Source organism: Hylobates moloch, unplaced genomic scaffold (assembly GCF_009828535.3).
Source record: "Hylobates moloch isolate HMO894 unplaced genomic scaffold, HMol_V3 SCAFFOLD_15, whole genome shotgun sequence".
NCBI classification, from domain to species: Eukaryota; Metazoa; Chordata; class Mammalia; order Primates; family Hylobatidae; genus Hylobates; species Hylobates moloch.
In genome coordinates, this window is record NW_026652290.1 from 96,693,937 (window position 1) to 96,764,149 (window position 70,213).

The following is a 70,213-nucleotide window of genomic DNA, read 5'->3' on the forward strand; positions in this document are numbered from 1 at the left end:
TGGGCAAGACCTCGTCTCTACAAAAAATACAAAAGTTAGCCGGGCGCGGTGGCTCATGCCTGTAATCCCAGCACTTTGGGAGGCCGAGGCGGGCAGATCACAAGGTCAAGAAGGTCAAGAGATCGAGACCAGCCTGACCAACATGGAGAAACCCCGCCTCTACTAAAAAAAAAAAAAAAAGAAGGTGCCTTTGAAAGGAAACACACAGGCTGGACGCTTATAATCCCAGCACTTTGGGAGGCCAAGGTGGGTGGATCACTTGAGGTCAGGAGTTCGAGACCAGCCTGGCCAACATGGTGAAACCCTATCTCTACTGAAAATACAAAAATTAGCCAAGCGTGGTGGTGCATGCCTGTAATCTCAGCTACTCAGGAGTCTGAGGCAGGAGAATTGCTTGAGCCCAGGAGGCAGAGGTTGCAGTCAGCAGAGATCGCACCATTGCACTCCATCCTGGGTGACAGAACGACACCTGTCTCAAAAAATAAAAAATAAAAATAAAAAGGAAAGAGAGAAAGAGAGAGAAGAGAGAGAGAGAGAAAGAAGGGAAGGAAGGAAGGAAGGAAGGAAGGAAGGAAGGAAGGACGGAAGGAAGGAAGGAAGGAAGGGGAAAGAAAGTTATATAACTTCATTTTACAGAATCTGAGAATCACATAAGGAGAGGAAAATCATCCACAATCCCAGCACTTTATCCTTTCTCCAGACATCTATACACACACTTTTATTTTTAAAAATTGAGGTTCTGGCTGGGCGCGGTGGCTCACGCCTGTAATCCCAGCACTTTGGGAGGCCGAGGCGGGGGGATCACGAGGTCAGGAGATCGAGACCACGGTGAAACCCCGTCTCTACTAAAAATACAAAAAATTAGTCAGGCGTGGTGGCGGGCGCCTGTAGTCCCAGCTACTTGGGAGGCTGAGGCAGGAGAATGGCGTGAACCCAGGAGGCAGAGGTTGCAGTGAGCTGAGATCGCACCACTGCACTCCAGCCTGGGCGACAGAGCGAGACTCTGTCTCAAAAAAAAAAAAAAATTGAGGTTCTACACACAGTTTGATCATCTGCCTTTAAAATCTTTTCTGCTGGCCAGGTGCAGTGGCACGCACCTGTCATCCCAGCACTTTAGGAGGCCAAGGTGGGAGGATCGCTTGGGCCCAGGAGTTTGAGACTAGCCTGGGCAACATGGCAAAACCCTGTCTGTGCAAGAATAAAAGTTAGCCGGGTGTGGTGGCGCGCGACTGCAGTCTCAGCTACTCAGGAGGCTGAGGAGGGAAGATTGCTTGAGCCCAGGAGGTTGAGGCTGCAGTGAGCTGTGATCACGCCATTGCACTCCAGCCTGGGTAACAGACCCTATCTCAAAAAAAACAAAACAAAACAAAAAAAACAACGATGCCCATCGGTGGCAAGGATGATGAAAATAATACAGTGTGCTGACGAAAAGCGGTATTTCCAGCCACCTAAAAGTAAGCCTGAGAGGCCGGGCGCGGGGGTTCACGCCTGTAATCCCAGCACTTTTGGAAGCCGAGATGGGCAGATCACGAGGTCAGGAGATCAAGACCATCCTGGCTAACACGGTGAAACCCCCTCTCTACTAAAAATACAAAAAATTACCCAGGCGTGGTAGCCCGTGCCTGTAGTCCCAGCTACTTGAGAGGCTGAGGCAGGAGAATCGCTTGAACCCAGGAGGCAGAGGTTGCAGTGAGCCAAGATCGCGCTACTGCACTCCAGCCTGGGCGACAGAGTGAGACTCCATCTCAAAGAAAAAAAAAAAGTAAGCCTGAGAGAGAAATGCACCGAGTCACCCCATCAGAATGAGGAGCTGTGGTTCCCTGGTCAAGTCCCGTGGGTTCTGAGGCTGACCCGAGACTGCAGGTGAGGTGGCCCCAGCATCCTCGGTCACTGTCCTGATCTTATGGATCAGGAGCTGAGGTCACACCGGGCTGGCCTGGGCACGTCGCACTTACTCAGAGTTTGTGACGGGCCAGAAGTCTAATTTCCCGTCGTTCTCTATCACGGTGCTGGAACGGTGCTACGACTCCATTCACTGACCCGGCCACACGGAGCCTCTGAGTCTTTTGTGAGTGCAGGCACCTTTGGGCAGGAGGGAGGAAAAGTCCTGGGGCCGCCCCTCGTTTCTTGAGTCTGTGCATGTTTACTAGCAGGACGTTGCTTTAGATGCAGGACTGGGTGGAGGCTCTCGCTCCTGTGTGCATGTGTGCGTGCACGTGTGTGTCTGTGCGTGTATGTGCATGTCTGTGTGCACGTGTCTGTGCATGCAAATGTGTGTGCACGTGTCTGTGTGCACATGTGTCTGCATGCAAATGTGTGTGCACCTGTGTGTGCGTGCATGTGTGTGCGTGTGTGTGCACGTGTGTGAGTGTGCGTGTGCGTGTGTGTGTGCGCGTGGGTGTGCACGTGTGTGTGCGTGTGTGTGTACGCGTGTGTGTAGAGGTGGGAGGGGAGGCAGCCCCCTGGCAGGGGACCCTGGGCAGTGTCTGGGGACATTTGTGGCCAACACATCTGGGGGGTGCTCCTGGCATGGAGTAGGTGGAGGCGAGGGACGCTGCTCAGCACCCTGCAGAGCCCAGATGGTCCCGCCCCGGAGAACAATCCGGCGCTGGTGTCCGTAATGCTGAGTCGGGGGAGAGACCCTGGCTTAGGAGAAGGTGACCTCAGTCACCGCCTTCCTGCAGCTGAGACCCGGGAGCCCCCGGGAAAGCTGGGACTTGGCCTCCCCAGCTGGGCTGCAAGGTAAGGAGGCTTCCCGCCGACCTCAGCTTCCTTGGCCTCCAATGCAGCCCCGGGGCGCAGGGCTGCCGAGAAAGTGTCGTGTGTGCGTGGCCCGGACTCCAGCCCAGGGGCAGCAGCCGTGTGGCTCTTCTTTGTGTCGGTGGAAAAAAACCCATTGGTTTGTGGAAACAGCAAATGTTTGTGAAGGAAGAGGGGCCTGGCCGGCTTCAGAGACCACAGGCGCCCTTCAGGGCAGGAGGGAAACAGCCTCGTCCACGTGAACCCGGCCCAGCCCGGCCTCGAGCAGCTCAGGAAGTTGGGCCTGGGTTGGGCCCGGTGCAGGGGCGTCTGCTGACCTCGCCGGGCGAGTCCACTGCAGGGTGAGCCCCGCTATGCAGGACAGGGTCTCCCCTAGAGCTGACAGTGGTGCAGCTCCTGGCTTCTCCAAGTGGGGCCGGCGGCTCAGCAGCAGGGCAGTGGTGGCCTAACCGGGAGACACAGAACCTGGCATCTGGGCCCGTTGTGCGCAAGTCCCGGCCCCATGACCTCGGCCGGTGCAGACGCTCAGCAAGGCACGGGCTTTGCCTGCCTCGGGCTTCCATGTCCACGAAATAGGAGGCTGCCGCGAAGCTGGAGGCGGCAGATCGCTGCCTGCCTCTCCCTCCAGGCCTTCGTGGGAGTCAGGAAAGACCACAGAAGGTGGTCTCCGTGGGCCCCCCCTCACGATCCGTGCACTCTGCATCGGAGACGGGTGCGGGGCCCGGCTCTATCCAGGGTCCGGCTTGGAGCAGAGGATTCCGTTCCATGGAAAACCGCAGCTCCAAAGGCCCCAACCCCGCTGACCCCCCGGAGTCCAATCACGGGGGCCTGGAGCCGTGCTTTCCTTCCTATTGACCTCCTGGCCCCGGGCAGCTCACGTGAGACCCCCGGCCTTCCTGCCCCCCGTATACCTGTCAGTTCCTCCATTCGGGGTTAATTGGTTTGTCCCCAGTTTCCACATTCCACCTCTCCCTTTGCCCGGCACGTGGCTTACATAAAAGTAGAAATCAGAGATGGAAAAACACCGAAGTATTCCATGGGAAGGCTCCGTGCCTGGATATTTTGTTTTTCTTGCACTGGTGTGTCTGATGGACTGGACTTTGACTGTGGGGTTGAGGCTTCCTTGTTCTGAAATAGAATAACACAAGTTTCTAGGAGATAATTTGCCCTGTTGTCCTGCAAGAGAAGCATCCAGGTCTTTTCCGCACGGATTGGTGGTAAAGAATAAAGTCGATTCTGCCCCCGTTTTCTCCGGAGGGCACGGCCGTTTTGAATTCCCATGCTTCGTTTTTGGGGACAGCAGCGTCCTTCTCTGATAAAAGCCGGAGGTAGCTCTGTGAGTTCCTTGTAAGTAAAAAATATGTAACCATGCTTTTCTCTTTCTCTCTCCTTTTTTAAACAGGGTGTACAGCAAGCCGTGATTCCTGGGGAAACTAAAAAAGGTATGTGGCATTTCTCTTACTTCATGAGCTTGGAATCTCTTGTTTTTTAGAAAAAGGAACAAACAAGCCCCAGTCTTTTATGTGTGCCTGACACATTGGGAGGTTGAGTCATCCCATAAAAGGGCTCTGGGCTCAGAGCCAGGAAACCTGAGTTCAAATCCCAGATCCCCTTTTACCAGCTCTGCCCTGTTTGGGTGGGTTCCTGTCAACTGACTGCAGTGGAGATGACGTTCTGCGTTTTGCAGGAAGGTCGCAAAGATTAAACAAGGATATAGATACAAAAATATAAAAATAGCCAGGTGCAGTGGCTCACGCCTGTAATCCCAGCACTTTGGGAGGCCGAGGCAGGTGGGTCACCTGAGGTCAGGCGTTTGAGACCAGGCTGGCCAACATGGCGAAACCCCATCTCTACCAAAAATACAAAAATTAGCAGGGCATGGTGGCACGTGCCTGTAATCCCAGCTACTCCGGAAGCTGAGGCAGGAGAATCACTTGAACCCAGGAGACGGAGGTTGCAGTGAGCCGAGATCACGCTACTGTACACCAGCCTGGGCAATAGAGTGAGACTCTGTCTCAATATATATATATATTTTATACACACATATACCTACATATATGTATACACAATGGCATGCGCCTGTAGTCCCAGCTACTCAGGAGGCTGAGGCAAGAGGATTGCTTGAACCCAGGAGTTCGAGGTTGCAGTGAGCTATGATCACACCACTGTACTCCAGCCTAGGTGACAGAGCGAGACCCGGTCTCTTAAAAAATATACCCAGTGTGGTGGCATGTGCCTATAATCCTAGCATTTTGGGAGGCTGAGGTGGAAGGATCACTTGAGCCCAGGAGGTAGAGGCTACTGTGAGCTACGGTTGTGATTGCACCACAGGACTCCACGCTGGGCAACAGAGTGAGACCAGGTCTCTAAAGAAAAGAAAAAAATATATATATATTATCTATTATATATAATATTATAGCTCACTGCAATCTCGAACTCCTGGGTTCAAGCAATCCTCTTGCCTCAGCCTCCCGACTAGCTGGGACTACAGGCGCACGCCACTGTGTATACATATATATACATATTATATATTACATATTACATATAAAATATATATATTACATATAAAATGTACATCTATATATGCTCAGCACCATGCTGGCATCTAAGTCAGTATCTAAGAGATGTGAGTGGAACCTGAAACCGTCGCTGATCTGTTTCATTCGTGTTTTTCTAAGAATTTGTCCATTTCATGTAGATGACCTAATTGGGTGTCACTCACTGGTTCATAATACTACGGTGTTCTCTGATAATGCTTTTTATTTCCATAAGATTGGTAGTAATGTCCCCCTTTCGTTTCTGCCTGTAGTTATTTGCATCTTATTTCCTTTTTTTTTCTTTTTTTTATGGTTTTGCTTTTGGTCAGCCCCGCTAGAGGTTTGTCAATCTTGCAGCTCTTTTCAAAGAACCAACTTTTGGTTTCGTCGACTTGCCGGTTTTTCTCATGTCTGTCTCGTTTATCGCTGCTCTGATCTTTACAATTTCCTTCCTCCTGCTGGCTTGGGGCTGCCTTTGTTGTCCTTTGCTGGTTCCTTAAAGCAGCAGTCCTCAACCTTTTTGGCCCCAGGGAGTGGATTCGTGGAAGACAGTTTTTCCACAGACAGTGGGGAGGTGGGTGGTGGGGGAGGCGGGAGGATGGTTTGGGGATGATTCAAACGCATTACTTTTATTGTGCGTTTTATTTCTGTTATTATTACATTGTAATACATAATAAAATAATGCCACAACTTACCATAATGTGGGATCAGTGGAAGCCCGGAACTTGTTTCCTCCAACTAGATGGTCCCTGGGCTGGGCATGGTGGCTCACACCTGCAACCCTAGCACTTTGAGGGGCTGAGGCGGGCGGATCACTTGAGGCCAGGAGTTCGAGACTAGCCTGACCAACATGATGAAACCTCATCTCTACTAAAAATACAAAAATTAGCCAGGTGTGGTAGTGGGCACCTGTAGTCGCAGCTACTTGGGAGGCTGAGGTAGGAGAATCACTTGAACCCGGGAGGCGGAGGTTGTAGTGAGCCGAGATCGTACCATTGCACTCCAGCCTCGGCAACAGAGCGAGACTCTGTCTCAATAACAAACAAACAAATAAAAACTAGATGGTCCCATCTGGAGGTGATGGGAGACAGTAAGATCATCAGGCATTAGATTATTTTTGTTGGCTTGTTTTGAGACAGAGCCTCTCTCTGTTGCCCAGTCTGGAGTGCGGTGGCATGATCTTAGCTTACTGCAAACTCCGCCTCCCGGGTTCCAGCGATTTCCGGCTGGTTTTTTGTATTTTTTAGTAGAGACGGGGTTTCATCGTGTTGGCCAGTCGAGACCATTAGGCATCAGATTCTCGTAAGGAGCGTGCAGCCGAGATCCCTCGCATGCACAGTTCACAATAGGGTTCATGCTTCTATGAGAATCTGATGCCGCCGCTGATGTGACAGGAGGCGGAGCTCAGGCGGGAATGCAAGCGATGGGGAGCAGCTGTGAATATAGAAGAAGCAGACAGGTGCGGTGGCTCACGCCTGTAATCCCAGCACTTTGTGAGGTCAAGGTGGGTGGATCACCTGAGGTCAGGAGTTCAAGACCAGACTGGCCAACATGGCAAAACCCCATCTCTACTGAAAATAAAAAAAATTAGCCAGGCGTGGCGGTGCATGCCTGTAATCCCAGCTACTCGGGAGGCTGAGGCAGGAGAATCACTCGATCCCGGGAGGCAGAGGTTGCAGTGAGCTGAGATCGTGCTGTTGCACTCCAGCCTGGGGCCCAGAGCGAGACTCTGTCTAAAAAAAAAAAAATTCATATACATATACATATATATATATAACTTAAATATATATTTTATTTATAAACATGTATATATGTTTTTATATATTTATAAATATATATTTGTTTATATATATTTATCTATTATAAATAGATAAATATATATTAATAAATACATATATTTATGTATAAATAATAAAAGATTGCATGAAAATATGATTTACCAGCATGGCGGGGCTTTTTGGCGTTCCCTAGATTGTGCCCCCAAGGTGAGTGCCTGATGGCCTCACCCCAGTCCCAGCCCCCACACCCCTGACACTCAGGATGACGACGAAGACAGTGATGATTTAAAACGTAGCCGATGGCCGAGGGGTCGCACGTGCCTGCAGTGTCTGGTCTGGATCCTTTTACGTCCTTCTCCGTGAATATATTCTCCATGGAGAAGTCCCTGCCCTCCCTGCTGTTTTCTGACCGGGAGACCAGACCTCCTTTGCTAGAGGTCAGATGGCCAGGGCGAGGTCCCTGGAGCCCACCCTGAGCCCGGTCCTCTGGGGCACACACGTGCTGGCTGATGGCAGCGCGGCTGGACGGCAGGTGGCACGGAGCTGCCAGGGCAGGGCTCAGGTGTCTCCAGGCCGCAGGCTCAAGCTGCCAGCCACGTGGCCACGTCCCATGGGGATTAGGTCCCTATGCTGCAGCATCTGCTGGGAGGGATGACAAGAGGCTCCAGCAATGACATCAGGCAGTTCTCGTCGGGCCCTGGCTAAGTCCCCTGGCCCTGTTCCCAGCAGCCTGGCCATCCCCACCACTGATGCCTCCCTGGTCCTCAGCTCCCCCTACTCAGCAACTCAGCAGACACCTCTGCCATGCCCCCTGCAGGCCAGGTCCACTGCTCCAAATCCTTTAGTTCTCCTAAGATCCCTGGGGAGCAGGGCTCATTGTCCCCATTTTATAGGTGGGGAAACTGAGGCTTGGCAACCAAAAGATGCAGCAAGGCCCGGGGGCCAGAGCGGGATTGGAGTCATGAGCCTCTGGCCACAGAGCAGCTGGTGGTCCCTCAGGCTGTGCGGGCCCCTCAGAACCCACCAGGGCCATGGTCATTCTCTCTGGGAGACAGTCACGGAAGCTGGGGCTTGGTGAGGAGGTGAGCAGAGGTGGCTGGGAGCGGTGGCTCCTGCCTGTAATCCCAGCACTTTGGGACGCTGAGGTGGGCGGAGATCACTTGAGGTCAGGAGTTCAAGGCCAGCCTGAACAACATGGTGAAACCGCAACTCTACCAAAAAATAAAAAAATTAGCCGGGCTTGGTGTTGGGCGCCTGTAATCCCAGCTACTCGGGAGGCTGAGGCAGGAGAATCGCTTGAACCCGGGAGGCGGAGGTTGCAGTGAGCCGAGATTGCGCCAGTGCGCTCCAGCCTGGGCGACAGAGCAAGACTCTGTCTCAGAAAAAGCCAGCAAGGAGGGTCGCCACAGGGGCTGGATGAGACAGTGCCTCCCAGCTGCTCCTTCTCCTGCATTCTACCCACTTCCCGTGAGCGGGTCTCAACCCAAACACTCTTTCCCCATTCCACAGGGATTCTGAGAATCAGGGCACCCCAGCCCCAAGGCAGCCACGTTTCCCTTTTCCACTGAGAGCGGCAAGAGGCCTCGGCACTTCCTGGGGCAGCCCAGGACTTGGCCGTGTTTCTGCATTAGCAAGAAAAGGCGTAATGGAATTTGGATAGACAAGAAAAGGGGAGGTAAGCGTGAGCAAAACCACACGCTCCATTTCATTGTTAGAAATTCCATGCGTGTCATCAAAACCTCATCCTGGGACGGAGGCCAAGACGAACTCACTGTCACAAGGAACTTTGTGCACAACAAGTGTGCTGGTTCCCCTGTCACCCCCGCCCTCACCCCCGGCTTGCTGGCTTACCCCAGACACAGCAGCCTTGTGGTTCCTCCCTCCTGGTCAGCTGGTGCCTGGTGCCTGGTAGCTGCAGCCGTGGTAGTTGCGGTGGTGCCTCTCCAGAAGATTCTGGAGGAGAGACTGAAATTCCCATGTTTAGCCTCACAATGCCCTGGCCCCGTGCGAACCTCCAGATGAAAACGCAGACCCGGACGGTGCGGTGGCTCACGTCTGTCATCCCAGCACTTTGGGAGGCCGAGGCAGGTGGATCACAAGGTCAGGAGTTCAAGACCAGCCTGGCCAAGATAGTGAAACCCTGTCTCTACTAAGAATACAAAAATTAGCCCGGTGCGGTGGCAGGTGCCTGTAATCCCAGCTACTCGGGAGGCTGAGGCAGGAGAATTGCTTGAACCCAGGGGGCGGAGGTTGCAGTGAGCCGAGATCTCACCATTGCACTCCAGCCTGGTTGACAGAGGGAGACTCCATCTCAAAAAAAAACAAAAAAAAACCACAGCCCTGTTGAAGCCCTCCCTCCAGGTCCTCCCCCACCTCCGCCCCCACGGCTGCCATTTTTGCCGAAACGTACATCCTGGACTGAAACTTGCTTTCTCGCCCTTTGCTGTGTTTGAGCGTCAAGTGTTCAGCCAGACACAGTTGGGTCGGCACAGCAGTCAGGGTTCTCTCCAGGGGTCCTGACGGTTTGCTGCCAAACCTTCATGTCCAGGCCAAGTGTCCCCCCTGGGGTCCCTCGGGTTTGGAGTTGCCTTGGCATTGAGGATTCAAGGTGTGTGGCAGGAACAGGGAACCAGGAGACCCTTCGGTGGCCTCAGCCTGCCCAGCTTTGTCACTTGAACCTGTCAGGACGCGAACAACATGCACATTTCACGAGAAAGCCCGCTCCTGGCTGGAACATCCCTTCGACCAGGGTCTCTGGGTCTCAGCATCACTGACATTAGGGTCAGATTATTCTTGAGATGGGGTTGTCTTTGTTTGTTTGTTTGTTTTGTTTTGTTTTGTTTTGTTTTTTGAGGCAGAGTCTTGCTCTGTCGCCCAGGCTGGAGTGCAGTGGCGTGATCTCAGCTCACCGCCACCTCCGCCTCCTGGGTTCAAGCGATTCTTCTGCCTCAGCCTCCCAAGTAGCTGGAATTTCAGACAAGCGCCACCATGCTTGGCTACTTTTTGTATTTTTAGTGGAGATGGGGTTTCACTATGTTGCCCAGGCTGGTCTTGAACTCCTGACCTCAAATGATCCACCCGCTTTGGCCTCCTAAAGTGCTGGAATTACAGGCGTGAGCCACTGCACTGGCTGTCCTGGGCACTGCAGGGCACTGAGCAGCACCCCGGCCTCTACCCACTCCATGCCAGGAGCACCCCCAAGTCATAACAACCACAAATGTCCCCAGACATCACCCAGTGTCTCCTAGGAGGGGGTCACAGTCCCCTCTAGTTGAGACCCCTCCCTTAGACTTTAGCTCTTTACACCAGCAAGTCTCTAAAACTTAAATTCATCCATTATTTGCTATTGGGTTTTTTTCTTTTTTTCTTTTTTTTTTTTTTTTTTTTGAGACGGAGTCTCACTCTGCACCCAGGCTGGAGTGTAGTGGTGTGATCTTGGCTCACTGCGACCTCCGCCACCTGGGTTCAAGTGATTCTTCTGCCTCAGCCTCCCGAGTAGCTGGAATTTCAGATGAACGCCACCACACCCGGCTAATTTTTGTATTTTTAGTAGAGACGGGGTTTCACCACGTTGGCCAGGCTGGTCTCAAACTCCTGACCTCAAGTGAGCCACACACCTCAGCCACCCAAAGTGCTGGGATTACAGGTGTGAGCCACTGGGCCTGGCTAGGTTTTTTTTGTGTTTTTTTTTTCCACACAGAGTCTCGCTCTGTTGCCCAGGCTAGAGTGCAATGGCACGATCTCAACCCACTGCAACCTCTGCCTCCTGAGTTCATGCCATTCTCCTCCCTCAGCCTCCCGAGTAGCTGGGATTACAGGGATGCCACCCTGGATTACTGGGATTACAGTAGCATGCCACCATGCCCAGCGAATTTCTTTTGTATTTTAGTAGAGACCGGGTTTCACCGCGTTGCCCAGGCTGGTCTCGAACTCCTGAGCTCAGGCAATCTGCCCGCCTTGGCCTCCCAAAGTGTTGGGATTACAGGTGTGAGCCACCATACCTGGTTTTTTTTTGTTGTTTTTTTTTTTCCCATTGTTAACCTGAAAACATCCCTAATGATTCCTAGCCCTCAGGGAGCACCTCCCTGGGCCTGTAGTTTTCCGGGACTTTCTAACAACACCAGGGCTGGAGTGGGGTGGCTCTGGAGATGTCACACACAATGCTGGTGACCTCCAGCCATTCTGATGATGTGACCTGGAGCCCACGGGCCACAGCAGAGAACCCCACGCTCGAGGTCCATCCTTGGCCATGTGTGTGCCCGGACAGGCTGGCCCCTGCTGCAGAGCCCAGAGGGGTGGGTGCACCAGGCCACGCGTGCCCATGCACAGGAGCAGCACCTGCTATGGATGGAGGTGGGGCAGGCACTCCACGTCCGAGGGCTGCCTGGGCCTGGGAGCCTGTGTCCTGGGAGATCGGCCCTGGGAACAGAGTGGGTTCCGGGAAGTAACACCCTCTGTGAACTCCCTGCACCACGGCCTCCGGCCCCTTCCATCCAAGTGGCGTCTTTGGTACCCAGCGTCTGGGATGTGCCTGGGGTTGGCAGAACAAAGTCCTCAAAGACATCCATGTCCTAATCCCTGGGAGCTGTGGCTGTGTCACCACACACGGAAAAAGGGACTCTGCAGGTGGGATTGAGTGAAGGACCCCCTGAGTCAGGAAAGCACCACCGTCGATAAGCCGGGGGACGCAGTGACCTCACAGGATCTCCACGAAGAGGAGGCAGGAGAGTGAGAGTCAGAGAGAGACTGGAAGAGGCTGTGCGGTGTCTGTGAAGGGGGAGGAAGGGTCCCGAGCCGAGGGATACAGGCACCTCTAGGCAAAAGACGGAAAAGGGATTCTCCCCTGGAGCCTCCAGGAGGGACCAGCCCTGCCCGTGCCTTGATTTTAACCCAGTGAGGCCCATGTTGGACTCTGAGCCCAGAGCTGTGAGATGAGAAACGTGTGTCGTGTGCAGCAGCCACAATGTCACAGGACACAGGGAACGTCCAGGGAGCTGCCAGTGTGCCAAGAAGGGGTTTTAGTGCAGCCTGGCTGTGCATAGATGATTGCAATCAGGGTCTTCTCAGAGGAGATGACATGGTGGGGCTTTGCAGGATGTATAGGAGTTTGCTGGGGGAGCCTGAGTGGAGAAACACCCACCTGTGCCGAGGTGGGAAGGCCCGGTACTGCCCTCTGGTCTCTTCCTAACCCTCCTCCCCTTCAGCTCCCGAGCACCACCGTCACGAGGCCGGCGCTGCCCCTTGCCCTGGCCCGGGGCCAGGGTGACAGCATTTCCTCAGCCGGGAAGCCCAGAACTGGAGTGACAGGAGCCACGGGGTTCAGTGTCCTGGCCCGGCCCCGGTTCCCGGGCTTGCAAACTCTCACATGACCGTGGTCATCCCCCGCCCCCGCCCCCGCCGACCCCACTGCCGGGTGGACAGAGGGCAGCTTTTCTTTTCTCCTGCTCCCGTCACCGCGGCGACCAAACCCGCACTGGCGGCGCGTCACCCTCTGTCACCACGGCCTCTTTGTCTGAACAAGCCGGCTCATTCTTGGGCTCCGAGCTCCGGCCGAAGGCAGCGGCGGGACCTGCCCCGCTGGTCTATTTTTCACTTTCTCGTGGGCACCTCATTCATTCCCTCTCTTTAGCCCCTTCTAAATATAGCTGCCCCGGGGACCGATTTAGCCTGGGAGCAAATGGCCTGCGCTGACAGGGACAGTCACAAGGCGCTGTTTTCCAGCCAGGGTGTGGCCCTCCCTTCCGTGTGGCAGAGGCCCCCCGCACTGCAGCCCTGGGCCCCACGGCCCTGCCTTGAGGTCACAGAGCCACCAACGGTCAGAGCTGGCACGGAAGGCCCCGCACACAGCCGCCCTCCCATGCCCTGCTGGGCGACCTGGCCCCGGAGAGGCTGCAGGTGCTGCGGGCGGGGAGGGGCGGGGGGCACCCTGGGTGCAGGGTCTCTGCATGCAGACCCTGGTTGATGAGGGGGCTCTGGGGTTCTGTGGAGCAGGCAGCAGGTGTGGCCAGTCTCAGACCTGTCTCTTGTATTGAAGTTCCCATGTCAGTCAGGCTCGCTGGGCTCTGCGTGGGTCCCCTCTTTGGCGTCCTGGTGAGAACATGGCAGGACATGGGGGGGTCTGCATCCCAGCTGCCAGGGGACACATCAACGCCTGACCCTCGCCCTGTGCCTTCTCACCCTGATGCCCTGTGTCCGCTCTCAAAGCTGTGTGCACCTTTCTTTTTCGTTTGTTTGTTTTGTTTTTGAGGCAGAGTCTCACTCCGTTCCCCAGGCTGGAGTGCAGTGGTGTGATTTTGGCTCACTGCAAACTCCACCTCCCAAGTTCAAGCAATTCTCCTGCCTCAGATTCCCAAGTAGCTGGCATTACAGGTGCCCACCACCACTCCCGGCTAATTTTTTGTATTTTTAGTAGAGAGGAGGTTTCACCATGTTGGCCAGGCTGGTCTCAAACTCCTGATCTCAGGTGATCCACCCGCCTCAGCCTCCCAAAGTGCTGGGATTACAGGCATGAGCCACTGCACCTGGCCTTTTTTTTTTTTTTTTTTTTTTTTTAAGACGGTTTCACTCTTTTGCTTAGGCTGGAGTATAGTGGCACAATCTTGGCTCACTGCAACCTCGCCTCCCAGGTTCAGGTGATTCTCCTGCCTCAGCCTCCTGAGTAGCTGGGATTACAGGCATGCGCTACCATGCCCAGCTAATTTCGATTTTTTTTTTAAGTAGAGACGGGGGTTCAGTATGTTGACCAGGCTGGTCTCGAACTCCTGATGTCAAGTGATCCGCCCGCCTTGGCCTCCCAAAGTGCTGGGAATAGAGGCATGAGCCCCCGTGCCTGGCCTATGTGTGCTCCTTTCTGCAGAATCTAAACCAGGCTCCCCTAGGCACTGTAGACATGGCAGTCAGATTGTTCTCTGAGGTGGGGCTGTCCTGGGCACTGCAGGGTGCTGAGCAGCATCCTCGGCCTCCGCCCACTCCACGCCAGGAGCTCCCCCAACCCCTACAACCACAGATGTCTCAGGCATTGCCCAGGGTTTCCTGGCAGGACTGAGTCACCACCCCCCTCGCCCCCATTAAGAGCCACTGTTGGCCCAGCATGGTGGCTCATGCCTAAAATCCCAGCACTTTGAGAGGCCAAGGCGGGCAGATCACCTGAGGTCAGGAGTTCGAGACCAGCCTGGCCAACATGGTGAAACCCCCATCTCTACTAAAAATGCAAAAATTAGCTGGGTGGGGTGGGGGCGGGGGGGGCACCTGCAACCCCAGCTACTCGGGAGGCTGAAGCAGGAGAATCTCCTGAACCCTGGAGGCGGAGGTTGCAGTGAGCCGAGATCGCACCACTGCACACCGTCCTCAGGGGCTTCTGTGAGATGCACTGAGGTCCTCATGGCTCCCGGGGGTGCTCATGGCTGAGGCCCTCGTGCCCACAGCGGGCGTGCAGATGTGCACATTGACGCAGGTGCCCGGGGACACAGCTCTCTGCAAACCCAGCTGCCCCAGCCACTGTACGAAGGCGACTTGTTCCTCACAGCGCCTCGGAGCCTTCTCTTCTCTCCCAAACTACTGTTCCGTTTTGTTTGGGTTTGGATCTTTTCCTCTCTAAACATAACACCCTGTCTCTCTTGTCTCTGAACACTGTGTTCTCAGAAGCAGTCATCCCTCCACGGGCAAGGGCTGACGTTTCCACTCCAAGCATTGTCTCCCCTCCTGCCAAATCTGGTTGCTGGTTTTGTTGCTTGGGGTTTATTTTTCTTTCCTTTTCCGAAGCAGGCACAGGTTTGGAGGGGTGAGGGGTGGGGGATTGCCAGACCCCCAGGAGGAAAGAGTCCAGGAGCTCTGCGAGCTATAAAGCTACTGGTTCTGGAAGTTTTAAAGCCAGATGAAGGCTGCTTCTGTTCTCACGTTGCTGCTGCAGGCCGGCCGCCCCTCCCGCCTTCAAGGCCACCTTCCCCCGGGGCTGACTCACCCCGGCACCCCGCGCCACACAAGGCTGGGTCTGCTTTGATGAGCAGACTGGAAAAGCGCAGCCGCCTCATTGTGGAACTGCCTGGAAGCCACCAGAGCCCGCTCTGAGCTGGAATTCGCTGAGCCTGACTTCCTGTGCCGTCAGGAGAGCAAACGCACGCCGGGCTTAGGAGCTGGTTTACAGGAAGCAGCAGCCGTGGGGGGACGGTTTGCTCGGCTCATGGAGAAGAAGCCACCCTCTGCACGGTTTTAATGCTGCACCCTCATCTCAGGGCTGTGAAAAGACAAATTGCAGGCCGGGAGCAGGGGTTCATGCCCGAGATCCCAGCACTCCGGGAGGCCGAGGCAGAGGGATTGCTTGAGACCAGCCTGAGCAATGGAGCGAGGCCCCAGCTCTAAAAGAAAAAATATTAAAAATTAGCCGGGCATGGTGGTGCACACCTGTAGTCCCAGCTACTCAAGAGGCTGAGGTGGGAGGATCCCTGGAGGCCAGGAGGTCAAGGCTGCAGTGAGCGGTGATTGCACCACTGCACTCCAGCCTGGGTGACAGAGCAAGACCCTGTTTCAAAAAAAAAAAAAAAAAAAAAGGGAGGCCAGGCACGGCGTCTCATACCTGGAATCCCAGGACTTTGGGAGGCCAAGGCGGGCGGATCACTTGGGGTCAGGAGTTCGAGACCAGCCTGGCCAACATGGTGAAACTCTGTCTCTACAAAAAATAAAAATAAAAAATTAGCCGGGCACAGTGGTGGATGCCTGTAATCCCAGCTACTCAGGAGGCTGAGGCAGGAGAATCACTTGAACCCGGGAGGCGGAGGTTGCAGTGAGCCAAGATGGCGCCATTGCACTCCAGCCTGGGCGACAGAGCGAAACTCTGCCCAAAAACAAAACAAAACAACACAACAACAACAGTAACAACCAAAAAAAAAGGAAAACAGCAGAGATGATGTGTGCAGCATGCTCAGTCCAGCGTTTAACACCTAGCAGCAGCAGATGGCGAATAAGAGCTGAAGCTCTCCCGGGCTGTGGGACCCACGCCTGCTCACCGGCGGGCGCTCCAGCCTGGAGACCCCAACCAGTCCCATCCTGGCCTTGCATATCAGCTCCTTACACCGCATAACAAACTACTGCGCACATGGTGGCTTAAAGCAACACCCCTGCCTGAGCTTACAGTTCTGGAGGTCATGGTGCAATGGGGTCCTCTGCCCAGGGTCTCCCAGGCTGAAACTGAAAATGTGAGTCGCCTGCCGGGCGCGGTGGCTCACGCTTGTAATCCCAGCACTTTGGGAGGCCGAGGCGGGCGGATCACGAGGTCAGGAGATCGAGACCACGGTGAAACCCCGTCTCTACTAAAAATACAAAAAATTAGCCGGGCGTGGTGGCGGGCGCCTGTAGTCCCAGCTACTCGGAGAGGCTGAGGCAGGAGAATGGCGTGAACCCGGGATGCGGAGCTTGCAGTGAGCCGAGCTCGGCCCGCCGCACTCTAGCCTAGAGTACAGGACACAAACTCTCTTTCTCTCAAAAAAAAAAAAAAAAAAAAAAGAAAATGTGAGTCGCCTGCTGTCTGACACGAAGCTTCCAGCTGTCATCCCCAGCTCATTCAGGTTCTTCCTGAATTCACTTCCTTGCAGTCATAGGACGCGGTCCCCCTTTCCTTGCTGGTTGTCAGTAATAAACATGCAGTGCACAAATGAAAAAACCCACCCCAGGCCAGGTGCGGTGACTCACACCTGTAATCCCAGCACTTTGGGAGGTCGTGGTGGGTGGATTGCTTGAGGCCAGGAGTTCAAGACCAGCCTGGGCAACATGGTGAAACCCCGTCTCGACTAAAAAATACAAAAGTTAGCCGGATGTGGTTGTGAGCGCCTGTAATTGCAGCTACTCGGGAGGCTGAGGCGGGAGAATCACTTGAACCCGGGAGGCGGAGGTTGCGGTGAGCCGAGATCATGCCATTGCACTCCAGCCTGGGTGACAGAGCAAGACTCCATCTCAAAAAAAAAAAAAAAGAACACACAGAGCTGCCTCCCAGGAGCCTAGCCAAGGCCCGGCTGTGCACCTGCCACAGGGAGCAGTTTGGAAGGGCCGCCCTGCAGCCAGCCCCAGACAGGAGGCCCGGCAGCGCTAGGTACAGAAGCACCATTTCTTCCCAGCTCAGCCCTTGGCCCTGATCAGCCTCTCTTATTTTATTTTTATTTTCTTGAGACGGAGTCTTACTTTGTCCCCCAGTCTGGAGTGCAATGGTGCAACCCTAGCTCGCTGCAGCCTCAGACTCCTGGCCTCAAGCCATCCTCCCACCTCAGCCTCCCAGAGTAGCTGAGACTACAGGCTTGTGCCACCACACCCAGCTTACCTTTTAATTTTTTTTCTTTGATGGAGTTTCGCTCTGTCACCCAGGCTAGAGTGCAGTGGCGTGATCTCGGCTCACTGCAACCTCCGCCTCCCAGGTTCAAGTGATTCTCCTGCCTCAGCCTCTTGAGTAGCTGGGATTGCAGGCGCCCACCACCATGCCAGGCTAATTTTTTTTGTGTGTGTATTTTTAGTAGAGATGGGGTTTCACCATGTTGGCCAGGCTGGTCTTGAACTCCTGACCAGGGAGGGTCTTGCTGTATTGCCCAGGCTGGAGTGCAGTGGTGCCACCCCAGCTCACTGCACCCTCATTATGTTCTCCTGAAATTCTGCCTCGCTTACCCCAAGAACATTTATTTTTATTTTTTTATTTTAGAGACAGGGTCTCACTGTGTTGCCCAGGCTGGCTTTGAACTCCTGGCCTCAAACAATTCTCCTGACTCGGCTTCCCAAAGTGCTGGGATTACAGGCACGAGCCGCCGCACCCAACCTGATCAGCCTCTTTTAACAGGGTCTGGGGGATTCAGGACCTTCCCTGCCAATGGAGGAACCCTCGGTAGCTCCCGCTCCCTCGCTTCTCTGGCCGCCAGGCCCAGGAGCCGCTCCGTAAAGTCCCTGTCTGTGCCAGACCGGGTGCATTCTTGACATTCCTGTCCTTTTACGCAGGCCGCCGCGGCCAGCTCTCAGAAGCCTCCACCGGCTGCACGCTCTTTCCCTGCTGGTGAGAAGATGGCCCTGGTGGCGGCGGCTCCTGGTCGGTTTATGGAGCCGGGAGTGGCACTTTCCCAACTATGGGAACTATGCTTGGAATTCAGACCCAGCCTCTCTGGGTCTCGCTGTCACGGCTTCCTGTGCAGCTGGAAAACACCTCCAAGAGTGGCCGTGGCATCACAGACCTAAAAAAGGAGCTGGGTTTGCTCCGGCAGTTCTCCCCAGGAGGAGGAAAGCCCGTCTGTCCCGCTGCCCAGCGGGCCTCGCTGTCTGCTCCGCAGAGACAGGCCAGGCAGGTTTGGGCTTCTCGGGATGCTCCGGCCTCAGCGCCCCCAGGGTACCCACGAAATCTCCAGCCACCCCAGGCCTGCTGTCTGCTTCTTGGCTTTACAGCCCAGGACACCTGGATTCAGCCCACCCACCCCCGAGCAGGGTCCCACGCACCCACCCTCTGCACAGGCTGGGCACACCGTGGTGCTAAAGGGTCCCGGCAAGAATCAGTCTTAGAGCACAGGCTGGGTGTGGAGGCTCCGCCTGTAATCCCAGCACTTTGGGAGGCTGAGGCAGGAGGATCACCGGAGGCCAGGAGCTCGAGACCAGCCTGGACAACATAGTGAGACCCCCATCTCTACAAAAAAAATTAAAACATTAGCTGGGCATGGTGGCGTGTGACTGTGGTCCCAGCTACTTGGGAGGCTGGGGCAGGAGAATCGCGTGGGCCCAGGAGTTCAAGGCTTCAGTGAGCTGGGATCACACCACTGTACTCTAGCCTGGGCAACAGAGTGAGGCCCCGTCTCAGAGAAGAAAAAAAGAAAGAAAGAAAGAGAGCGAGATATTGAGAAAGAAGAAAGAAAGAAAGAGAGAGAGAAAGAAAGAAAGGAAGAAAGAAAGAGAGAAAGGAAGGAAGGAAGGAAAAGAGAGGGAGGGAGAGAGGAGGGAAGGAAGGAAGGGAAAGAGAGAGAGGGAGGGAGGGAGGAAGGAAGGAAGGGAAAGAGAGAGAGGGAGGGAGGGAGGAGGGAAGGAAGGAGAGGGAGAGAGAAGAAAGGAAGAGAAAGAGGGACGGAGGGAGGGAGGAAGGAAGGAAGGAGAGGGAGAGAGAAAGAAGAAGGGAGGGAGGAAGGGAGGAAGGGAGGGAGGGAGGAAGGAAGGAAGGAGAGAGAAAGAAGAGGTGTGAGTTCCTAGGATGGTGTATATTTAGAATGCAGAACTTTAGGCCACTGGATGAGCAAACCCTCTAGGTTGTTCTCCCTAAACCCTTTGGCCAATGTGACAGGGCAGCCGGGGGAGGGACGACAACAAGCCTCCGGCACACGGCTCCATTCAGGGCTCCACGGGGACCGTGTGAGGTGGGTCTCCGTTCCCCCTGGATGTCGTATGCGTCTAAAATTGAGCTTATGGCCGGGCGTGGTGGCTCTCGCCTGTAATCCCAGCACTTTGGGAAGCCAAGGCCGGCAGATCACCTGAGTTCAGGAGGTCAGACCAGCCTGGCCAATATGGTGAAACCCCATCTCTACTAAAAATACAAAAGTTAGCTAGGTGTGGTGGCAGGCGCCTGTAATCCCAGCTACTTGGGAGGCTGAGGCACGAGAAACGCTTGAACCCGGGAGGCACAGGTAGCAGTGAGCTGAGATCGCGCCACTGCACTCCAGCCTGGGAGACAGAGTGAGACTCCATCTCGAAAAAATATATATGTATAGCCAAGCGTGGTAGCTCACGCCTATAATCCCAGCACTTTGGGAGGCCGAGGTGGGCGGATCACGAGGTCAGGAGATCGAGACCATCCTGGCTAACACCGTGAAACCCCGTCTCTACTAAAAATACAAAAAAAAATTAGCTGGGTGTGGTGGTGGGCGCCTGTAGTACCAGCTATTCGGGAGGTTGAGGCAGGAGAATGGCTTGAACCCGGGACGCAGAGTTTGCAGTGAGCCAAGATCGCGCCACTGCACTCCAGTCTGGGAGACAGAGTGAGACTCCACCTCAAAAAAAAAAAAGAAAAAAATATATATATCTAGGAAGTCTGAAGCCATCAGCACTTCCAGTGCAGTGAGGAATTCAGGAATCTCAGTGGAGCTGTTAGGGTAATGAACCTTGTAGGCAAAATACATGCATGCCTTTCTATTGTGTTTTTTTAAAGACAGGGTCTTGCTCTGTTGCCCAGGCTGGAGTGCAACGGTGCAATCATAGCTCACTTCAGCTTCCAACTCCCGGGCTCAAGCAGTCTTCCTGCCTCAGCCTCCCGAGTAGCTGGGACCACAGGTGTGCACCACCATGCCAGGCTAATTTTTTTTTTTTTTTTGTAGAGACGGGGATCTCACTATGTTGCCCAGGCTGGTCTCAAACTCCTGGCCTCAAACGATCCTCCTTCCTTGGCCTCCCAAAGTGGTAGGATCATAGGCATGAGTCACCACCACTGCTGACGGCCTGACGCATGCTTTGGATAGCATCGTGGAGGGGTCTCTCTAAAATTGACCCAGTCGGTTTCATTCTCAGCAGATTGACCTGGGCCACTCAGCACGGCCTTCCTTGTTCCTGATGCTCGTGTATGTTCTCTTTTTACAATAAAGTCATCATCATCAGAAGATACCAGTTTACCATCCACGGCATCAGGGCCTCCATAGCCGCTGCAGCTTTTCTCCTCTCCATTCATTGTTGTTTTGTTTTGTTTTGTTTTGTTTTGTTTTGTTTTGTTTGAGACAGAGTCTTGCTCTGTTGTCCAGGCTGGAGGGCAGTGGCGCAATCATAGCTCACTGCAGCCTCCGCCTTCCAGGTTCAAGCAATTCTCCCACCTCAGCCTCCCGAGTAGCTGGGACTACAGGCATGCACCACCACATCCGGCTGATGTTTGTATTTTTTGGTAGAGATGGGGTTTCACCATGTTGGCCAGGCTGGTCTGGAACTCCTGACCGCAAGTGATCTGCCTGCCTCGGCCTCCCAAAGTGCATTTGTTATGTTCTTTTGAAATTCTGTGTCGCTTCCCTCAAGACCTTTCATAATTTCTTGTCAGCGCCGCAGTCACTGTAACCAGGTCCTCGCCTAACACCACAACCCCCACTCCAGGGCCAGTTTCCCGCCTCCAGCTTCCTGTCCTAGCAGAACTGTACACTTGAGCATGCTTAGTGTATTATATGTTGATTACATTTATATATTATGATGCTATTCTATATTCTATATCATATTTATTTTATTATAGCCAGGTGCCATGGCTCACGCTTGCAGCCCTCGTGATTTGGGAGGCTAAGGCAGGAGGATCACTTGAGGCCAGGAGTTTGAGACCAGCCTGGGCAACATAGCTGTAGAGACTTCATCTCTACAAAAAATAAAAAACTAGCCAGGCCTAGTGGCATGCACCTGTAGTCCCAGCTACTCGGGAAGCCCAGGCAGGAGGATCTCTTGAGCCCGGGAGTTGGAGGCTGCAGTGAGCTATGATTGCACCACCGCACTCCAGTCTGGGCAACAGAGTGAGAACCTGCCTCTAAAAATATGTATGTGGCCGGGCGCAGTGGCTCACTCTTGTAATCCCAGCACTTTGGGAGGCCAAGGTGGGTGGATCACGAGGTCAGGAGATCGAGACCATCCTGGCTAACACGGTGAAACCCCATCTCTACTAAACAAAGTACAAAAAATTAGCCGGGCATGGTGGCGGGCACCTGCAGTCCCAGCTACTCGGGAGGCTGAGGCAGGAGAATGGCATGAACCTGGGAGGCGGAGCTTGCAGTGAGCCGAGATCGCGCCACTGCACTCCAGCCTGGGCGGCAGAGCGAGACGCCATCTCAAAAAAATAGAAATAAAAATATGTATGTATATATATTTTATTATCTGTATGATAAAATATACACATACACAAATGGAATCTGACCAGGAAGCACAGACTCTACCCCAAGGCCAAGAGAGCCCCTCCTGAGAACCCCGGGTGGCTCAGCCTCCGCACAGAACCCCTAGGGTGTCATGGAGCACAGGGGAAACTGCTCTCTAGTTCTGAATTTTACAGCCGAGAAAGCTGAGGCTCAGGGAAGGCCAGGGGACGTGCTCAGAACCAGGTCTCCGGCCCGAGAAAGTCCTCCCTGTCAGGACCTCGCTGCAGGCCTCCTGTGCTCTGTCACATGCACGACCCACACACGCTTCAGTGCTGCGGTGCTCGTCTGCAAGCCAGAAACACAGATCTTATATTTCTTGCTCCAAGACAAACAAAACATCGATTGTTTTAATCTTTCACTTTAGTTCTGATTAGGAAAAAAACATGTGGCTTCAGTTTCAAAAACAGCAAGCTGAGGCCCTTTTGTTTTCTTTTTTTTTTTTTTTTTTTGAGATGGAGTTTCGCTCCTGTCGCCCAGGCTGGAGTGCAATGGCACGATCTCGGCTCACTGCAGCCACCGCCTCCCAGGTGCAAGCAATTCTCCTGCCTCAGCCTCCTGAGTAGCTGGGACTACAGGCGCCCACCACCACGCCTGGCTACTGTTTTTGTATTTTTAGTAGAGACGGGGTTTCACCATGTTGGCCAGGCTGGTCTCAAACTCCTGACTTTGTGATCCGCCCACCTCGGCCTCTCAAAGTGCTGGGATTACAGGCGGGAGCCACCACGCCCGGCCTTCTTTTCTTTTTGAGATATGCCTCACTCTGTTGCCCAGGCTGAAGTACAGTGGTGTGGTCATAACTCACCGCAGCCTCCAACTCCTGGGTTCAAGGGATCCTCCTGCCTCAACCATCCAAGTAGCTGAGACTACAGGCACACACCACCACACCCAGCTAGTTTTCTTCTTTTTGTACAGGTGGGGTTTCACTCTGTTGCTCGGGCTGGTTTCAAACTCCTGGGCTCAAGTGACCCTCCCACCTTGGCCTCCCAAAGCACTGGAATTCCAAGCATGAGCCACCACACCTGGCCCAGGATTTCAACATATGAACTTGATGGGGTCAGAGGAGGACACAAATATTTAGTCTGCAACAAACAGCCCATATGACTTTCCAAGTGTACCGTGTTCTAGGAATTCCGAGTCAAGGTCACCTGGCGCTAGAAGCCATTAAAAACATGTGTTCCAAAAAGAAACAACATTTGAAGCCCGCATTGTAAAGAAGGAACATGTCACAGGGGAAAGAGATCTTCCAGGGTTAAGGTCGACATCTGCGAAGACAGGCATAGTCCCCCGCTTCGGGCCCCAAGCAAATGTCTCTTGAGCATTTATATATACCAGGTTCTGGGGAGAACAACTCATACCTTTTTAATTTTTTTTTTGAGACAGGGTCTTACTCTGCTGCCCAGGCTGGAGTGCAGTGGCATGATCTTGGCTCACTGCAACCTCCACTTCCTGGGCTCAAGCGATCCTCCCACCTCAGCCTCCTGAGTAGCTGGGACTACAGGTGTGCACCACCACACCCAACTAGTTTTTTGTATTTTTTTTTTTCGTAGAGTCAAGGTTTTGCCATGTTGCCCAGGCTGATCTCAAACTCTTGGGCTCAAGCGATCCTCCTGCCTCAGCCTCCCAAAGTGCTGGGGCTACCAGCATGAGCCACTGTGCCCAGCCCCCAGATCTTTGGCCTCATGAGGCTTACAGTCCAGTAGGTGGACAACTTAAATATCAAATTATAAATACTACAAGAAAACAAACAGCCATGAGAGAATGATGTGGTGGGCTGAATGACTGGCTCCAAGGTTGTCATAACTGTTAATTTTATGTGTTAACTTGACTGGTCCACGGGGTGCCCAGATATCGGTTTAAATGTTATTCTGGGTGTGTCTGTGAGAATATTCCTGGATGAAATGAACCATTGCCTGTGTAAAGCATATTGCTTCCCCACCCCAATGTGGGGGCCTCATCTAATCAGCTAAAGCCCTCAATAGAACAAAAACATGCTAAGTAAGAGATAATTCCTCCTGCCTGGCAGCCTTCAAGCTGGCAGATAGGCTTTTCCAGCATTTGGACTCCAGTTGAAACATATGCTCCAGGGTCTCAAGCCTGCTGGCTTTCAGACAGAAACTATCAGTTCTTGTGTCTCTCTAGCTTGCCAATTGTACCTCTTATGACTTCTCAGCCTCCATAATTATGTGAGCCAATTTCTTATAATAAATATCTTCTGGGCAAGCCATCTTGCCCAGAGAACTCAGAGAACTAAGAGACTTGCCCAGAGAAGGGTCTTCGTTTCCCAGGGACAGCCATCTCCCTCATGGCCCCCTCCAGGGTTTCCGAATCTGGAAAATGCTGAGCTTATGAGGCCACAGGGTGAGAAAGGAGATGATCCTGGAGCCATGCTTCAGAGAAGGCAGTTCTTTGATGAGATTGGAGCTGGGGGAAGAATTCCTAGCAGTGGGAATTGAACAATCAGCCTTGATTTTTGCACTTGATTTTGTAAGGAATTGGAAGCTGCTGGTGGTTTCTGAGTAGGGGAGGAACAGATTCAACTGCATTTTCAGAAGCACACTCTAGCTGTTGGGAGGAGATGGAGGGAGTGGGGAGTGGAGCGGAGGCCATTGGTGGAGCACACAGGGATCTGCCTGCGGCTGCAGAGCACTGCTAAAGTGGACGTCCAAGGAGGGGCTGGCTGGACTGAAGAAAAGGCTCTGGGGACAGCTGGCACTGAGTCTTGTCATGCTGACGATGGACCAGTCACAGCGGTTGGGGATGTATATGTATATTTTCAGATGCTGACTTCATTTTGTGTGCATGTAGAATTGCAAAATTCAATTAATGTATCACTAGTAAACTCCTGAAGTAATATTTATAACTCCTATCACTGGAATCCAATGACCAAAATAATATAATAAAAGTCGTATAATAAAAATGTGAAGGCAGAAGCATAGAACATCTTCTGTTGTGGGTTAGTTGGAGGTGAGGACTGAGTTGAAGGCTGTTATGATCCATGTGTGTTTGTTGTAAGGCTTTTACACAGTTTTTCACTTCCTGTTGATCTTTCCACTGGAACTTTAGAATTATTTTATCAAGCTCTTTCCTCTCTGCAACACTTTTGTTGTTTTTCACTCCTTCCTGCATTTTCTACCTTTCATCTGGAATTATCTTTCTCTAGTTTTACCTTTTAAAAGGCAAGTCTGTTGGTGAGAAACTCTGGTTTTGTTTATCTGAAAATGCCCTTATTTCCCCCTAATTCTTGAAGGATATTTTCACTGGGTCCACCTAATTGCTGCTGTTTTTTCCTCTGGCAACTTTTGTTTGTTGATTTTTGTTTGTAACTAACTGATTTTATCAAATTTCAATTCAAATGCAGTAAGATGAACAGATCTTAAAGACACAGTTTGATGGATTTTAGCAAATGTGTACACCTGTGTATGCCAACAGCTCAGCCAACATACAGAACATTGCCATCACCCTAGAAGTTATTTCATGGCCCTTTCTAGCCAACACCCTGGCCAGAGGCAGCAACCTCTGTTTTCATCTCTTATCACCATAGTTTTGCCTATTCTTTAACTTTATATAAATGGAATTATATAATATGTACCTCTAATATCCAGCTTCTGTTGCTTTACTTTTTTTATTTTTGAGAATCATTTATTTTTTAAATATTCAATATTAATATTTAATATATTAATATTAATTAAATACTAATATTTAATATTGAATAATTTATTTTTTATAGTTTTGAGAATACATTTATATTTTTGAGAATCATACATGTTGCTCGATCTCTCAATAGTTTATTCTTTTTTATTGCGCAGCCATATTTCATTGTGTGAAATGCCATGACTTGTTTATTCTCTCGTTGACAGGCATTTGGGTTGTTTCCAGGTTTTGCTATTATGAGTAAAAGCTTATGAACATCTCGTACAAGTCCTTTTATGGAGACATGTTTTTATTTATCTTGAGTAAATCCCTAAGAGTGGAATTCCTGGGTCATAGGTGAGGTATGTGTTCAGCCTTATAAGAAACTGCTAAACCATTTTTCATGGTGGTTGTACTATTTCACATTCCCGTCAGTAACGGATGATGCACCCAGTTCTTCTACATCCTCCCAAATATTTAGTGTTGTCAGTCTTTTAACTTTTTGCCACTCTAGTGGTTGGGAGGCAGTCTCCCTTGATGGCTTTAATTCATATTTCCTTGATGACTAATCATTAGACACCATTTCATGTGCTTATTGGCCATTTCTCTGCCACTTTTTTAGGACATTTCTTTTGCCTGAGGTTCTAGGGATTCTGAAATCTGTGGCTTGAGGTCTTTTTATCAGTTTTAGAAAGTTATTGGTCATTATCTCTTCAAAGATTGTTCCTGCTTCATTCTCTCTCTCCTCCTTCTGGGGTTCCAATAACATGTATATTATACGTCACTGTATCTTCTATGTCTTTTGCTCTTTCTTCTGTAGTTTCTTTCCCTTTGTGTCTTCTTGCTTCATTCTGGATATTTTTCTCTGTTCCGTCTTCCAGTTCACTAATTTTTATTTCTTCCGTTGAGTTCTTATTTTTCAGATATTGTCATTTTCTCCACATCCACTGGTTGCTTTTTTCCCTGTTGTTCCAATTTGCTGCTAAAATTCCAATTTCATCTTTTTATCTCCTTGAACATAATTAACACAATTAATAGTGGCGCAATCTCGGCTCACTGCAAGCTCCGCCTCCCAGGTTCATGCCACTCTCCTGCCTCAGCCTCTGGAGTAGCTGGGACTACAGGTGCCCACCACCACGCCTGGCTAATTTTTTGTATTTTTAGTAGAGATGGGGTTTCACCGTGTAAGCCAGGATGGTCTCAATCTCCTGACCTCGTGATCCGCCCACCTCGGCCTCCCAAAGTGTTGGGATTCCAGGCGTGAGCCACCGCGCCCAGCTGTGATCGCTCCTCTTACAGTGCAACATTAAGTTGTCCAAATTCACAGCTAGGGGGAATTTACCAAGCCTTCTCAGGAAATCCTGGACCTCAATTTCTGTACCCTTGGCCTTGTGAAGCTGATAGAAATATCACTCGGCCTCTCAGCAAACCCTCCCCACCCCAGGAAAAAGTGACCCCAAACCCAGGCTCTCCTTTGATCCTTCCCTAAATCCTGGCTGGAAATTCTCCATTATCTTAATAACCCTGCAGACCCTTGAGCAGACGCTTTGACATTCTGTCCAGGTTTTCTTTCTTTTTTCAGACAGGGTCTCACTCTGTCACCCAGGCTGGAGTGCAGTGGTACAATCTCAGCTCACTGCAACCTCTGCCTCCCGGGTTTAAGTGATTGTAGTACCTCAGCCTCCCAAGTAGCTGGGACTACAGGCACCTGCTACCACACCCAGCTAATTTTTGTATTTTAATAGATACGGGGTTTCACCATGTTGGCCAGGCTGGTCTCAAACTCCTGACCTCAAGTGATCCTCCCACCTCGGCCTCCCAAAGTGCTGGGATTACAGGCTTGAGCCACTGCACCCGGCCCTGTCCAGCTTTTTTTTCTTTTTTTGAGACAGGGTCTCTCTCTGTCACCCAGGCTGGAGTGCAGTGGCACAATCTCATCTCACTGCAACCTCTGCCTCCTGGGTTTAAGCGATTCTTGTGCCTCAGCCTCCCAAGTAGCTGGGACTACAAGCATGCGCCACCATGCCCAGCTAATTTTTGTATTTTTAGCAGAGACGGGGTTTCACCATGTTGGCCAGGCTGGTCTCAAACTCCCGACCTCAAATGATCCTCCTGCTTCGGCCTCCCACAGTGCTGAGATCACAGGCGTGAGCTGCCGCACCCAGCCCTGTCCAGCTTTTCTAGTTGACCTCAGCGAGAGAGTGGGTTTGTCCTTAGCGGCTAATCCACCATTGTGCAAGCCAAAATCTACCAATAGAGATTTTTAACCCAAAGTCCAAGTCGTTTAGAAGGAGGTCATGGATATTCTAGATCCTCTTGATCTGAGAGCCACAGGATGACAAATGAGGACCCATCCTCAGCCTTGAGAGGATCCCTCTCATTTTCCAGTTGAGGAAGCCAAGAGCCAAAAACCAGGAGCAGAGCCAGAGTGCGAGCCTGGATTTTCCATTTCCAGGCACGCACCGTGTGGTCCCTCTGCAGGAACAGGTGTCAGCCTTTATCCCTTGAATAAGATCCCTGGCAATGACCTCACCTCTCCCTGAAACCTGAATGTTCTGTCAATTCAGCAAGAGGCTGATGCAACTCACAGTCCCCAGAGGCCCTTTTGTCTCTCATCGAGCCCATAAATGACACGGAAATGATCTAAGCGCGACTGGTCACCCTGGACTTCTGGAATTCATCACGGAGCTTATAAGACTCTCCTGTCACCTTTACCCTATGGCTCAAAAGAAGAAGGGATTTGCCCAAGCTCATGCTTTAAGTTCAACAGCACAAAAATGGGCCGGGCATGGTGGCTCACACCTGTCATCCCAGCACTTTGGGAGGCCAAGGCGGGTGGATCACCTGAGGTCAGGAGTTCGAGACCAGCCTGGCCAACATGGCAAAACCCTGTCTCCACTAAAAATACAAAAACTAGCCGGGCGTGGTGGCGCATGCTTGTAATCCCAGCTACTCAGGAGGCTGAGGCAGGAGAATCGCTTGAACCTGGGAGTCGGAGGTTGCAGTGAGCTGAGATCATGCCATTGCACTCCAGCCTGGGCGACAGAGTGAGCCCTCATCTCCAAAAAACAAACAAACAAACAAACAAACAAACAAACAAACAAAAAACTCACCAACACAAAAATGGGTAATTTCAGGACACACAGTCTGTGGCTCTATCCCGAATCCGATCCATGCTGATTTTTAATATGATCAGCTTCCAGCTCTGCCCAGGTCTCTCCAGGGCCGGGGGGGCGGCTGTTGCAATTCCCTGCTGCACCCCAGCCTCAGGGCAGGTCAGGGGAGTGGCGACAGGGTGCAAGTCCACGGGGAGTGAGATTTCTCAAGAGCTCCGGGCAAACCGGCCCTTCCACATTTGCTGGGTGCAGGATGTTCCAGCCACCTTGTCTTTCCAGCAGCTGTGTTTATATTTGGCAGTTGCCACAGGTCCCTAGAAGAGGGTCCTCTTCCTGCCTGCCAGACTCTGGAACCCCTGTTTCCTGGCACAGGAACCTGGGGGCCAGGCCTGGTGCAGAGATGAGAGTGTCCCTCTGAGAATTCCAACAGAGGTCACTGGGGCTCAGAGAGGGAAGGTAACTTTCCCAAGGCCACACAGCTTGGTAGAGCCAGGGCAGATTTCCGGCCTACCACCTTCCAGAGTTCCCTCCTCTGTGGGAGCTGTGGTCTCACTTCCTTCAAATGCGATGGGGCTCACATCTGGGGGAAGGCTCCCGCCCCGTGGGGCCTCTCCTAGTCACAAAGCATTCTGGGATGCTAATAAAATTAAAGCCCTTTTGGAAACACCCCTCTATTTACTTTTTTTTTTTTTTTTTGAGACTATTCTCCTGCCTCAGCCTCCTGAGCAGCTGGGACTACAGGCACCCGCCACCGTGCCTGGCTAATTTTTTTGTTTTTTTTTTTTTAGTGGAGACGGGGTTTCACCGTGTTAGCCAGGATGGTCTCGATCTCCTGACCTCGTGATCTGCCCGCCTCAGCCTCCCAAAGTGCTGGGATTACAGGTGTGAGCCACCGAGCCTGGCCTTTTTTTTTTTTTTTTTTTTTTTTTTAAGACAGGGTCTCACTCTGTCACCCAGGCTGGAGTGCAGTGGCGCTATCTCGGCTCACTGCAACCTCCACCTCCTGGGTTCAAGCGATTCTCATGCCTCAGCCTCCCGAGTAGCTAGAATTACAGGAACCTGCTACCATGCCTGGCTCATTTTTTTGTATTTTTAGCTGACACGGGGTTTCACCATGTTGTCCAGGCTGGTCTTGAACTCCTGAGCTCAAATGACCCACCCGCCTCAACCTCCCAAAGTGCTGGGATTACAGGTGTGAGCCACCAGGCCCAGCATGTTTTCATTCAGTACCATTTATTTCCTGGGGCCTTCAGTCAGCTGGGTTCAAACTCTTTGCATTTTGCCTAAGGGAACCACTCTGAGCTGCAGGATTTCTCCTGATAAGGGAGTTCCATAAAGGCCTAAATTTTTCCCCCAGGGGACACCTGTCCAAGTCTGGGGACATTTGTGCTTGTCATGACTGTGGGCGTGCAGGGGGTGGGGGGTGGGCTCCTGGCATGGAGTGGGTGGAGATCAGGGATGCTGCTCAGCACGCTGCAGTGCCCAGGACGGCCCCACCCCAGAGAAGGGTCCAGCCAGAGGGAAAGGGCCTGTACTGGAGTGAGTGAAACTTCCCAGTGTAGATCAGGTCTCTTGAGGATTTTATGAACTTCGGAGTTCAGCCAGCTTTGCAGACTGGGGCCCTAGGCTGTGTCTCTGTTTACTGACACCACTGTCAATTTTGTCACAGTTTTGGGTCTTTGTCTGCCCAGCCATCTGCTCAGCAAACGTTTAGGCCACACCTCCTCTCCTCCTCCCAGTGGAGACAGACCGGCGGGCGGGGGCACGGCTCCAGAGGGGCGATGCCTCCAGGCAGGAACCCAGGCCACCTTCCTGGAGGGATGCACGACACCAAAACTCCCTCTGCACCCCCAGATGAGGGCCGGGGGGAGTGGTGCCGTCTGAGTGAGACACAGCATTGGGCTGACCTCAGGGTCCCGGTTCTGATACTGTCTCACAGTCACAGGTGACGTCGCCCTGGAGGGGACCGGGAGAGGGTACGTAGGGCTCCCTGGACTGTTTGCAACTGCCTGAGTCCATAATTATTTCAAAATAAAAAGTTAAGATAGGGCCGGGCGCGGTGGCTTACGCCTGTAATCCCAGCACTTTGGGAGGCTGAGGCGGGTGGATCACAAGGTCAGGAGTTTGAGACCAGCCTGACCAACATGGTGAAACCCCGTCTCTATTAAAAATACAAAAATTAGCTGAGCGTGGTGGCGCACGCCTTTAGTCCCAGCTACTCAGGAGGCTGAGGCAGGAGAATCGCTTGAACCCAGGAGGCGGAGGTTGGGGTGAGCCCAGATGGCGCCACTGCACTCCAGCCGGGGCGACAGAGCGAGACTCCGTCAAAAAAAAACAAAAGAGGCAGAGCACTTTCTTTCATTCTAACTTTTCACTCTTACACATAACACAATTATAAACGCCTTTCTATATGTAGCTTTTTATTTCTTTTCATTTTTTTCCTTCGGGATAACTGCCCGAGCAAGGGGTTAGAGGGCGGCCGCTCCCTGGGGGTCCCTGTGATCCCACCCCCCTCCCTGCCGGTGCTGCCAGCTCCTCTCCTGCGGTTTTGTTCAGCCCTTGTGTGCACTGGAGCCTGGTGTCTAATCAGCTCAGGTCTGCTCTGTTTCGGGGCTGGTCACCTTCCCTTGAGCGACCACAGATTTCCACTATGTCCTTGGGTGGGGGGTACACTCATCCTTCTTGACTTTCAGGCGCGAGTGGGATTTTTCTGCACGAGGCGGGCTTAGACTCGGGTGTGGCTATCAGCCTTTTGCTAGGAGGCCAGCGCGGGGCCGGGCAGCGTCCCTCTTCAGTTTTATTTTTGGAGAGCCTCGCCTGGCGCCTTGCCTGCCTGAAGGGGCCTGTGCACCGAAGCAGAGCCCGACCTTCAGGACGGTGCCTCGGGGACTGTGTGCACCTTTGACCACCTGGCCCTGCCCCCAGAGCTGCCTGCTCCCGCCCCTCCCACAGCTTCCCGTGGCCCCGAGGCAAGCGCATTCAGGTCGGGGTGCCGGCACCCGTGCGCCTCTGCAGGGAGGCAGCTGGGAGGGGCGTTCCTGGCTGACTCAGCGCGTGGCCAGTTCTGCTGCTGTTGGCTTAGTCCTCTGCTGGGGGCATGGCTGCTCCTGAGTCAGTGCCGGCTGGTGACACCACCGAGACGGGGACTTAGGGAGGCGACTGCATGGGTGATGCAATCTGTGTCTGAGTCTCGGCATCTCAGCACAAACATACACATGCATGCCCGTGCACACACACACACACGCATGTACACATGCAGACACACACGTACACACCCACGCACACACATATCCACACACCTACAGTGACATATACACATGCCCACACACATAGTCACATGCATGCCCACACATGTGTGCGCACACGCATATGCAGTGCCACGTCCACACACGTGCACATACACACGTGCACACTGACATGCATGCCCACACACATGCACATATGCAAATGCACCTATGCACACACTCATACACAGGCGCACACACATGTAGATATGTACATGCACTCATATAGACACAGATGCACATGTACATACCTGTTCACGTACACACATGCACAGATGCACAGACTCACATGCATGCTGACATGCACACCCATGCATACGCATGTACACGTACACACACATGCAGATATGTGTACACACATGCATGCATATATGCCCACTCATGCATGCCAGTATACACACATGCACACGCAAGGTACACATACATACACATGTGCACACTGACATGCACACCACGTGTACACACACATACGTGTACAGTCACATGCACATCACTGACATACATGCAAATAAACATAGACACACATGCCCACACACTCACACACACACACAGCGCAGCTCTCTCTGGCCTTTCTGGCAGGCCTGGGTTATTACCCAGCCCAAAGGGAGCAACTTGCAGGGAATTTCGCCCATAACAGAAAAGCCAGCACGGCTCAGGGCCTGATGCTCACATGGAAATTGCGGGGGGTGGCTGCCCAGGGCAGCAGGGACCCAGGGTCTGGGTAGACACTCCTGAGTGTGGATGCTAAATAGGACCCCCTGGCCTTCCAAGGAAAACAGGAGGTGGGGCCAGCCCGTTTGTTCTCTGTGCGCGCGTATTTTTAGCACTGAGTAATTTAGGTATTTTTAAGCCCAACCAAGGGCGGTTTTCCCTGAGTTGGATGTTTTGTGGCTGCTTTGAAGCTCTCTGGAATCAGAGCCCTCTGAGCGGCCACACGTGGGCTCTGCCTCCAGAGCAGACAGATTGGGCCTTCTTTGCCCCCAAAGAGTGGGGGTGTGGACGTCTGCTGGAAACCAAGGAGGCTGGGTGGTGTCAAAGGGATTTTTTTTTTTAATTGATCCTTTTATTGAGATCGCCGTGGAGTCACATCCAGTGCTAACAAAGAATGTAGAGGAATTCTGTGTGTCATTCCCCGGCCGTCCCTGGTGGTAACATTTGGTAAAGCTATGGGCAAGATCGCAGCCAGACAGTCACACACCCACCAGCCTCACTCAGGTTCCGCAGTATTCAGTACTGTGCCTGCTGGTGAGTGAGTGTGTGAGGCTCTCTGTGAGTTTATCACTCATGTAGCCTTGTGGATTCATCACCATAGTTGAGGCACTAACAGGGATCATTCATGTTGCCCTTTTATTTACTCATTTATTCAGAGATGGGGTCTCACTAAGTTGCCCAGTCTGGCCTCAACCTCCCAGGCTCAAGTGATCCTCCCACGTCAGCCTCCCAAGTAGCTGGGGGCAAAGGAGTGTGCAACCCATGCCCAGCTAATTTTTAAATTTTTTGTAGAGAGGGGGTCTTGCCATGTTGCGTAGGCTGGCCTCAAACTCCTGGAGTCAAGTGATCCTCCCATCTCAGCCTCCCAAAGTGCTGGGATTACAGGCAAGAGCCACCGGGCCTGGCTGTGTTGCCCTTTTATACAGAGACCTATTTCCCTCCCAGTCCCTGCCCCCCCGATCCCTGGCAGCCGATAATCTGTTTTCCATTTCTAAAATTTCGTCCTTGGGCTGGGCATGGTGGCTCATGCCTGTAATCCCAGCACTTTGGGAAGCCGAGACAGGCAGATCACTTGAGGCCAGGAGTTTGAGACCAGCCTGGCCAACATGGTAAAACCACGTCTCTACCAAAAATACAAAGATTAGCCAGGCATGGCGGCGCATGCACCTGTAATCCCAGCTGCTCAGGAGGCCAAAGTGGGAGTATGGCTGGAGCTGGAGAAGCGGAGGTTGCAGTGAGCTGAGATCGCACCACTGCACTCCAGCCTGGGCAACAGAGCGAGACTCTTGTCTAAAAAAAGTCCTCTTAAACACATTACACAAACAGAAGCATATGCTACACATCCCAGGCCCTGGAGATTCCCCTGCAGTGTGGTATGCGTGGACGGTCCTTCCCTTCTTATCACTAAGTAGGCATTTTTTGAAAACTCTGGAATCTGCCTCTGCTTCTCTGCGGCTGCCTGGCTCTGCAAAACAGACAGCGATGCCATGAGTTATGACAGAGACAGGGTGTGGCTTAATTAGCTGCCCACAGACGCCCAGCTGGGACTGCGGCTACCCAGGACTCTTGAACCTGGCCCCTGCCCGACACCCCCATCAGCACCAATCCCCTCGCTGGGTCCTACTAAGCAGGTTTCTCTAGGCTGGACACTGCCGACACGTGGGGCTGGATGGTTCCCTGGAGCGGGGCCGTCCTGGGCACTGCAGGGTGCTGAGCAGCATCCCTGGCCTTCACCCACTCCCTGCCAGGAGTACCCCCAAGTCATGACAGCCACGAATGTCCCAGACATCACCCAGTGCTCCATGGAGGGCAGAGTCACCCCGAGATGAGATCTTTGGGGATTCCACGGACCCCCAAGAGACTCTGCGTCCTGTGATCGTCTGCCCTGTTGAGGTCCTGGGTTGTTCCAGGAGAATTCAAGAAGCAACAGCCTGGGCTCCTGACTGGTTCAAGATGAAGGACACGGAGGAGAGTCCAGGCACAGTGGCTCAGGTCTGTCATCCCAGCACTTTGGGAGGCTGAGGCGGGTGGATCACCTGAGGTCAGGAGTTCAAGACCAGCCTGGGCAACATGGTGAAACCCTGTCTCTACTAAAAATACAAAAATTAGCCGGGTGTGATACCGCACCTGTAGTCCCAGCTACTCGGGAGGCTGAGGCAGGAGAATCGCTTGAACCTGGGAAGCGGAGGTTGCCGTGAGCCGAGATCGCGCCACTGCACTCCAGCCTGGGCGACAAAGCAAGACTCCGTCTCAAAAAAAAAAAAAAAAAAGGACACGGAGGGAGTCAGTCATGGGGGTTCTGCTGTGATCCCTGCTCTGACCCAGGGTCTCCCCTGAGTACTACGGACATCAGAGTCGGATCCTTCCCTGGTGTGGGGCTGTCCTGGGCACTGCAGGGAGCTGAGCAACGTCCCTGGCCTCCACCCAACCCACTCCATGCAAGGAGCTCCCCCCACAGCCACAGATGTCCCCAGACATCACCCAGTGTCCCCTGGAGGGCAAGAACCCCTGTCACGGACTGAGGCAGGCCCCCAGGGAGCCTGTGTGGGTCCTCCCTTCTCCAGAGGGCCTAGCCTGTTGCCTTTGCCCTTTTTTTTTTTTTTTTTTTTGAGACGGAGTCTTGCTCTGTCGCCCAGGCTGGAGTGCAGTGGCGCGATCTCGGCTTACTGCAAGCTCCACCTCCCGGGTTCACGTCATTCTCCTGCCTCAGCCTCCAGAGTAGCTGGGAGTTATAGGCGCCCGCCACCACGCCCGGCTAATTTTTTTTGTATTTTTTTTTTTTTTTTTTTTTAGTAGAGATGGGGTTTCACCGTGTTAGCCAGGATGGTCTTGATCTCCTGACCTCGTGATCCGCCCGCCTTAGCCTCCCAAAGTGCTGGGATTACAGGCGTGAGCCACTGCGCCCGGCCCTGCCTTTGCCTTTTCATTCCCTCATTCTGCAAACTCTCACAGAGGATTGTGACGGCTGACCGCGTGCCAGGCTCTATGCTGAGAGTTAAACGAGTGCCAGCTCTGTGTACATGAGGCCCCTGGTCCCCACTCAGAGGCGAAGTGGCCGTGCCTAGAGTCGGGAAGGTTGAGCCAAGGCCGCTGCCCCTGCTGCCACCCAGAGGCCTGACCTGAACTTTGACCCACACCCCTCTGCTTCCCCCACAGCTCTCTGGACAACGAGGCCCAGAGCTAATGGCAGACAATGTCAGCCACTAACAACATAGCCCAGGCCCGGAAGCTGGTGGAACAGCTACGCATCGAAGCTGGGATTGAGCGTATCAAGGTGAGCCCAGCGGGCGCCAGGAAGAGGAGGGGAGGGACCCACGGATGTCCTGCAAATGATGGATAGGAGGCTCGGCCGGAGGGCAGACGCTTGCACCCCAACTGTGCCTCTTGCTGTGTGACCTTGGGACCCTCCCTTAACCTCTCTGAGCCTCCGTTTCCCCGGCAGAAAGAGGCAGCTGATCTAACACCTATCTCCTGCCTTCCTGCAGCAATGTAATGTGCTTTGTGAACACACTGGGGCCCCGTGGAGACGGTCATCGTGACAGAGCACTTTGTTGTCCTCATCTGCATTGCTCTGTGCTGCTCCTTGGCTGTGATGGATGCAAATTAAACTGAGAGACACAGTCCCAGGCGGGAGGAGATCGCATGTCCTGTCTACTTTTTTCACTTCTGTGTTGTTTGAAGGATGTTTGTTTGTTTGAGACAGAGTCTTGCTCTGTCGCCCAGGCTGGAGTGCAGTGGCGCGATCTCGGCTCACTGCAACCTCCGCTTCCCGGGTTCAAGCGATTCTCCTGCCTCAGCCTCCCAAGTAGCTGGCATTACAGGCGTGCACCACCACACCCGGCTAATTTTTTGTATTTTTAGTAGAGACGGTGTTTCACCATGTTGGCCAGGCTGGTCTTGAACTCCTGACCTCAGGTGATCCGGTGATCCGCCCGCCTTGGCCTCCCAAAGTGCTGGGATTCCAGGCATGAGCCACCATGCCCGGCCCGTTTGAAGTTTTTCACAAGGATCACACTTGAGGCCGCGCCTGGTCGACAGAGATTTATTTTAAGGCAAGTTCTGAAATCTGCAGGGCAGGCCAGCAGGCCGGAGACCCAGGGAAGAGTTGGTGCTGCAGCTGGAACCCCCAGGCCACCTGGAGGCAGAGTTCCCTCCTCCTGGGAGGACCCCAGGCTTTTTCTCTTAAGCCCTTCAACTGATTAGATGAGGCCCACCTGCATTACAGACGGTCACCTGCTGTGCTTGAAGTCTACGGATTTAAATATGAATCACATCAGAAAAAAAAAAAAAAAAAAAAAACTTTTGCATGCCAGGCACAGTGGCTCACACCTGTAATCCCAGCACTTTGGAAGGCCGAGGCAGGAGGATCACTTGAGGTCAGGCATTCAAGTCCAGCCTGGGCAGCAACATAGTAAGACCCCATCTCCACAAAATAAAAAACAGGCTGAGCGCAGTGGCTCACACTTATAATCCCAGCACTTTGGGAAGCTGAGGTGAGCAGATCACCTGAGGTCAGGGGTTTGAGACCAGCCTGGCCAACATGGTGAAACTCCATCTCTCCTAAAAATACAAAAAAAAATTACCCGGGTATGGGGTGCATGCCTGTAATCCCAGCCATTTGGGAGGCTGAGGCAGGAGAATCGCTTGAACCTGGGAGGCGGAGGTTGCAGTGAGCCGAGATCGCGCCATTGCACTCCAGCCTGGGCAACAGAGCGAGACTCTATCTCAAAAACAAAAAAAAAAAAAGAAAAGAAAAAACAACCTTCACACCAACATCTAGAAAAACATTTAACCGGCCAGGCACGGTGACTCATGCCTGTAATTGCAGCACTTTGGGAGGCTGAGGTGGGCGGATCACAAGGTCAGGAGTTCGAGACCAGCCTGGCCAATATGATGAAACCCCGTCTCTACTAAAATTACAAAAAAATTAGCCAGGCGTGGTGGCAGGCACCTATAGTCCCAGCTACTTGGGAGGCTGAGTCAGGAGAATATCTTGAACCTGGGAGGCAGAGGTTGCAGTGAGCTGAGATTGCACCACTGCCCTCCAGCCTGGGCGACAGGGTGAGCGTCTCAAAAAAAAAAAAAAAAATTTAACCAAACCCTGGGGCACCATGGCCCACCCTAGTGCACCCATAAAATCAGCCATCACTCAGAACTCAGCTCTCCAGCACCTGTCACCAGCTTGTCATTATCGGCCACGGGAATTTATTAGGAAGGGGTGCCCAGCCCTTGCTTTGCTCCCAGCCGGGGGTGGACAGACTCGTCCCTGCTGGCCAGGTGGCACAGGAGTCAGAAACGGTTCTGATCGGCCGGTGAGCCTCCCTCCAGTGCAGCTCTGAGCCCTCCCAGACCCCACCACGCTGCCGCCGGCCGGGATCCAGCCAGGAGGGGAGGGGTCTGCCTCCCACGAGGTGTCTGAATGTTCCAGAAATCTGACTGCGGAGGACAGACCTGAGCATTCAAAGCATTCCTTGGGGCTGAAGAAAGAGAAAGCCCTGGTTGAAGTGGTTTTCCTTTTACCAGTGGGTGCCAGCCCCCAGCCCGGGCGGAGGGTGGTGACTCATCCTGCCCCGTTTGATGTTGAGGAGGGGCCCCCACCGCCCCTTTGAATGTCGGGCCTCGGGGGAGCCAGGATTTGACCCGTCCCCGAGCCCAGTCCCGCCTGAGGTTTTATATCCCCAGCTCCAACGCGGCGACCAGAACCACAGAACCTCAATGGCAAAGATCTTGGGGCTCACCAGCCCAACACAGTGGGCATGGGGGGTGGTGCCAAGGCGGCCACGTGCTGGAGCCACAGTGCCAGCTATTTTAGGGTCTGGAGGCTATTTCTGTCGTCCAGGAGGGCCGCTTCCCAAACAGAAGTCTAGAAAGCAGGCCAGGTCCGAGTCATCACAGGCCGCGGCCGGCGGGCTCACTCTGTGGGCATGAGTGTCCCCCGGCTGCCCAGCTGGGCAAGACCCCAAAGCTGTCCCACAGGCTCCTGGCCGTTTGAGGGGCCCAGGTCCCAGATATCCTTGGGGTCCAAAGGAGGACGGAGGATCTGGGATGCAGAGGTACTGGCCGGGCGAGGCGGCTCATGCCTGTAACCCCAGCGCTTTCGGAGGTCTAGGCGGGAGGATCGCCTGAGCCTAGGAGTTTGAGACCAGCCTGGGCAACATAGTGAGACCCTCGTCTGTACAAGAAAATTATTCTAAAAATTATGGCCAGGCCGGGCACGGTGGCTCATGCCTGTAATCCCAGCACTTTGGGAGGCTGAGGTGGGTGGATCACCTGAGGTCAGGAGTTTGAGACCAGCCTGGCCAACATGGTGAAACCCCGTCTCTACTAAAAATACAAAAATTACCCTGGCGTGGTGGCGTGCGCCTGTAGTCCCAGCCACTTTGGGAGGCTGAGGTGGGAGAATTGCTTGGACCCAGGGGGCGGAGGTTGCAGTGAGCCGAGATCATGCCACTGCACTCCAGCCTGGCTGACAGAGTGAGACTCTGTCTCAAAAAAATAAATAAATAGCCGGGCGTGGTGGCTCACGCCTGTAATCCTAGCACTTTGGGAGGCCGAGGCAGGCGGATCACGAGGTCAGGAGATCGAGACCATCCTGGCTAACATGGTGAAACCCCGTCTCTACTAAAAATACAAAAAAATTAGCCGGGCGTGGTGGCGGGTGCCTGTAGTCCCAGCTACTCGGGAGGCTGAGGCAGGAGAATGGCGTGAACCCGGGAGGCGGAGCTTGCAGTGAGCCGAGATCGCGCCACTGTACTCCAGCCTGGGCGACAGAGCGAGACTCCGTCTAAATAAATAAATACATAAATACATAAATATTATGGCCAGGTGTAGTGGCTCAGTCCTGTAGTCCCAGCCACTCGGGTAGTCCCAGCTGAGGCGGGAGAATCACTTGAGCCCAGAAGGTGGAGGCTGCATTGAGCTATGATAGCACCACTGCATTCCAGCCTGGGGGACAGAGCGAGACCCTGTCTCAAAAACAGATAACAAAGGCACCTCTGTGAAGCGACACTGCAATCCCTCTTGGATCATCCCCTCGCCTCTGCCACATCTAATCCTCCCCGTGATCGCCCTCTCGCCTTCCAGGAGAGAAAGCCAGGAGAGAAAGGTCGCCGAGTCCCACAGAGACACGGTTACCGGTTACGGCATGAGATCCGGGGCCAGACGGACGTGTCCCTGTTAAGCCTGACCCAGGACACCCGACACCCCAGCCCCAGCCCTGCTGGGGTGAGCTAAGTGGGGAGTGGCAGCGGCACCCCCAAAGGCATGGCCAGGAGAGACGGGCGTGTGGCGTGTGGCCTGGGGCGGGCTGGCAGCAGCCCAGGGCTGGGGGTCCCTCCTGTGACCGGAAGCATCAGCCCCTCAGAGGGTCGGAGTCATCAGGGGGTTCAGGGTGCAAGACAAAGATGGAGACGGACTTATCTCATCCTCACCGGGCCCAGCCTCCTGGCCGGGTGTCACTGTGAAACCTCCCTCGAGCTCATCAAATGTGCAGGCAGCGTTTTCCTATCAGGACCTTCCTTCCTTGGGGTGAGAATGAGGTCTTGGGCTCCGAAAGCGGGGTGCATCTGTCCCTGACCCTTTGTGTTCAAAATCTGGCAACGCTTGCTGAAGGAAACTCAGCCTTTTCTTTTTAAAAAAAATCTTTTTTAGGCCGGGTGCCGTGGCTCACGCCTGTAATCCCAGCACTTCGAGAGGCTGAGGCAGGTGGATCACTTGAAGTCAGGAGTTTGAGACCATCCTGGCCAACATAGTGAAACCTGTTTCTACTAAAAATACAAAAATTAGCTGGACGTGGTGGCGGGCACCTGTAGTCCCAGCTACTTGGGAGGCTGAGGCAGGAGAATTGCTTGAACCTGGGGAGCAAGAGATTGCAGTGAGCTGAGATCACACCACTGCACTTTTCTTAATTTTGAGAAAGGACACACATAAATTAATTAATTTATTTATTTATTTATTTATTTATTTATCTTAATTGAGACAGGGTCTCGCTCCGTCTCCCAGGCTGGAGTGCAATGGCGTAATCTTGACTCACTGCAGCCTCAACCTCCCAGGCTGAAGCAATCCTCCAGCCTCAGCCCCCCAGTTAGCGGGGAGTACAGACGCCCACATCACTATGCCTGGCTCATGTTTGTATTTTTTGTAGAGATAGGGCCTCACTGTCTTGCCTAGGCTGGTCTCAAACTCCTGGGCTCAAGTGATTCTCCCGCCTCAGCCTCCCAACGTGTTGGGATTACAGGTGTGAGCCACTGCACCTGGCCAAGACACATCTCAAGTTTACCACTAGTGATATTTAATATAGTCACAATGCTGTGCGCCCCATCACGTTTATTCCAGGACATTCCATCACCCCAAAAGGAAGCCCTGTGCCCCATCAGCCATCACTCCCCAGCCCCTCCCCAGCCCCGGCACCCACAGACCCCCTTCCTGTCTCTGTGGATAGGCCTGTCCTGGACATTTCATAGAAACGGGATCACACGGCCGGGCGCGGTGGCTCACACCTATAATCCCAGCACTTTGGGAGGCTGAGGCAGGCGGTTCGTGAGGTCAGGAGTTCGAGACCAGCCTGATCAACATGGTGAAACCCTGTCTCTACTAAAAATACAAAAATTAGCTGGGTGTGGTGGCGCATGCCTGTAATCCCAGGTACTTGGGAGGCTGAGGCAGGAGAATCACTTGAACCCGCGACGTGGAGGTTGCAGTGAGCCGAGATCATGCCACTGCACTAGAGCCTGGGCAACAAATAGAGACTCCATCTCAAAAAAAAAAAAAAAAGAAAGAAATGGGATCACACACCGTGTGGCCTTCTGTGTCTGGCATCTCTCACTGAGCGTGAGGCCCTTAGATGCATCCACACTGTGGCCTGTGTCAGAGCCTCGCTCCTTTTCATGGCTGAGTAATATTCCAGTGTGTGGATGGGCTGCACTGTTTGCCCACGCCCCCGTCCATGGGCTCCTGAGCTGTTTCTGCCTGTGGCTGTTGGGAATGGTGCTGCTGTGAACCCGGGTGTGCCAGCCTCTTCTTATATCTCCCCTCTCTCCTCCTTGTGCCCAAACACAGGTCTCCAAAGCGGCGTCTGACCTCATGAGCTACTGTGAGCAACACGCCCGGAACGACCCCCTGCTGGTCGGAGTCCCTGCCTCTGAGAACCCCTTTAAGGACAAGAAACCTTGTATTATTTTATAACTGTGTTCTCATATGTTCTCTCTCTCTCTCTCTCTCTCTCTGTCTCAGGCAGGACATCATTCATTAATTAGCTCAAACAAAACATCTCAAGTCCCCAAAACCTTTAATTCGAAAAGAAATTCCCCCTCCCCCCCTAAAAAAAGACGTTCCCACCGCCTGGATGGGGTAGAATGGACCTTGTAGGTGTAGATGGATCTTCAGGTCTGACCCCATGGCCCTCTCAGTTTGGGCCAAAAGGGATGGAGGCTTTACGGCCACTTCCCGTTCGGAATAACTGAAATCCCCCAGCGATGGGGTAACAATTTTTTAAAACTCTCAATTGCCGTTTGGACTGTGGACCGGCGCCGAGGGGGAAAGGGAGGTGACTTCGCCCGGTGGCAATAGTTCCGGGAGAATTGGTCATTGGTAAAGACTTCATATTCCTAGGGTCACTGGAAGGCTTTGTGTTGTTTTTAAGTAGAGGTAAAATTGAGGTATGGGGGTGGGGAGGTGACATCATGAAGTTTTTTGGAAATATCTCTCCATTTAAAAAATTGTTACTCCATACGGCTAAACTCGGATTGTGATGGTTGAACCCGTCGCTAAACTGCACCATCATGCAATAAATGCACGATGGAGTGTGGGGGTTGGGAGGGGGCTTTGTCTATGAAAAGTTGCGAAGTGTGACTCCCCTGCGTGATGTTCGCCATGGGTCCTTTCTGCAGGGTCCCCTCTGTGCCAGGAACGGGTTTTCAGGACTTGCCCCAGGGGAGCCGACACTGGCCTGGCCCATCATGTTTTTGGATTTTTTTCTTTTTCTTTTTTTGAGACAGAGTTTCGCTCTTGTTGCCCAGACTGGAGTGCAGTGGCGTGATCTCGACTCACCGCAACCTCCGCCTCCCCGGTTCAAGCGATTCTCCTGCCTCAGCCTCCCGAGTAGCTGAGACTACAGGCGTGCGCCACCACGCCCGGCTAATTTTTGTATTTTTAGTAGAGACGGGGTTTCACCGTATTGGCCAGGTCGCTTTCAAACTCCTGACCTCGTGATCCACCCACCTCGGCCTCCCAAAGTGCTGGGATTACAGGCGTGAGCCACCGCGCCCAGCGTGTTTTAAGCACGAGGCATCCGTGTGGCTGGGAGAGGCTTTGACCGTCCTTGGCTCTTCCAGGTTGTCCTACCCTCTGACGTCCACCAGAGACATTTTTCAAACAGAAATGCAGGCTGGGGAGCCGCGGCAGGGCGGGTGGGGCTACCCTGTGCTGCTGTGTGTACAAAATTGTTCCATGACCTTGGAGTGACTTTGAAGGACTCTGGGAGGTGAGACGTCGTCCCGGAGGTCGAAACGTCCGCTCAAAACGTTACCCTGTTGCCCGAACCCGATCTTTTTGCTTTTCCGCCCCGTGCAACCCAGGACGGCTGTCTGAGGCCCAGAGATGCCTTGGACGCAGGATGGGCCACTCCTCCCAGCGGCAAGTGGAAATCGAAGATGTCATGGGGTCGAGGGGAGGCTTCTGAAAGATGACTGTGTCCTCCTCTGCGGCACGGACGGGAGCAGGTGCAGCCACATCCTCCAGGGCCTGCCGGCATCACCTGCGGCCACACCTGAGATGGGTCCTGATGAGCCGGGACCCCACGCAGCCCTGATCACAGGAGGCCTGGCCGCCCCGACCCCCTCCACGGGGCTGGCCTAGAAGCAAGTAGTAGAAAAAAGCTAGCCTAGTCCTGTCCCTCCGGCCCCAGTGGAGACGGGCATCTAAGAACCCGTGCCGAGAGGGTTCCTGGACGGCTGCCCGGGTCCTCCGTGCAGGCCCGTGAGGCAGGCATCCCTGCTCAGTTCACTTCCTGGGGTGACCGCCAGGGTTCCCACCTCACCAAGGCTAGAGGGCTCCGTGCGTGTGCAGGTGTGGGGGGAGTGACCTCCACTCCTCAACCTCAGGCAGCTCCCACAGGCCACAGCCGGGCTCCTCACCCCAGGCACCCAGCTCTCTACGGCAGGTCCGGGAGGGCTGGGGCTTCGGGGAGCCCTCCCCACCAAACCCGCTGTTGGCCCAGGAGAGCCCCTGGGGCTCCTGGAGACTGCAGCCTCCTGTGGTTGGGCTGGGAGCCGGCGGGGTTTGGGGTGTGGGCATCCCCACCACCCATAGCAGGAATGGCAGGAAGGGACAAAAGCCTGTTCCAGGGACGCTGGGAGGACCCCAGGCACGGAGACCCTGCCTGCCTCCACCCTTTCCAACGAGCCATGTTGGTAACTGGGAACAAACACACCCCACCCCGTTTTTCCTTAAAAGAGGCCTTAATCCCCGAGCCCCCGCTGCCAGGGCAGAGGGAGGAGGGGGCACAGCTGTGCCAAGCCCGGCCCCACTGGTGTGTCCTCACGATGTGACCCCAGAAATGCCAGCGGGGAACAGAGGCCGCTGCAGAGACACAGCCCCAGGCAGCCAGGCCTCCTAGGCTGGTGGAGATGGTGGGGTTAAACCCCGGCTTCCAGGGACACTTAGCTCCAAAGGCCCTAAAGCCACGTCCTCCCGCCCCACAGACGGGATCCTGCACAGAAGTCAGAGAGCCTGGGGTCTGCGCGTTCTAGGTAAACTGAGGCTCGGGGAGGGGAAGGACAGGCTGGCCTCTCCTTCACCGTCCACAGGGCCTTGGGTTCCCTGAGCTGTCCAGACCCCACCATCTCCAGGACCCCAGGGAGGTGGCCATTACCAGAAGCCTGTGAGTTTCTTTCTAGCTTGGGGGATAAAAAAAATTCTCCACTTTTTTTTCTTTTAGAGTAGATCTCAGTGACCACACTGCAGAAAACACCTTTGCAGATGCAGCACCCGAGAGCACACACCAACCGCCTCGTGTGCTTTTCTGCCGGGATTCCCTGGGGTGAATGAATGTTTTCTGGGCGTTTCCAGGAGCGTGGTGTGTGCACCTCCAGATGGGGAGCTGGCGGGCGGGGGTAGCAGCAGCAGCTCTAGCCTTGGGGAGAGGAGCCTCTCTCAGCCACCCCAGGGGACAAGAGAGTTAAGGACACTCACCCCCACCCACGCACACACAGAAGGCAGCGTCAAGTGGGAGAGAGAAGGCCCTTTCTCCTTCTGTAGCCTGGGTCTCCGATGGGCCTTCTCCGGTGCTGAGCAAGACACCAGTTGCCGGGTGAAGGGCCACAGCGGGCCAGCCCCGACCCTGTCGTGACCCACCTGGGCACCTTCCCAGACCAGCTCCGCGCCCCCTGCCCTCCTGTCTCCAGGAAGGAGGCAGAACATGCACCCCTCTCCCACCCTCCCCTGGAGTAACCCCAGGCCAAGCACAGATAGCTCAGCTGTGACCTCTGGCCTCTGGGGACATATACGGGGCGGCTGGGCCAGGGCGGAAGGTGCTCCTCTTTCCCTCCTTCTGCGTGCTAACTTTGACGGGCGGGCCACCGTGTCCGAGGCGCAATGCTAGGCCTCCAGGCCACGCATCCATCTCCAAGTTAACAGCCCCTGTCCTGCCCGAGCTCTGGGGCAGGTAGGAGACGGCCATCACGCAGCTGCCCGTGCGTGAGTGACCCGGGAGGGGGCTTCCGGGCGCAGGTGGAGCCACCACGCCTTTCCTCAAGGGGTCACTTATTAAAAAGTCCACGGCCTGAGGCCCGGCCCTCTGCACAGAAGCCATATGCCGGCCAGCCGCGCCTCCTCCTCTGTCCACGGAACCGTTGCCGATCTAATCTTTCTAAAGACCTGTGTCCTGTTTCCAGCCGCCGCCTGTGGTTCTAGCAGGTTCTATGCCATCTGCATTGGGTTGTCTGGTTGTTTTTATTTCTGACTTTTTTAAAATTCCAGGTGTGCCGCACCCACCTTCTCGCAGTGTTTTAATATTGTGTGGAGTTGTTGATACAACATGAATTCATACACAATAAAAAGCGTCACTCTCCCTTTTCTCCTGGCTCTGGGCTGTTCCTTCTCTCCCTGGCCCGGGGCTTGCTGGGGAGGGAGCTCCTAGCATACAAGCAGATGCCCCAGGCTTGGCTCCAGGCATGGGGACCCGCGGCCGCACACCATCCCGTCACCCTCCCTTCACCGGCCCAGGGAAGAGGTAACAGGAGGGGACCCCGAGAGGCAGCACCACAAACCAGGAATGTTCAGCTTTCGGATTTGTACTTAGAACATCTAGAAGGGGCCGGGCGCAGTGGCTCAGGCCTGGAATCCCAGCACTTTGGAAGCCCGAGGCAGGCAGATCACCTGAGGTCAGCAGTTCGAGACCAGCCTGGTCAACACGGTGAAACCACATCTCTACTAAAACTACAAAAATCAGCTGGGTGTGATGGCACGTGATTATAATCCCAGCTCCTCAAGAGGATGAGGCAGGAGAATTGCTTGAACCCAAGAGGCAAAGGCTGCAGTGAACCAAGATCATGCCACTGCACTCCAGCCTGGGCAACAGATCAAGACTCCGTCTCAAAAAAAAAAAAAAAAAAAAAAAAAAGGCCGGGCGCAGTGGCTCACACCTGTAATCCCAGCACTTTGGAAGGCTGAGGAGGGCGGATCATGAGGTTAGGTGTTCAAGACCAGCCTGGCCAACATGGTGAAAACTTGTCTCTACTAAAAAAAAAAAAAAAAAAAAAAAAATTAGCTGGGTGTGGTTGTGGGCTCCTGTAGTCCCAGCTACTCGGGAGGCTGAGGCAGGAGAATCACTTGAACCCAGGAGGCGGAGGTTGCAGTGAGCCAAGATTGTGCCACTGCACCCCAGCCTGGGCAACAGAGTGAGACTCTGTCTCAAAAAAGAAAAAGAAAAGAAAATCTAGGAGGAAGGCCAGGCTCAATAGCTCACGCCTGTAATCCCAGCACTTTGGGAGGCTGAGGTGGACAGATCATCTGAGGTCAGGAGTTCGAGACCAGCCTGGGCAACACAGTGAAACCCCGTCTCTACTAAAAATACAAAAATTAGCTGAGGGTGGTGGCGGGTGCCTGTAATCCCAGCTGCTTGGGAGGCTGAGGCAGGAGAGTTGCTTGAATCCAGGAGGCAGAGGTTGCAGTGAGCCGAGATCGCGCCACTGCACTCCAGCCTGGGCAACAAGAGTGAGACTCTGTCTCAAAACAAAACGAAACAAAAAGATTAAGAAAAGCTTTTGAGCTCTATGCTGGCAGCAACACAGGAGGATACAAGCTGTCACATGCTGCCAAAGGACCTCTAAGCGGGTACAATCTTCCTAGAAAGTGCTTTGGCGGCTGGGCACTGTGGCTCATGCCTGTAATCCCAGCACTTTGGAAGACTGAGGTGGGCAGATCACCTGAGGTCAGAAGTTGGAGACCAGCCTGGCCAACATGGTGAAACCCCGTTTCCACTAAAAATAGAAAAATTAGCTGGGTATGGTGGCATGCACCTGTAGTCCCACCTACTCAGGAGGCTGAGGCAGGAGAATCGTTTGAACCTGGGAGGTGGAGTTTGTAGTGAGCTGAGATCATGCCACTGCACTCCAGCTTGGGCAACAGAGCGAGACTCTTGTCAAAAAAAACAAACAAACAGAAAACACACACACACAAAGCACATGGAAGATGCTTAAATAACAGCCATTGAAAAACCTACATGCGGCCAGGCGCGGTGGCTCACGCCTGTAATCCCAGCACTTTGGGAGGCCGAGGCGGGCGGATCACGAGGTCAGCAGATCGAGACCATCCTAGCTAACACGGTGAAATGCCGTCTCTATTAAAAATACAAAAATTAGCTGGGCGTGGTGGCGCATGCCTATAATCCCAGCTACTCGGGAGGCTGAGGCAGGAGAATCACCTGAACCTGGGAGGCGGAGCTTGCAGTGAGCCTAGATCGTGCCACTGCACTCCAGCCTGGGCGACAGAGCGAGACTCCGTCTCAAAAAAAAGTAAAGCAAAACCTACGTGCAAAATGGCACACATTACTATCAACTGTGGGGTTTTTTTAATGCACAGAAAAAAAGACGTGGAAAATAAGCCAAAAAGGTTTACCACTTCTTTCCCTGGTCCCCAAAACAAAATATAATCATTACAGAAGTTATATAAAATAATACAGTATTTAAAAGTCATCCTTAGACCGAGCACAGTGGCTCACGCCTGTAATCCCAGCACTTTGGGAGGCTGAGGCAGGTGGATCACCTGAGGTCAGGAGTTCGAGACCAGCCTGGCCAACATGGAAAAACTCCATCTCTACTGAAAATACAAAAATTAGCCGGGTGTGGTGGCGATGCCTGTAGTCCCAGCTACTCCGGAGCCTGAGGCAGGAGAATCACTTGAACCCAGGAGGCGGAGCTTGCAGTGAGCCGAGATCGCACCACTGCACTCCAGCCTGGGCAACAGAGCGAGACTCCGCCTCAAAAAAAAAAAAAAAAAAAACTTTTTTTTAAGTCATCCTTAATTTACCTTTTTTTATTTGCAAGTTAAAAAAAATGAATATATCCAGCCGTGCACCGTGGCTCACGCCTGTAATCCCAGCACATTGGAAGTCCAAGGCAGGTGGAACACTTGAGGTCAGGAGTTCAAGACCAGCCTGGCCAACATGGAGAAACTTTGTCTCTACTAAAAAAAAAAAAAAAATTAGCTGGACGTGGTGGTGTATACCTGTAATCCCAGCTAGTCGGGAGGCTGAGGCAGGAGAATCGCTTGAACCCAGGAGGCTGCAGTGAGCTGAGGTCGCACCACTGCACTCCAGCTTGGGCAACAGAGCGATACTCTGTCTCAAAAAAAAAAAAAAGAGGCCGGGCGCAGTGGCTCATGCCTGTAATCCCAGCAGTTTGGGAGGCTGAGGCAGGTGGATCATGAGGTCAGGAGATCGAGACCATCCTGGCTAACACGGTGAAACCCCGTCTGTACTAAAAATACAAAAAATTAGCCGGGCGTGGTGGCAGGCGCCTGTAGTTCCAGCTACTCGGGAGGCTGAGGCAGGAGAATGGCATGAACCTGGCAGGCGGAGCTTGCAGTGAGCGGAGATCGCGCCATTGCACTCTAGCCTGGGCAACAAAGCGAGACTCAGTCAAAAAAGAAAAAGAGAAAGAAAGAAAAGAGAAAGAAAGAGGGGGAGGGAGGGGAGAGAGAGAAAGCAAGAAAAGAGGGAGAGAGGGAGGAAGAGAGGGAGGGAGGGAGAGAGGGAGGAAGAGAGGGAGGGAGAGAGAGAGGGAGAGAAGGGGAGCGGAGGGGAGGGGAGGGGAGGGGAGGGGAGGGAAGATCCCTCCACACCCTTCCTCAGACTCATTCTCAGCACCTGTAGCCACCATTTGTTCACAGCTGAGGCAAATCCTTCAAACTTCTAGGCGTGCACAAACGTTGGCATCAGAAGAAAGTAGTGACAGTAAGTAGCATTAATGGTTCATTTCCTCAGATTGTGTCATCTGATCCTCCCGGAAACGCTGTGAGGTAAGGGCTATGGTTGCACGCGTTGATTGTGCAGATGAATAAACATGGACTCAGAAGGTAAGCAACTCCCTTGAGTCCACAGCTAGAAAGTGGTACGGCCAGAACTGGGCAGAATTTTCAGCCAGACGGTAGGGCTCCTGCACACGTGCCCAAGACCGTCTTCTGTAGTGGAGATTGGCACTATTTCATACCAACACTTGCCATTTGTTTTTCTTTTTTTTTTTTTTTGAGACGGAGTCTCACTCTGTCGCCCAGGCTGGAGCTGGAGTGCAGTGGCGCGATCTCGGCTCACTGCAAGCTCCGCCTCCCGGGTTCACGCCATTCTCCTGCCTCAGCCTCCCCAGTAGCTGGGACTACAGGCGCCCGCCACTGCGCCCAGCTAATTTTTTGTATTTTTAGTAGAGACGGGGTTTCACCATGGTCTCAATCTCCTGACCTTGTGATCCGCCCGCCTCGGCCTCCCAAAGTGCTGGGATTACAGCCCTGAGCCACCGCGCCCGGCCCACCATTTGTTTTTCAAAACTGGACTCACTCAACACAGACTGCTCTGATGTTAGCTTAGCTTTTTTTTTTTTTTTCACTTAAGTTCCTATGACCAACAGCTTGCTAAGTCGTTGCATTTTTATGAAGGAAAACCAAAAAGATAAAAAAAAAATAATTTTTAAAAAATCAGTGCATTTTAACAACTCCAGAGTAATTTGATTTACATGCTTAGCTGGACACGGTGGCTCAGGCCTGAAATCCCAGCACTTTGAGAGGCCGAGGCTGGAGGATCACCTGAGGTCAGGAGTTCAAGGCCAGCCTGGTCAACATGGTGAAACCCCATCTCTACTAAAAATACCAAAATAAAAAAAAAAAATTAGCCAGGCATGGTGGCAGGCACCTGTAATCCCAGCTACTCAGGAGGCTGAGGCAGGCAATGAACCTGGGGGGCAGAGGTTGCAGTGAGCCAAGATTGTGCCACTGCACTCCAGCCTGGGCAACAGAGCGAGACTCCATCTCAAAAAAAAAAATTATATACTATTGATGGACATTTAGATTATTTCTGAGTTTTGCTACTTTTACACACTATCTTTCAATAAAGTGCTTTATGAACATGTTTATTTATTTATTTATTTATTTTTTTGAGACGGAGTTTTGCTCTTGCCACCCAGGCTGGAGTGCAATGGCTTGTTCCCAGCTCACTGCAACCTCCGCCTCCCAGATTCAAGCGATTCTCCTGCCTCAGCCTCCCGAGTAGCTGGGATTACAGGCATGCACCACCACGCCTGGCTAATTTTGTATTGTTAGTAAAGACCGGATTTCACTAAGTTGGTCAGGCTGGTCTCGAACTCCCGACCTCAGGTGATCTGCCTGCCTCAGCCTCCCAAAGTGCTGGGATTACAGGCATGAGCCACCGTACCCAGCCTACATATTAATTTCTGTGCACACATTTGTATGTGTGTGTGCACCCAGCCTACATATTAATTTCTGTGCACACACTTGTATGTGTGTGTGCATTCCAGCATATGTGTGTGTGCCTGTCCCTAGAATTAGGAGACATTTGTATTTCCTCATATGTAAAATGCCTAGTCATACTTTTCTTTTCTTTTCTTTTTTTTCTTTTTGAGACAGGGCCTGCTGGCTCTGTCGCCCAGGCTGGAGTCCAGTAGTGCTATCATAGCTCACTGCAGCTTTGATCTCTCAATTCAAGCAATCCTCCCACCTCAGCCTCCCAAGTAGCTGGGACTACATGGAAGCACCACTACACTCAGCTAATTTTTAAAAATTTTTTAAAGATGAGTTCTCGCTGTGTTACCCAGGCTGGTCTCCAACTCCTGGGCTCAAGTGATCCTCCTATCTTGGCTTCCTTAAGTGCTGGGATTACAGGTGTGTGCCACTGCACCCGGCCTGTTTATTTCCTAATTAAATCACTTGCCTATGTCTTTGGGATTAAAGACACTTTTTACGCAGGCTTGTTAATTCTGATCTGTTACAAGTGTTGCAAATTTTTTCTCCTAGACTATCATTTAGATTTTTATCTCTGGCACACAAAACTCATCAACATGTTCCTTTCTTGATTCTCCAGGTTTTGTGACATGCTTAGTTAGAAAACTGTTCCACAAACTAAGATTTAAAATGATACATCCTGGCTGGGTGGGGTGGCTCACGCCTGTAACCCAGCACTTTGGGAAGCCGAGGCAGGCAGATCATCTGAGGTCAGGAATTGGAGACCAGCCTGGCTAACATGGCAAAACCCAGTCTCTACTAAAAACACAAAAATTAGCTGCACGTGGTGACGCGTGCCTGTAGTCCCAGCTGCTTGGGAGGCTGAGAGGCAGGAGAATTGCTTGAACCTGGGAGGCAGAGGTTTCAGTTAGTTGAGATCGAGTCACTGCACTTCAGCCTGAGTGACAGAGTGAAACTCTGTCTCAAAAAAAAAAAAAAATGTTGGGCCGGGCGCGGTGGCTCACGCCTGTAATCCCAGCACTTTGGGAGGCCGAGGAGGGCGGATCATGAGGTCAGGAGATCAAGACCATCCTGGCTAACACGGTGAAACCCTGTCTCTACTGAAAATACAAAAAAATTAGCTGGGCGTGGTGGTGGGCGCCAATAGTCCCAGCTACTCAGGAGGCTGAGGCAGGAGAATTGCTCGAACCTGGGAGGTAGAAGTTGCAGTGAGCTGAGATCACGCCACTGCACTCCAGCCTGGGCGACAGAGCGAGACTCCGTCTCAAAAAAAAAAAAAAAAAAAAAATGTTGTACATACACAGAATGGAATATTATGCAGCCATAAAAAGGAACGGGATCATGTCCTTTGCAGGGACATGGATGGAGCTGGAAGCCGTTATCCTCAGCAAACTAACACAGGAACAGAAAATCAAACACCACATGTTCTCACTTATAAGTGGGAGCTGAACACTGAGAACACATGGACACAGGGAGGGGAACAACACACACTGGGGCCATCCGGCAGTGAGATGAGGGGGAGGGGAGGGGAGGGAGGGCTCCAGGATAAAGAGCTGACGCACGTGGGGCTTTTTGTTTGTTTGTTTGTTTGAGACGGAGTCTCGCTCTGTCACCCAGGCTGGCGTGCAATGGTGCAATCTCAGCTCACTGCAACCTCTGCCTCCCAGGTTCAAGGGATTCTCCTGCCTCAGCCTCCTGAGTAGCTGGGATTACAGGCGTCCATCACTACACCCAGCTAATTTTTGTATTTTTAGTAGAGACGGGGTTTCACCATGTAGGTGAGGCTGGTCTCGAACTCCTGACCTCAAGCAAACCACCCGCCTCGGCCTCCCAAAGTGCTGGGATTACAGGCATGAGCCACCGCGCCCAGCAACACATGGGGCTTAATACCTAGGTGACGGGTTGATTGGTGCGGCAAACCACCATGGCACATGTTTACCTATGTAACAAACCTGCAGGCTTGTTCATTCTGATCTGTTATAGGTGTAGCAGATATTTTCTCCTAGACTTCCTCCACCTTCACAGCCAGGAGCACAGCCTCTTCCAGTCTCTCTTATGAGGGACCCTGTGAGGACACTGGGACCTGCAGACCATCCAGGCTGCTCTCCCATCTCAGAGTCCTTCACTCAATCGCACCTGCAGAGTGTCTGTTGCCGTGGAAGGTGACATACCCCTGTGTTCCGGGAATTAGAATAAGGACATCTTTGCCGGCCGCTATTCAGCCAACCACTGCTTGGGCTGCCCAGAGGCAGAGCCTGAGACAGAGGGTTGATGTGCTCTTGTTTTCTGGGGGAGTCCAGTCTGATCCTCCGTACGAGAGGGAGGGACCAGGACAGTGAAGCAGGGAGCGAGAGCAGGCCCAGAAGAGGGTGTGTCGCTGCCTCAGCCTCGGCTTAATATAGGCGCCCCTGTCCCCGCAAGCTCACGGAGGCGGCATCTCAGGGCCCATAGATGGGAGGAGGTTGACTCACTGGCGACTCACTGGTCACAGGCTCACCTCTGCTCTGCCTGGAGGTTGACTCACTGGCTCCTCACTGGCCACAGGCTCACCTCTGCCCTGACTGGTTGTGGCTGCCTGTGTGCAGGGGGGAGCTCAGGTGCAGAGTTCACACCTGAGTGACATCCGTCAACACCCGACAGAGCTAGCCCGTGAGTGGGTGAGGCCGAGAGGCTCTGCAGGGGAGCATAAGAGGGTCTCATACCAGGACCGGCCACATAATTTGCAGGGCTCAGTAGAAAATGAAAACACACGGCCCTTTTTCAAAAATGTTGAAGAATTTCAAGACAATGACAGCAGCATTAAACCAAGTGTGGGGCCCTTCCGACCACACAGCCCTTCTGATCATGGGGCCCTGGGAGACTCACAAGTCGAACACCCATGAAGTCGGCCCTGTCTCATACATCCACCAAAATATTTTTCAGATATTCCAGAAGGGGTTTGCTTAAGCTATTAGGACAGAAAAAAAGTCACAACAGATTGAAGTCATTAAACATTTAAAGCCTGTACTGGCCGGGTACAGTGGCTCACGCCTGTAATCCCAGCACTTTGGGAGGCCAAGGTGGGCGGATCACCTGAGGTCAGGAGTTCGAGACCAGCCTGACCAACATGGCGAAACCCCGTCTCTACTAGAAGTATAAAATTAGCTGGACGTGGTGGCGCATGCCTGTGATCCCAGCTACTCAGGAGGCTAAGGCAGGAGAATCGCTTGAACCTGGGAGGCAGAGATTGCAGTGAGATGAGATTGCATCATTGCAACAAGAGCAAAACTCCATCTCAAAATTTAAAAAAAAAGCAAAAAAACAAAACCTTACCCCTATAACATGCTCACTTCAGTAGCACATATTCAAAAAGTTGGAAGGATGCAAAGATTAGTATTGCCCCTGTGTAAGGATGACATGAAGCATTTCATATTTTTAAAAAAGAAATAATAATAATTAAAAATTGCCGGGCACGGTGGCTCACGCCTGTAATCCCAGCACTTTGGGAGGCCGAGGTGGGCAGATCACGAGGTCAGGAGATCGAGACCAACCTGGCTGACATGGTGAAACCCTGTCTCTACTAAAAAAAAATACAAAAAATTAGCCGGGCGTGATGGCGGGCGCCTGTAGTCCCAGCTACTCGGGAGGCTGAGGCAGGAGAATGGCGTGAACCCGGGAGGCGGAGCTTACAGTGAGCCGAGATCGCGCCACTGCACTCCAGCCTGGGAGACAGAGCGAGACTCCATCTCAAAAAGAAAAGAAAAAATAATAATAATAATTTAAAAATTTTTAAAGTTACCCTTATATGAGGTCCCTAGAGTCGTCAGATTCACAGAGACAGAAAGTAGAAGGGTGAGCTGCCAGGGGCTAGGGAGAGGGATGGGGAGTGAGTGTTTCTTGGGGACCGAGTTTTCGTTTGGGAAGAGGAGAAAGTTCTGGAGAAGATGGTGGTGATGGCGGCACTACCGTGTGAATGTGCTTCATGCTGCTGACCTGTGCACTTAAAAATGGATAATTAATTAATAATTTATTTTAATGGGTTATTAGGGGGCAGGCGGTGTTTAGTTACATGAATAAGCTCTTCAGTGGTGATTTCCGAGATTCTGGTGCACCCATCACCCGAGCCTGAGCAGTGTACCCTGTACTCAATGTGTAGTATTTTTTTTTCTTTTTTTTGGAGACAGAGTCTCATTCTGTCGCCAGGCTGGGGTGCAATGGCGCGATCTCAGCTCACCGCAACCTCCGCCTCCTAGGTTCAAGCGATTCTCCTGCCTCAGCAACCCGAGTAGCTGGGATTACACGGTGGCTCATGCCTGTAATCCCAGCACTTTGGGAGGCCGAGGTGGGTGGATCACCTGAGGTCAGCAGTTTGAGACCAGCCTGGCCAACATGGTGAAACCCCATCTCTACTAAAAATACAAAAAATTAGCCGGGCGTGGTGGCGGGCGCCTGTAGTCCCAGCTACTTGGGAGGCTGAGGCAGGAGAATCGCTTGAACCAGGGAGGCAGAGGTTGCAGTAAGCCGAGATTGAGCCACTGTACTCTAGCCTGGGCGACAGAGCAAGACTCTGTCTCCGAAAAAAAAAAAAAAAAAATCAAAGATCTTGCCTGGATTATCGAGGTAGGCCCAATGTCATCACGGGGTCCTTGTAAGAGGGTGGCAGGAAGGTTGATCAGAGAAGGAGACATAACAACAGAACCAAGAGGCTAGAGTGATGTGAAGCCACAAGCCGAGTTGTACGAATAACCCCTGGAAGCTGGAATATACCAGGAAACAAGTGAAAGAAGCTACAGCCTTCTTTACAGCCTCCACGCTACGATCCCAACTAGAAAAGATTCCGCAAAAGGCAAAGCTATACATGAGTGAAAACATCGGCCGGGCGCGGTGGCTCACGCTTGTAATCCCAGCACTTTGGGAGGCCGAGGCGGGCGGATCACGAGGTCAGGAGATCGGGACCACGGTGAAACCCCGTCTCTACTAAAAATACAAAAAATTAGCCGGGCGTGGTGGCGGGCGCCTGTAGTCCCAGCTACTCGGAGAGGCTGAGGCAGGAGAATGGCGTGAACCCGGGAGGCGGAGCTTGCAGTGAGCCGAGATTGCGCCACTGCACTCCAGCCTGGGTGACAGAGCGAGACTCCGTCTCAAAAAAAAAAAAAAAAAAGAAAACATCAGTGGTGGCTCACGCCTGTCATCCCAGCACTTTGGGAGGCTGAGGCGGGCGGGTGGATCACCTGAGGTCGGGAGTTGGAGACCAGCTTGACCAACATGGAGAAATCCCGTCTCTACCAAAAATACAAAATTAGCTGGACGTGGTGGTGCATGCCTGTAATCCCAGCTACTCGGGAGGCTGAGGCAGGAGAATCGCTCGAACCCGGGAGGTGGAGGTTGCAGTGAGCCCAGATGGCACCACTGCACTCCAGCCCGGGTGACAGAGTGAGACTCCATCCAAAAAAAAAAAATCAGGGGTTACCCAGGTTGAAGGAAGCAGGGATAAGGGTGAGTAGGTGGAGCACAGAGGATCTGGGGGGCAGTGAAACTACTATATGTGACACTGTCATGGTGGATATGTAACCTCATGCATTGGGTGAAACCCACAGAACACAGGCCTCCAAGTGTGACCCTACTGTAAACTCTGGACTGGGCTGGGTACGATGCAGAATGCAGACATCCTGCCTCTGCAGAGCAAAGACGGGTCCACGCCACAGGTGCCACAGAGCGCAGATTGATGGAGGGAGGGCACGATGGCCTCCTCAACCAGGCCGGAGAAGCACACCCAGATTAAGTACACATTGCCCCCCAAATCCAAGGAGATGCATTTGGCGTTGCGCCTTCTCTTTGGTCCTGGGAAGGGCCAGAGGCAACAATTTATCTTTCACTTGACGTCAAGCAAGAGAAGGATAATGAGTACCTACAGCCAGCCTCCACATTGCACACATTTTGTTTATAATAATTAGAAAATGTGTTTTCATACTAAAGAAAGGGTAAAAGAGCCATTTACAGGCAGCAGAGGCTTAGTGCTTACCTAAGCAGAGACTTTTATTTTTATTTATTTATTTATTTATTTATTTATTTATTTATTTATTTTTGAGACAGAGTCTCACTCTGTCGCCCAGGCTGGAGTTCAGTGGTGCAATCTCGGCTCACTGCAACCTCCACCTCCTGGGTTCAAGTGATTCTCCTGCCTCAGCCTCCCGAGTAGCTGGAACTACAGGCGCACGCCACCACTCCTGGCTAATTTTTGTATTTTTAGTAGAGACGGGGTTTCAGTATGTTGCCCAGGCTGGTCTCAAACTCCTGATCTCAAGTGATCCGCCCGCCTTGGCCTGCCAAAGTGCTGGGATTACAGGCATGAGCCACCGCGCCCAGCCATAAGCAGAGACTTTAAGCCTGTCCATCTGGACTTCTGTCTCTGACCCACTGCCAGCCTCAGATCCCTCCCACTGGGATCTTCCCTCTTCCAGAATCCTTGCCTGCTCTCCAGTTCCCAGCCCTCTGGCCAGTGCACGTGATTCCCAGAAAGTCCTCCACAAGCAACGGCAGGGCTCTGGAGCCCAGGCAGCCAATGAGGCAGGCTCAGGGTTTATTCTGCGCCCTCCTGCACCCCCCCACCGACCCCCGCCAGGGATCCAAAGAAAAGAGAATCCCGCGAGGGGCCTGGGAGGGCACAGCAAAGTCTCCAGGATGGGGGCTCCCCCTGGGTGGCCGCGTCAGGTTCAGCGCTTTCTGCAGTGCGCTTGTGGCTGATTTGTAGCAGCCACCACAGGGTTTACAGTGGAAAGAGGGATGTAGGGCCTCACAGGTGAGCCGGCCCTAAGAACGTGCCACTCTTGGCCGGACGCAGTGGCTTATGCCTGTAATCCCAACACTTTGGGAGGCTGAGGCGGGCGATCACATGAGGTCAGGAGTTTGAGACCAGCCTGACCCACATGGAGAAGCCCCATCTCTACTAAAAATACAAAATTAGCTGGGCATGGTGGCACATGCCTGTAATCCCAGCTACTGGGGAGGCTGAGGCAGGAGAATCGCTTGAACCCGGGAGGTGGAGGTTGCGGTGAGCCAAGATTGCACCGTGGCACTCCAGCCTGGGTGACAAGAGTGAAACTCCGTCTAAAAAGAAAAAAAAAAATAAAAGAATGTGCCAGTCTTTCTCGCCAACATTTATCACTCTGGGGAGAACTCTAAGCCAAGGCTGAGTAAGAAACGTCTCCTCTGTTCAGAACGCAGACTGCCAGCATATGCCAAGACAGGCCAGGGTGTGGTGGGGGGAACGAGCTCGCTGGCAGGTGTCCAGTCCCCGCCCTGGCTCCGCCTCTCACAGGCTCGTTGGCGACGACATTCACTCTGGTCCCTTGGACCTTCCAGAGGTCATTCCAGTGCCTTCTAACTGCATGTGTCTGTCTCATTTGATCAGTAAAATGAGGAATTACAGACGGAGCAGCACTGGGATGCTGGAGCAGGTGGCAGTGACAATTCCTGCATCTAAAGCCTCAGATCCTGGGAAAAAGATCTGCTTTCACCTAGGATGAGCGACCTACTCCAGAGAACGTTCAGGAAAACCCGGCTTGCATTATCAGGTGGTTAATGTGCCTCCAGCCCACTCTCTTAAGAATCAGGGGAAGCTAAAAGGGTTCTGCCTTTGCTAACTACTCCTGTCCCCACGCCCCCTCCCCTCTAAGGCCACATGCAGCGGCCTCTAGAAAGGAAGAATTCTCAGCCGGGCGTGGTGGCTCACGCCTGTAATCTCAACACTTTGGGAGGCCGAGGTGGGCAGATCACGAGGTCAGGAGATTGGGACCATCCTCGCTAACACGATGAAACCCCGTCTCTACTAAAAATACAAAAAATTAGCCGGGCATGTTTGCACGTGCCTGTAATCCCAGCTACTCAGGAGGCTGAAGCAGGAGAATTGCTTGAACCTGGGGGATGGGGGTTGCAGTGAGCCGAGATTGTGCCACTGCACTCCAGCCTGGGCAACAGAACGAGACTCTGTCTCAAAAAAAAAAAAAAAAAAGAAGAAGAAGAAGAAAGGAATTCTCAGGCCGGAGTCTAAAAGTTTCATGGGACAGACAATCTGGGCAAAACTACAGGGTCAGAGCTGCAGACAGCCATCTAGCAGAAGGCATGTCAGGGGCTGGCTTGGGGATTAAAGAAAGCCAAAGTCCCATCCTTGGGTCGTGGAGCTGCTCTCCCAGTCACATCCCCACATTGGGAGGAAGTAGTGGAAGCCACCCTCTTCCGACGCTCCTGTTGTCTTGCGTATTTGGCAGCCTTCTCCCGACCACCTCTGGTGCAGCCATCTGGAGCAGAGGGAGGGAGGAAGTGCGGTTCACGTCTGGTCTCTTTCCTGGCCAGCACATTTTTGAAACGTTCCCTCCGTGGGCTCTGGGAGGTCCTTTGTTTGCAGAAGACACCTGAGGGTGGGAGAGCTGCACTGAGCTTGGCTCAGGATTGTGGGACCCGCTAACTCCCCAAGACTGTTGCTGGAGGACCAGAACAAGGGGATAGCTGAGGAGTGAGCCTGCATGGCCCCTGACAGCATTCAAGCAACAGGCAGCAGCAAGGCCAAATGCAAACAGAACCGGCTAGGTAGCTTCTGCCACCAACTTGGCTGAAGGACTTTCTTTTTTTTTGAAACAGAGTCTCGCTCTGTCGCCCAGGCTGGAGTGCAGTGGCGCGACCTCGGCTCACTGCAAGCTCCGCCTCCCGGGTTCACGCCATTCTCCTGCCTCAGCCTCCCGAGTAGCTGGGACTACAGGCGCCCGCCACCACGCCCAGCTAATTTTTTGTATTTTTAGTAGAGATGGGGTTTCACCGTGTTAGCCAGGATGGTCTCGATCTCCTGACCTCAGGTGATCCGCCCGCCTCAGCCTCCCAAAGGGCTGGGATTACAGGCGTGAGCCACCGCGCCCAGCCGGGGACTTTCAGAAAGTCATGGCTTCGTGTCAGTTTCCTCGTCTGTAAGGTGAGGATGATTATTAGCATTAAGGTGGCTATGAAGATATTAAATAGGCATTAAGTACTTAATAAGCATCCAATAAATAAAACTGGCTGATGGTCTTAAGATTCTGCAATGTACTTGATATCCAGCTGGCATATAGGACAGATCAATGACAGCTGTCTCCTGAATTCCACGAGCATTTCCTGCCAAATGCCAAACCCACATTTACTATCTGTTCACGGGTCTTATCCCGGTCAGGCCATCCGCCCTTGGAGAGAAGCAATATACTCATAAAAAATCAACTTGCAGGCCAGGTGTGGTGGCTCACGCCTGTAATCCCAGCACTGTGGGAGGCCAAGACACGAGGATCACTTGAGCCCAGGATTTGGAGACCAGTCTGGGCAACATTGCAAGACCCCCACTCTACAAAAAATAATTTTAAAAAATTAGCAAGACATGGTGGTGAGTGCCTGTGGTCCCAGCTACTCGGGAGGCTGAGGTGGGAGGATTCCTTGAGCCCAGGAGTTTGCAGCTTCAGTGAGCTATGACTGCATCACTGCACTCCAGCCTGGGCTATGGAGCAAGACCCTATCTCTTAAAAAAAAAAAATCAACTTGCACAATGAAAAAGATTTTTCTTAAAACAAACAGCCAGGTGCAGTGGCTTATGCCTGTAATCCCAGCACTTTGGGAGGCCAGGACAGGCAGATCACCTGAGATCAGGAGTTCAAGACCAGCCCGGCCAATATGGAGAAACCCCATCTCTACTAAAAATACAAAATTAGCTGGGCGTGGTGGTGCATGCCTGTAATCCCAGCTACTCGGGAGGCTGAGGCAGGAGAATCACTTGAGCCCGGGAGGCGGAGGTTGCAGTGAGCCGAGATGGCGCCATTGCACTCCAGCCTGGGCAAAAAGAGCAAAACTCCACTAAAATAATAATAATACTAATAAATAAGAGGAGGTGGGGGGTAAGAGTCAGAGGCTGGAAGAGGCTGCACTGCCAGCCATGAACGTGGAGGAAGGGGCCCCAAGCTGAGGGAAGCAGGTGCCTCTAAATGCTGGGGAAGGTGGAAACCAGGTTCTGCCCTGGATCCTCCAGGAGGGCCCAGCCCTGCTCACAGCTTGATTTGTAGCCCAGTGAGACTGATTTTGGACTCCTGGCCTCCAGACTTGTCAATTAATAACTCTGTGTTGTTTTCAGACACCGGGTTTGCAGTGATTTGTTACAGCAGCAGGAGGAAACTCATACGGTGCTCACAAATGCTTGCTGCATGAGTGAGGGCGCCGGTGAAAGAATGCGGAGCAGCTGTGGAATACGGTCTGGGAGCCAGGGGACTGTGCTGGCCTCCTGTGTGTCACCTGTCATGAGACCCTGGGCCTCGGAAATTATCCCAGGGTCTCAGTTTCCTGATCTGAAACACGGGGGCCACTCTCACCAGCCTCCCGGACTGGGATAAGGGGGTGGGTCCTCTCAAAATGTGGAGCCAGCCAGCACCCGTGATGTTCCTCTCTGCTGCTGCCAGGCATATCCCAACGTCCTTTCCAGGACCCTCCACTCCATCCTGCCAGGAGCTTGTTCTAAGACCTTTCACATATTCACTCACCTATTTACCATTAGTCCATGTGACTGTCACCCCCTTTCCTGAAAGAGGCACAGAGAGGTGAAGTAATTGCCCCAGAGTTGCTTAGCTGTTAAAACACAGCATGAGGGCTGGTCCTGGTGTCTCATGCCTGGAATCCCAGCACTTTGGGAGGCCAAGGTGGAAGGATCACTTGAGCCCAGGAGTTCAAGACCAGCCTGGGCAACACAGCGAGACCCCATCTCTACTAAAAATTTTCAAAAATTAGCCAGTCATCGTGGTACATGCCTATTTAGGCCCCACGACTCAGGAGGCTGAGTTGGGGAGATCTCTTGAGCCCAGGAGGTCAAGGCTGCCATAAGCTATGACGGCGCTGCTGCACTCCAGCCGAGCAACGAAGTGAGACCCCGTCTCAAAAAAAAAAAAAAGGCCAGGCACAGTGGCTCACGCATGTAATCCCGTTACTCTGGGAGGAGAGGCAGGTGGATCACCTGCGGTCAGGAGTTCAAGACCAGCCTGGCCAACATGGTGAAACCCCGTCTCTACTAAAAATACAAAACTTAGCTGGGCATGGTGGCACGCACCTGTAATCCCAGCTACTCAGGAGGCTGAAGCAGGAGAATCGCTTGAACCCGGAGGACGGAGGCTGCAGAGAGCCGAGATCGCGCCACTGCATACTCTTCCAGCCTGGGTGACAGAGTGAGACTCCGTCTTGTCTCAAAACAATCAAAAAAAAATTAAAAACAAAGGTAGAATGTGGAAGGAAATGAAACCATCAGGGAATGAGCCCAAGATGTGTCCCATCCCAATGTCCCCTCTGTGCCTCAGTTTACCCTCATCACACTGATCTTCCTCTTGGGAACATGGGAGCCCCTAGCCTAGGGATGTGGGAGTCAAGGTCTGTTCTCAACAGGCCACTCTCACGTGACAACCCTGAAAGGAGGTGAAAGGTCAGAGGCTGCTGGGTCACCCCACCCTGCCCTGGAGACAGAATTCAGATAGGTGGCGTCATGGATTCCTGGAGGTCTGAAAGTCCTGCTCACCTGGAACGTGGGCACGCCTGTCAGAGCTCCCTTCCCAGCTCCCTTCCCTCCCCCACCCAGGAAATATAGGGGTCTCCAGGGACTGCGTGTCCCTGACTGCCCTCTATGAAGGAGGCCAGCCTTGGGTCTGCGGGGAGGAAGAAGAGGGCTAGGAGGAGGAGGAGAGGCAGGGCGGCCAGGCTGGGTGGAGGAATCCCCGAACCGGCTAAAAATAGCCAGGGAAATTATTCCAACACCTTCCCAAAATAGAAAGCAATCTCTCAGCCCATCAAAAGGCCAGGGCGGGTCGGCAGCTAGAGAGGAGGTGGGGTTTAGGAAAGGTGACCTGCGACAACCCCTCCACCCCCAGACAGCACTCCCCCCACCCTGCCCTCCCTCTACGGCCCTTCCTCCCCTAGAGTCTTCCAGGTCCAGGTGTGGGCAGACGGGCAGGCCCAGGCGGGTGTGGGGTCCCTGGAAAGAGGGGCTCCCCCTCGCCCCTGCCCCTCCCCAAAATCCTGGACCAAAGGGCCCCTGACCCGGGAACTGGGAGGGGCCGAGCCACTCGCGCTAAAAATAGCCCTTGCCTCCTCCCAGGCTATATTTAGATCCCTTGGCCCCGGCGTCAGCAGGAAGGCAGAGGCTGGGCACACCCCACCGGGCCGCCCGGGCGCCCTGGCTCAGGCGCCGCCCCTGGCCACAGCAGCTGGGCAGAGGCCAACTGTATGGACAGAGCTGGCCGCAGCACCCAACTTGCTGGGTGGTGCCAGGACGCCCGCAGACCCTCTCTGAGCCGGCTTGTGCAGGAAGGGAGAGGGAGACAAGCTGGTAGGAGTCTACACTGCAGAGGGCGCTGGGAAAAGGCTGCTCCCAGCCCCGGGCCCTCACTCTGGGGGCCCGGCGGGGCGGGCGGGGCGCCGGCCTCAGTTTCCCCATCTGTGCAATGGGGACATTAACAGCATCCGCATCACAGCGCTCGGCTCACGGTCGGACACGCACTAAGCGCTCTGCATGGGTTGGCAGTCAACGAAAGTTGGTGTCACTGTTCTTTCTCTAAGTCCCGGTCCCGCCCGGGCCAGCTCCAGAAACGCAGGGGCTGATGTCATCCCCAGGCCCAAACCTCCCAGCGCGGCAGACGCAGGCAGGCGCCGCCGTCACGGGCGTTCCTGCGCCAGGGAATCCCGGCCCCCGCGCCGGGGCCCCAGTGGAAACCCGTGACGCCAGCGCCCGCCGCCGTGGGTCTTCCGGGCAGGCGGTAGGGGGGCGGGGCGTTCTCCCGCGCTGCTGACCCCACCTCCGCGCCAGCCCCGGGAACGCGCACGGCCTCTCTCCACCCTCTGCGAGCCCGGTGCGCGTGCGCTTGCCCCGCACTCACCCGCCCCCCCACGAGTGCACACTCCACTCACGCGGGATGCGCAGGGCGCCGACAAGCAGGCGTCCACACTGGGTCTGCAGGGACGCATCGCATGGGCAAGTCTGGTGGGCGTAGGTGTGCAGGAGTTCGTGGACATGCGTGTGCACGATCCCGCGTGGAAGGCACGGTAGGCATGCGTGTGCACGATCCCGCGTGGAATGAACAGTGAGTATGCGTGTGCACGATCCCGCGTGGAATGAACAGTGGGTATGCGTGCACAAGATCCCACGTGGAAGGCGCGGTGGGTACCCGTGCACGGTGCTGGCCCTTTGTAGGAGGATGGGGAGCCCTGGCTGGAGAGTACAGATTCTGGACACACACGCACACACACACACACTCTCACACACACATTCACCCTCTCTCCTGGTGCCCGTGGCCTGTGGGCGTGGAGCCGTAGGCGATGACTCTCAGCCTGTTCACCGTCTCCCCACCAGTCTGGGAGCTAATTACTGTCAGGACCAGACGGGGTGGCTGGAAAGATGAACAAATCGCTGTGTGTCTGCAGCCCGTCTGGAGCTGCAGGCCTCATAGGCGTCTGTTCCGGGGGTGTCAGGCGTGACGCGGCCCTGGGTGGAGAGGGGACAGCCTGGGTGCTGCGTGCGCCGTGGGGGAGCCCTGGGTTTCTGCGTGGGTCCTGGAGGGTCTGCGGTGAGTGATGGGTGAGTGATGGGGGTCCGTGTCTGCCGTATGTGCCTTTGTGTGAAAGCGAGAGACAGGAGGCCTGGCAGCGTCTATTCTCCCGATCAATAAAGTGGATGTAATAATAGTATTTACCCTATAAGGTTACGGGGACCCAGCACCCTCACTTCTCTTGGTACTATCTGAAAGAAATGAACAACTTAGGACCACACAGAGACCAGGAGGTAAATGCACATAGCGGCTTTATTCCTCATCACCAAAAACTGGGAAGAACTCAAATACCCCTCCATTCACAGGGGAAAAGGTCAGCGGAGGTCCGTTCATAGAATGAAAGTTCAGCAGTCAAGAAGAACGCACTCAGTGAGGCCGGGCGCGGTGGCTCATGCCTGTAATCCCAGCACTTTGGGGGGCCCAGGTGGGCGGATCACTTGAGGTCAGGTGTTTGAGACCAGCCTGACCAGCGTGGTGAAACCTCGTCTCTACTAAACATACAAAAAATTAGCCGGCCATGGTGACGGGCACCTGTAGTCCCAGCTATTCCGGAGGCTGAAGCGGGAGAATCGCTTCAACCTGGGAGGCGGAGGTTGCAATGAGTTGAGATAGTGCCACTGCACTCCAGCCTGGGTGACAGAACAAGACTCAGTCTCAAAAAAAAAGAGAAAAGAAGAGAAAAAAGAAAAGAAAAGAAAAAAATAATGCATGTGTACCCAACACACAAACACACAGGTATGCACACTCATGCCAAAACAATTGCAGGGGCCCCAGCAGCCCCTGGAATCCCCATCAGAGGCTGGGGAGGAAGATCTGCGGCAGGAGGGACAGACAGTGCCTATGTGATCCAGATTGTGTCTCTGTCACCAGCTGCCGGAGCCCGTGCCTGTCTGAGGAGGTGGGTGTCTCCAGACCGCCCCCCTCTGTGTCTGTCTCCAGGACACAGGCTCCACCTCCCTCCAGGGCCTCACTCCCATCTCCTCCTCCCAGCCGGGTCCCCCACCTTCCTGTCCCCACCCTTGTTGGCGGTGGGAACCTACTGTTTCTGGCTGCAAGAGGAGATGGTTGAGGGGGCCCGGCCAGGGCATCTGTTTCTTATAATCTCTTTCTCTTCTTAGCTCAACAAGAAGACCCTCCCATCTCTGGGCCTCGGTTTCTCTGGCTGTGAAATGGAAGGATAGTTTCTTAGGGTATATGGGCATCACCTCCCCACCTGTGCAGTTCTAATCCCACCAACCCTGGCTGTTTCTGGAGCTTCCTGCAGGCAACGGTCTAAGCAATAGGAGAACTCAAATGATGGAACATCACAAGTGGGGTGTAGGACTCCCCAGACTCCCATGAACCCCTTGAGGCATGGAAGGACGGACACCTCAGGAGGGGATGGCTGGGGTGGGTAGCACAGGTGGGCTTGCAGGGGAAGAGAGGGGAAATTTGTGTGTCCAAAATCCTGGCCGGGCACGGTGGCTGACGCCTGTTATCCCAGCACTTTAGGAGGCCAAGGTGGGCAGATCATTTGAGGTCAGGAGTTCAAGACCAGCCTGACCAACAAGGTGAAACCCTGTCTCTACTAAAAATACAAAAATTAGCCAGATGTGGTGGCATGCACCTGTAATCCCAGCTACTCGGGAGGCTGAGGTGGGAGAATCACTTGAAGCCAGAGGCGGAGGTTGCAGTGAGCGGAGATCGCACCACTGCACTCCAGCCTGGGCAACAGAGCGAGACTCCATCTCAAAAAAAAAAGAAAGAAAGAAAAGAAAAAATAAAATGTGGCCGGGCGCGGTGGCTCACGCCTGTAATCCCAGCACTTTGGGAGGCCGAGGCGGGTGGATCACGAGCTCAGGAGATCGAGACCATCCTGGCTAACACGGTGAAACCCCGTCTCTACTAAAAAAAATACAAAAAATTAGCCGGGCGTGGTGGCGGGTGCCTGTAGTCCCAGCTACTCAGGAGGCTGAGGCAGGAGAATGGTGTGAACCCCGGAGGCGGAGCTTGCAGTGGGCTGAGATCGCGCCACTGCACTCCAGCCGGCGCCACTGAGCAAAACTCCATCTTAAAAAATAAATAAATAAATAAATACAAAAAATAAAAAATAAAATGCGTGTCTCTGCATGAGGGTCTGTGTGTGTGCACCGGGCTCTGGCTTCTGGAGGTGAACAAATCAAAGTGGACTCAGGTGTTTCCTGGACATGAGTGTGTACTCGCAGGTGTGGGCTTATTCCCACCCCTGTGGATGTCTAGAATGTCAGTTCCCAGGATCTTTTTGTTGTTTGAAGATGTGCAAATGCCTGGTATGCAGAGGAGAGACATTCAGTACATATTTGCAAAATGATGTGTTCGTGTATTCACTCATTTGTCCACTCAGCAAATATTTACCAAGTGCCAACCAGCTGTGGGGTGCTGGAGACACACAGTGAGCAAAGCAGACAAGCATCTCTTTCCTGTCACCGCTGTGGGTGAATTACCCCCGGGCCATTGCCTGTGCTGCACGGTTCATGTGCCAAGGTGACCCTGCACGTGTTCACTAGCACACCCGTTTGTAAGTGGGGTACAGAACTCACATCAGCATGGCCCATGCGCGTGTGCACACACATACATGCACACGCGTGTGTGCGCACAGGTTCACCGGCGACTCTTGTGCAGGCTGGGCCTCGCCCGTCCTTGGCATTGCCTGCCTGCCCCGCCCATCTTCCGAAAGTGCCAGGGGCCAGGTGGGGCCAGGCGGGCCCGGAAACCTCTCCCAGCTGCTGTGCCCAGTTTCAGGGAAGCCAAGGTCTGGCGCCCTGCCCACGGAGACTGCCTGCCCTTGCACCTGCCTCCCGGGCTTCCAGGAAGAGCCTGGAGGCCCAGCCCCCAGCCCTGCTAGCCTGAATCCACCACTCAGAGGCACACAGCAGAGAGGGAATGCAGCCCCCTTTCCCCCCACGCCTTGGAGCCCTTCAAAGTCAGAACCGGAAGAGACTCCAGCAGGGCAGAGTCTCTTACCCAGGTGGGGTAAAGTGAGGTGCACACAAAGGGCCCAGAGAAAGGGGCTGAACACAGATGAGTTCCCTGCACTCTGCTCCCACCCCAAATCAGCACGTGCAGGCTTCCGTAGCTTGAGTGCCGGCACCTCATGGATCTCTGTATACCTCGGGTATTCGCAGCCCTCGGGGCTCTGTGGAGTGAGCATTGGAGCTTAGAAATATTTGCATTTCCCTAGTGGGTACACGCAGCGCAGGTCAGAGTGCAGGTGTGCACACCAGGGTCTTAGACACGTGTGGGTGCTTGTGCTTGCATGGACAAGGCTGTTTGTGCCGGGCACCATGGCTCACATGCCTGTAATCCCAGCACTTTGGGAGGCTGAGACAGGCAGATCACCTGAGGTCACGAGTTCGAGACCAGCCTGGCCAACATGGTGAAACGCCGTCTCTACTAAAAATACAAAACAGCCGGGTGTGCTGGCAGGCGCCTGTAATCCCAGCTACTCGGGAGGCTGAGGCAGGAGAATTTCTTGAACCCGGGAGGTGGAGATTACAGTGAGCCGATATTGCACCATTGCACTCCAGCCTGGGGCACAAGAGAGAGACTTCAGTCCATAGGGTATCTTTTTTTTTTTTTTTTTTTTTTTTTTTTTTTCACTCCCAGCACTTTGGGAGGCCGAGGCAAGTGGATCACCTGAGGTCAGGAGTTCGAGACCAGCCTGGCCAACGTGGTGAAACCCCATCTCTACTAAAAATACAAAACTAAAAATACAATACAAGCTGGGCGTGGCGGCGTGCGCCTGTAGTCCCAGCTACTCAGGAGGCTGAGACAGGAGAATCGCTTGAGCCTGGGAAGGGGAGGATGCAGTGAGTTGAGATCACGCCACTGCACCCCAGCCTGGGCGACAGAGCAAGATTCCATCTTTAAAAAAAAAAAAAAGGCAAAAAGACAAGGCTGTTTGGGAGTGTGGGAGCTTGGGAGCTCCTCACATGAATGTTTGTCAGTGTGTGGCTGTGCACAGTGGGTGTTTGCACTAGTGCAGGTGCAGGTGTTTGCATGTAGGTGGATGCCTGCACACAGTCGGTTTTGTATGTATCTGGGTGTCTGCACACAGTAGGCATTGCGGCCAGGTGGGGCTCTGCACACAGTGGGCTTTGCATGGAAAAGAGGTGCTGCATACAGTAAGCCCAGCACTAGGACAGGGATCTGCGCACAGTGGACGTCTGCACGCAGGAGAGGGGCTGCACCCTGTAGGCACTGCAGGAAGGTAGGGCTCTGCACACAGTAGGCCTTGCACGCAAGAAAAGGGTCACACACAGCAGGCGTTTGCATGCAGGGGAGGGGCCGCACACAGTAGGCTTTGCATGGAAGAGCGGTGCGGCGCACAGTAGGCCTTGCACGAAGACGGAGATCTGCACACAGCGGGCGTTTGCACACAAGAGACGGGCTGCACACAGTAGGCCCGCCTGCACGCGGCCAGTGCCTGCCCAGCGGAGAGTAGCAGCTGCAGCCCGGTGCCGCTGAGGACGCACCCGGTTCCTGCGCCACAGCGGCCCCAGGCTCCTCTGCGCCCGGCCGGGCAGGTCAGGCGGCTCCACCGGGGCGTGGGGCGGGCGGGCGGGCGGGCAGGGAGGCTATTCCGGGCCCTGGCGCAGTGCCCGAGCCCTGCGCGCCAGGCCGCCCGGGGAAGGCGCCGCTCACAAAAGGAGGGTCTGTGCAGACGCCCCGCCCTCGGCCCGGCCGCCCGCCGCCAGGGGCTTGGAGGAGGGAGACGCCGCCGGAGCTGCCGCCGGCGCGGACCCCCCCACCCCTCCTGCCGGGGCGGCCGCAGACACCGCGCCTGGCGGGCAACAGAGGGAGGCTGGCACCGCCGGGCTCTGGAGGGGGTCGACGCCCGGCGCTGGGGGCTCCCGAGCGGACAGACTGCGCGCCCAGAGCGCACCGGAGGGAGCGCTGGCGAGGGTGGGGGCCCACAGTGCAGGGAAACTAGGAGGACAGGCCCCTTGCCTTTCGCCCACCTGGGGATTTCTCCGTCTCGAGCACCCGCCTCTGTCTCCAATTATCCAATTTAAGGAATGGGAAAGCCGGGACTCCTGCCTGCTAGGGAGGGCGGACGGGAGGGGCGTCTGGGGCCTGGGTCAGCGCCCCTCTCCACCCCCAGAGTGTCTGGCGAGAGGGTGGGGTGGAAGGAAGACGTAATAAGGGTTCTCAAGGCAGCGCGTTTTGCTAAGTGCCTTAGTGCACTGTCTAGTTTCACCTCGACACGTGGGAGGGCGATTCGGTTTTCCCTTTTATGGACGGGGGAAACTGAGTCACGCTTTTGCTGAGCTGCTGGAGCTAGTAAGCCGTGGAGATTCAAACCTAAAGCCAGGTCTCCGCCCCTCCCCTTCCCTGCCTGCCTCCCTGTAGGGCCTGAACTCTGCCCTCCCTCCCTTCCCTCGCATGGAGCCATCCAAGAGGCGTTTATGGCGTGCCTGCTGTGTACACGGCGGCCCAAACACTTCCCCACACGCGCAAGAGGGTCTTGGTCCGCAGCGCTCTTCACGAGGCCCCTCACTCTACCCCGCCCCCATCCCCAATCCACCCCGGCTCCGGCTCCGGGGCCTGGGAACCGCCGGCGTCCGGGTGGAGGAGGTGGGGTGGGAACTGGGAGCACGGCGGAACAATGTAGGGAAAGAATAGGGAGGAGCGGCGAGAGGAAACCCCCCACTCCTTCTCCAGATGCAGCTCTGGTGTGGCTGTCCTGTGTGCCTGCGGTCTCCCTGGCCCAGCGTCCTGGGGAGGAGGTCCTTGGCCTTCGCACTGTGTGGCTATGGGGCGTTCTGGGTCTCTGGGGGCCATCCCTGGGGATCTGTAAAGCTGTGGGTCGCGTGACCTACATGTCCGGGGAGCATGCTTCAGGCTCTGGGGTGGGGGCTGGAGAAAGTGACGTGCAGGGCTCTGAGCCTCTCTGCTTCCTCCAAGGAGACCCACACTGGTTCCTCCCTCGCCTCCCTGGAGCCCTGGCTGGGCACTGCCCCGACCACGAGGTGGAGGTCCCAGG

General features: G+C 53.8%; 2 protein-coding genes and 1 pseudogene across 2 annotated transcripts; all 3 read left to right on the plus strand.

The window, feature by feature from the left end:
• The first annotated feature begins 4,158 nt into the window (after positions 1 to 4,158).
• On the plus strand, positions 4,159 to 44,648 carry GNG7 (G protein subunit gamma 7). Its single transcript, XM_032176904.2, has 3 exons — positions 4,159 to 4,202; positions 35,840 to 35,957; positions 41,741 to 44,648. Exons 2-3 carry the CDS (start codon positions 35,877 to 35,879, stop codon positions 41,864 to 41,866), a joined length of 207 nt encoding a protein of 68 aa, XP_032032795.1. The 5' UTR covers positions 4,159 to 4,202; positions 35,840 to 35,876; the 3' UTR covers positions 41,867 to 44,648.
• On the plus strand, positions 43,296 to 45,755 carry LOC116484290 (uncharacterized). The gene is given in 5 exon segments (XM_058428132.1): positions 43,296 to 43,342; positions 43,587 to 43,747; positions 44,530 to 44,561; positions 44,634 to 45,009; positions 45,012 to 45,755. Coding segments are annotated over 5 exon segments (735 nt in total). The 3' UTR covers positions 45,131 to 45,755.
• An 8,213-nt stretch (positions 45,756 to 53,968) lies between these two features.
• Positions 53,969 to 54,063, plus strand: LOC116484350 (U6 spliceosomal RNA; annotated as a pseudogene).
• Positions 54,064 to 70,213: the final 16,150 nt, after the last annotated feature.

What these genes read in the sequence shown, in the direction of transcription:
- GNG7 (XM_032176904.2), top strand. Translation starts at nt 35,877, where the DNA reads ATGTCAGCCACTAACAACATAGCCCAGGCCCGGAAGCTGGTGGAACAG. An exon ending in CTGGGATTGAGCGTATCAAG is followed by an intron (nt 35,958 to 41,740) that starts GTGAGCCCAGCG and finishes GCCCAAACACAG; the next exon opens with GTCTCCAAAGCGGCGTCTGA.